This window comes from Haliotis rufescens, unplaced genomic scaffold, assembly GCF_023055435.1.
Source record: "Haliotis rufescens isolate VD_foot unplaced genomic scaffold, xgHalRufe1.0.p SCAF_7, whole genome shotgun sequence".
Lineage (NCBI taxonomy): Eukaryota > Metazoa > Mollusca > Gastropoda > Lepetellida > Haliotidae > Haliotis > Haliotis rufescens.
The window spans coordinates 24,717,896-24,789,984 of NW_025964361.1; the positions used below are offsets into that span (position 1 = coordinate 24,717,896).

At 40.5% G+C, this 72,089-nt stretch overlaps 1 protein-coding gene across 4 annotated transcripts; it reads right to left on the bottom strand.

The window, feature by feature from the left end:
- Nucleotides 1–11,594: 11,594 nt before the first annotated feature.
- On the bottom strand, nt 11,595–59,739 carry LOC124137476 (protocadherin beta-3-like). Of its 4 annotated transcripts, none has more exons than XM_046503790.2 (4): nt 59,292–59,739; nt 25,603–28,434; nt 15,622–15,745; nt 11,595–12,814 (listed from the first exon to the last, which is right to left on the bottom strand). In XM_046503790.2, exons 2-4 carry the CDS (start codon nt 28,387–28,389, stop codon nt 12,321–12,323), a joined length of 3,405 nt encoding a protein of 1,134 aa, XP_046359746.1. In that variant the 5' UTR covers nt 28,390–28,434; nt 59,292–59,739; the 3' UTR covers nt 11,595–12,320. The 4 variants fall into 4 exon arrangements, with proteins under 4 accessions (XP_046359746.1, XP_046359745.1, XP_046359743.1 ...); XM_046503789.2 differs by having other exon boundaries at nt 59,287–59,739; XM_046503787.2 differs by lacking the exon at nt 59,292–59,739 and adding an exon at nt 49,246–49,371.
- Nucleotides 59,740–72,089: the final 12,350 nt, after the last annotated feature.

Here is a 72,089-nt window from a genome sequence, read left to right on the forward strand (position 1 = left end):
AATAGCCTGAAACATCACACGTATCTATAGTGACAGGCATTCTTGACAAAACAGTGGGTGTAGTTCTACAGTTAGTTGAGGTTAGAATTACCTAAATGATATCCATACCGTTTGATGAGGGACTTCTGAAACATGAAAGGTTAATTTATTTAAGGTTTTGTAGTATTTGTTTTCTTAAACAAGAAAAGTTAACCAGACATTTTGGTTGATCAAAGTCATGAAATATTTTTTTAAGGTGAAGGAATTCTTTTAGTAAGTTTGAAAGTTTCAAAACTGTGCAGCTGCATTTAACTGCTGTTGTTGTTTTTTTATTGATCAAAGCCGCACATATTCTAGCTGTATGAAGGTGGCCTGTAAACAATCAAATCTCAACCAGATAATCCAGTGATTGAAATATCGTCCCACCTCGTCGTGGGGTGATGACACGTAATCAGTGAATTCTTTCTTTGTCTTTGTCTTTGTTTGTTGTTTAAGGCCGCACTCAGCAACATTCCAGCTATATGACCGTAATCTGTAAATAATCGAGTCTGAACCAGACAATCCAGATATTGACCTCATGAGCATCGATCCATGCACGACATGCATCAACGATGACATGCATCAACCAGGTCACCGAGACTGACCACCCGATCCCGTTGGTTGCCTCTTACGACAAGCATAGTCGCCTTTTGTGGCAAGCATTGGTTGCTGAAGACCTATTCTACCCGGGATCTTCATGGGTCTAATCAATGAAGTAACCCAGCCTGACCGCTCGATTCAAAATGCTGCTTCTTCCATACCCACGGAACCTGGGCTGGTGTCCCTGCGGCTTTGGTAGCGCCGAAAATACCGCCTCCGTAATGGCCGTGTCATACCAAAAGACGTTCAAAGATGGAACTTGTTGTTAACCTGTCTGGCGCTCGATATTAAAGGGCAAGTTCACACGGAAATGAACCAATTTTTCTTGTACTTTTTCCACATTAAAAGTGTTAACATAGAAGTGTCATAGACAAAAATATAAAAACATCATATTTAATTAACATATTTTTTGCATTAAAACGATTTATTTTTTTCACATTTACCAAGTGTTCTATTTCCATAACAAAAACACCATGGCTTATGCCCCTTGCAATATGACGTCATTGGTGCCAATTGATAAACATTATGACGTCATCATGCTTTGTTAGAGCCGCTTCACGTGGTGTAGGTACAGTTTTGTGATTCTAGCATCTCAGATGCCAGCCAGAATTGTGTTATGCTGAGTCACTACTGCGCCGGAGTGTGTCGTAGACCATGTTGTTTTGCCGCAAACTGGTCCTTGATATCTTTTGCGTTGAGAATAGACAGGGACCCAGTTGAATTGGCACCAATTACGTCATAATCTAAGGGGGATAACTCAGGCCTATTTCGCTCGTAAAACGAAGGCCTCATAACGGCATATCATTTTAACACTATTGTGAGCTTCCTACTTTCACTGTGAAAAAAAATTAGTGTATATTTTCAAACACAGATACTAATTCATTCTAAAATTGCGTTTTGTTTAGAAAAAGAAAGAAAGTGATTTTTGCGTGTACACTTCCCCTTTAAGGGGACGTGGGGAAATCCGATGTTTGTGCATTATGTTTCAAGATGGTTTTCATCACAATACGAAGTGTTGGAGGTTTCCGTGCGATTTGCCTGCATCGTGTTAACTGATCTGAGATCTCCTTAAGTCAGCATTTTCTAAAAAAAAATATGAGGGAAATTCAATATCATGACATTTTCTTTCTGTCTGTTGAACAGACAAAGTCGTTTTTGCTATAAGTATTAATAAAATGATTCTCATGATGAATTTTTTACGGATACAGATTTTGTGTGAACCGAAGGGGTGCCATTTCAGTTTAGTGGGACCTGGTTTCAGAAACATCTCTGATAAAACAATGAAATGTTGAGGTGTATAAATATTTACTCTGTTGCAAATAAAAGCGACAAAACCCTTTCTATAAACATATGAAACGCAGAGTCCATTGTTCGATTCCGACTATATCACAAGCATATGATATTGAATCACTATCAAATAGCGATGACACAAGGTGTTCGTGAAAAGCTGAGCGTATCCTGCCCCACCGGTGCAAAGGAACCCGATTGCCCACCTGATAAAACACGGGATCCTGTGGTACAATTGAAAATAGGGAATTGCACATAATGCATTGGACAACATTTTTGTCACTGATGCTGGCAAATGTGGAAATTCCCTTTACATGTCTATCGTAAAACAGTTTAAAAGCGTCAATAAGGCGTTGGATGCTGTAACCTTGATCCAACAAGTGATATGGATCATATGACGCTCTTTGAAATCTTCGTAGACGTATGCTAGATTGTACCCTAAAAGTTGTGAAATGTGGACACCAAAGGTACTATGACGCTCTTTGAAATCTTCGTAGAAGTATGCTAAATTGTACCCTAAAAGTTTTGAAATGTGGACACCAAAGGTACTATGACGCTCTTTGAAATCTTCGTAGAAGTATGCTAGATTGTACCCTAAAAGTGGTGAAATGTGGACACCAAAGGTACTATGACGCTCTTTGAAATCTTCGTAGAAGTATGCTAGATTGTACCCTAAAAGTGGTGAAATGTGGACACCAAAGGGGCGGATGGCATCACATAACCCCCTCAGTTCGAGCATGATGGACTGTCAGTAATATCAGAACAATTATTAGTATAAATGTATATAGATCTGTACATATCACGTGTCATTTAAAACGCTTGATTTTCAGGTTGTTGTGATGGTTGACGAATGTAAGGTTGTAACCCTGTACACAACAATGAAGGACATCTAACGGTTCATATCCTAAAATACCCGCTTTTCTTATAATTGTTTATTTGCAAACGACGCACTCGGCAATATTCCAGCAACATGGGCGGAAGTTCCGAGATTCGATCCGGGGCCGCGTCATACCAAAAGATACAAAAATATGATACTTGTACTTACCCTGCCTGGGACTCGGCACCAAGGACTGGTCGACTCGGAGTCAGAATACTACGTCTGAGTGGGGTTTTCATGTTAAACTGCGACATCTATTTCAGTGGGATAGCCCTATAAAAATCGGCATTAGTTCGGACTAGTCAAACAAAAACACGCACACGTGCATGCCCATCGCTAGAAAGTGCAGTAATCTTGGACGCGAGGTTAAACCCAAGCTGCATGGACCAGACAAACCATTATATTACTTCATTGTATCATCAAAATGTATGAGGAAAGCCCAAAATGAGGTATTGCATAGACACGTCCCTCTCTGATGCTGGAAGACGGAGGTCATACTCAAAATCATAATAATAATCCTGGCCCACCTTAGGGATTTCAGACCACTGAGCCACATGTGCTGCTAAAGTGCTACTTAAGTCATTCCGAGTCATGTCTCAAAAGTTAAATTGACAGGGTACATTCAAATTTTATTCCTAAAGATATATAACATTATGTCATACAACGGCGACATCACTGTTGATGGTCGACGCATGCAAATCGCTCGCAGTATAATATGCACGTTGGACAAATACCAGTGCTCATTAAAGGAAGGATGCCTGTTTTGTTTTGTGAAATTGTAATAGAATCGATTTCCTGTCTTAACTAGGAAATATACCGGTACATCTGAAAACCTAGAAATACCAGTGACACACTGCATGGAAGCCTTGAGTAAAACTTTACAGATCAATACTCATTAGGCGGAGAATGTGTTACTGGTTTTATAGCTCTGTAGGAAGCCAAAGTTATCAGGAGGTGTTCCATTATTAAGCAATTTGAAACCCCCGGTGGATGTAAACATCAAACACTTAATCCACTTTAGCAAATGTAACACCAAAACATAATATGACCCATCAAACTGCATTTAGCTCACCTGAAAACAATACCATGCTGCAACCCCGTACACAGCTATCTGTTTAATCAAACAAAAAATAATTAATTCAAAATTGAATAATGGTAATCTTAAACGTATTTGGTTGATACTATTCACCTCTGAAGTAAGGAGTTTTGTGACAAATCAACTAAAATACAATCAAGTTCAATATTATCAATTTAACATGTATTAATGTAAGTTGAATTTATATATAATCCATTTTATTGACACTATAAAAAATTCCAAGATTAAACTGAAATCTGTTAATCCTGAAATCATGACCCCGCTGCCCCGAAAACCCCGATTACCTTATGATTCTGTTCAGAACGATTATTTAAATAAAACAATAACCTTCTTTGTTTGAATTATTTAAATTATTTGATATTTTCGCATTACAGCTAGACTTACCTATTTTACCATCTAGGGTTTGATTAAATCAACCATGATGCAGGACTAACTACAAATATGCAAGGCATACTAAGCTATATTTCTTTGATCAAGAAAAGTATTAATCCGAGCGTGTGCAGGTGAGCTTCAGTTTGAGGACAGATGTCCTTTGTTTTATATAATAACTTCGTTGTTCGGGGATATACAGACACCGGATCGATGCGATGAAGCTAATATGTAACCACCCCTCGGTAGAATGAGGGTCCGCCCCCTCGTCTCCGTCATGTGGTCCCTCCAAGCTCCGTCTTGAGTCATCATCATCTGGTTACTCATTAAGAAACTGATCAAAGAAATAATGAGACCCGGAAACTGAGTAATCGTTTCTAAATTTATTTATTAACATGTTGTGAAAAAAAATATTTCTTTGTTTGATAATCAGTCAATGAATTTAATGCCATGTAAAAGTATGACATTATATTAATCTCTAATATTTGCTGAAATCCTAAATATCTCTCACCATCTTTACTCAATGTATTATTAGCGGGAGGGCGGGCGCGTCATTTAGGCATGACAGAAACCTATGCTCGTGGGTTCGAATCCCTGATTCGTTCAGATTATGATTCCCGGTTTGTCAGCACCAGACCCGTGGTCCCTAGTGTAAACAATATACTGCTGTGGACTCTTTGTGGAGATTGTAATTATCCATTTTCGCATATGGATGAGTGACTATTGTTTTAACGCCTTTAACTCAACATATGGTAAAACAATATGACATGACTAATGACCTACATCCTCTGTCTCCAACTGTGGATAACTCGAAGGTTCAGGGACTTCGAGTTAACAAGAGTTAACCTTCGTCGTTCCCTGATCAGACAATCATTGTTACGGATAAGAAAAAGAACATGGCGTTATGGGAGCATGAATTACCTGCTGTTTGAAATCATATATCTTAAGGAATAAGGATCAGAAACAACACTGAACGACTGTCAACCTAACAATGCCACCAGTGGCAAATTTGACATCTTTGTAATTGTGTTTGATGCATGTTCACGCATGCCTTTCACAGAACTCGACGTCCTGGCATGCACGGCATGTTGTTTCAAAGTGCCAAGGTTTTGCTTGAAGAAGAAACCCCTCATTACGCATTCAACTCTCGTACCTTTATAACCTCCAAACCAGTCAATATGTTTTTATTATGGACTGCAAAATATGCTGTTTCGCCGAACCTTTTAGTGTTCCGTTACGATATATCTGGAAGCATATCATGATCTTGATAAAACCCAGAAAACAACATAAATAATCAAAAGGTTTGTTCTGGTGTCTCGGACGACGATCGAAGTTGGTTTGTAATCGTGTTCTAGCAGTCTCTGGAATAGAGATTGCATGGTCAGTGTATTTAGTGAGTGAGTGAGTTTAATGATTACGTCGCAACAGAAACGTTGAAGGTGCTAATGAGTGCGTGAGTGAGTACCTGCTTATAAAATTCAATAAAAATATTTTTATTCTGAAATTAAATAATGCATCTGCAATACCTATTCATAAAACATCTCCTTTTCTTTAAGGTCGTGATTCACAATTTGCACTTGCGTGGTAATGAATGGTGCACGGTTTGGATGTTTGCGTGTTTGTTGGTAGCATGATACTCACACATTTGTGTTTTTAATGTGAAAAGCACACAATGATTACTAAGCTATCAAGTGCTCATAAAAAACACATTTACTCAGCCATAAATAAAGCTTACGCAATTCCCCGGCCTGCTGAAAATCAACGTCAGGAATGGCGCAAAACGTAGTTGTCAGACATTTTAACGTTTCCCGAAACACAATATCATCTCTTCGGAGATAATTACAGCAGGGCAACACTCAACCTGTGACGTCACGTCAACTAGACAACCACATTCAGTTGGTGCATCTACGGAATCAATACCAAATTGTCATATTAACATCTCGGACAATCCTGGGTTGAGGCTAGTGAGTGGAAGCGTACGCGACCTGTTAAAGCAGCACATCCGACTACAATATTGCACTGTCTAGTCGAAGTTTGTGCTAATTTCTGAACTCTTCCATGCTGTTATTACATGTAATTCACATACCACAGCATTCGTTTGGCTTCACCAAGAATTTCGAATAGTATCGGATGTGTCGAACATCGAATAACTCGAAGGTTTTTTTATGACAGATCACATTCAACACACTTGAACGTGCCCCCGATAGTGTATTAAACGTTAGGAATGATATAATTGATGTTTTCAATATCTGTATATCGACACAAGAACAACAGCTCACACAAGTGTACTGTTTATCGTTTAATCGAACCCCAATAACTAAATATAACACTAACGGAAGTGGTTCATTGTGGATCCGGTAGAAAAACTATTCATTCAAACTCCGGATTACTCGGATTTCGAGTTAAACAAGGTGTCACTGGTATTGGTAATACATACAATTCATTCCTGCTTAAATACATATTTTACCAACTTTTTTTCGATTGAAACAAATCAACAGTTATTCGTACACATGCGGAACTTCACTGTATATAGGTGGTATCTGAGTAAAAGAGCATCCTAACCAGCAGGCCCTAACGGTTAATGCAGCAGACGTACAAGATACCCCGAAGATAGGTTGCAACAATTCTTAAAATGGTAATAAATTGGCTAAGATCGTGTACACCACAGAGTGTTGGCAAGACCTGAATGAGCTCTTGGTTCCAACACACTCCAGGCCGCGACATATCTGGTTAAGGAATCTGTAAGGAAACAGTCTGTAAGGTCCATGTCAGGAATATAAACCACTCCGTACACACTAAGCCTGGGGTACCCGACTCCCGATACATTAGAACGATATGTTGCCTGGTAATCTAATGACGCTAAAGAATGATGGAGACCATCGTTTTTCGTAAAGTGCTGTAACCGTCTGAAGTACAACTCAGACACCACGAACTGTCGTGGGTTCGTGGGGAGAGATTTACAAATCAAATATAACCAATTGCCAGACCTTCGTAACAAAATCACGAACCAAGAAAGTTCCTTTATTTTTTTCCAGTGGGGCTTCAGGAAAGATATCTGGTTGAAGAGAGTTATTGAATAAAATAGTGATGACTAGGACTACACACAGATAAATGGTTGCAATAGTGAGTTAGTGAGTTGGCTTGGTTTAACCCCCACCCCCACACACGCACGCACCAATACCCCCAACGTTATAAAGCACTTTGTTCCATTTGCTCTCTGGGAAATTGTCCGGATTAACAGATGTCCGTATAGACGAATATGGACATAATGTTACATTGTAGACATACTTTTCTAACAGTATTCTTCCTAGTAAAACAGCATTTGCGGACTATGGGTCCGGATTAAAAAGGTATTACTGTATAAAGTGTTGTATCTATCCGGATTCTGCAATCACCTATAGACATAAACGCTTGGAAGACGTGGTTTCCGTATTAACGGGGGTCACTGTACACACCGTATTGCCGATAGAAACTACAGAACCTTTTAAGGTAGGGCCCATTCCTCAACAGTAACTGACCTACGGCTCTTGAAAAACGGGTCTCAACATCTTAATGCATAATAAAGGGAGTGCATTCCGTGTATCTATATGGTCTTAAGTCTCCATCGATACCTATCATACGGCGCCTAGACATTCCATTATTTTACATGCACAGTTCCATCAAAAGGGTTCCGTCTTTATAGGATGTAACAATAGAGAACAGCAAGTCACCGAACGCAGTTCATTTCCACAGTGGATTCTGTCGTAACCGGACACTGACTATTCCGAATTTCTGTTAATACATGGCTACATTTCCTATCGCGAAATTACGACGTTAAGGTCAAATCAGAAATTAGAATAAGACTCATATGGAACCAAGTTGCAATCTTGTTTCAAAGCGATACAGCTGAATTACTACAAAGTGTTTTAAATCCAACACACTCACTCGTTGTTTTATTGGACATAAGGTGAGGTGGCCTGGTGGGGTAGCCTGGTGTTTGAAACGTTTGCTCATCATGCCTAAGGCTCGGGTTTGATTCCATGCATGCGAACAATATGTGATACGTTCTGGCGTTCACCGGGATGACATTCTGGAATATTACTAAACGCGGAGTATTAAACCAGTCAAACATTTTTTTGCTTTCCTGCGAGCAATTCTAAAGGTCAAAAGATTGCAATACCGACAGATGGATTGGCAAGCTGGCTATGTTACACTATAAGCAGAATCGGTATGTCAATTGGTTCCAAAAGGATCATTCCTCATGATGATTTCATAAGAAGATGTTCACATATTCAGCGCGCATCAGTGAACTCACCATTGCGCATTAAAAAAGTATCACTGAAAATAGACCACCGAAGTACAAAATTTGCTTTTTTCTTGTGTTTGAAGGAATTATGGTATGTTGTTGTAAATCATTTGAGATCCTCAGGTACTCATATCCTGACACCTGAAGGAAGCAGCCTTAGTCTAGTTATGACAAACGCCCACCAGGTGTTGAGGATGATGCAATGGTGTCCTTTCCACTGGACACATCCCTCATGTAGAAATGTGTAGCTGGATGCTCGTAGTGATACCAGGGTGTCCCTCTACTATTTTTATCCTTTCTGTCATAAGTATCTACCCGGATGCTTAACGCAATGATGTAATGTAACGTAATAATGTACCACTGTAATAATTACAACCGGTGTTCATTAAAAGGCACGGGCGGTCTACCAAAATGGAGACATCCTTTATGCAGCCAGTGTCTATTTTGACGTCAAATATGATTATTAAGTATTATGACACTAGGTGGTCAGAAGGAGTAAACCTCGTTGAAGGCATTTCTCATGAATATCTACCTCAACACTTATTACAATTAAGTATTACAATGACACAGGTGGCCAGTGAGAATGGCACAGCACAATGACGGCATTCCTTAAAAAGTATTTTGAAAGGTATATTTATGTAACTAATTCCTACCTCGATGCTTCATAGGAATAATTATTCTGACACTGGGTGTTTAGAAAGTACCAAGGGTGTTATCGCACAATGCAGACATCCATTATTTCACATATATCTGGATGCATAACATTCAGCCTTTAGAACAGAGCCTGAAGCGACATACCATATTGGACGTATTATCTGCCTCGGTTTACAGGAACCATGATGCTCACCTGGATGCATAACATTCAGCCTTTAGAACAGAGCCTGAAGCGACATACCATATTGGACGTATTATCTGCCTCAGTTTACAGGAACCCTGATGCTCACCTTGTGGTCACACCGTGTGACGGTCCCTAGCTAGCTCTTCTATGAGGGTATGTCTTGAGACATTTTGCAATGTTCATTACATGAGTACAGGCAGAACTATATTGACGAGAATGACCAGAAACAACAAACCGTCTTGTATTGAGATGAATTTTTTATTAAGGCAAGAATACTGTCGGGGCTGGTCAGCAATAGAGTCACATCGAGAGTCACACAGAGTCACATCAAGAGTCACACAGAGTGGTCGCGGTGTTGTAACAGGGGAGACGGGTTTAGTGCATCTTCCACCTCATCCTCATCCTACAGGGGCCTAATGGTTAAAGTGCTAGCCCGCTGCCCTCGGGAAACGGGTTCGATTCCAGCACGAGATTAGCTTAGTCATTCGCATCACTTCGAGCTTTCCTTCGACACTAAGCTGAGATACCGTGATACAACTAGAATACTGTTCACAGCGGCGTTAAACCCAACTCACTCGCAACAGGACCTTATAATTCGTTACGTTACGTTACATGTATTCAATAATAGATACATGATATGAGATAATAGCTAGAATAAGCCAATATATGAATTAATGTCAAAGATTATTACATGTATATTTGCATTTTCAACATGGCGACTATTGACGCCATCTTTGACATATTATCAGAATTGTGGTAATAAGTTGTTATATGACCACCCTGGGGTGGATTCAGTTCCGTCATTCTGTAATTACCAAGAATATGATTCAATGCCTGTTGGCGGCGGTCCACGGACAAAATTCTGTATAAGAAATATACACGTTTCGGCACTACACTTCACCAGTCGCCCGTTTCCGTAACAATAAGACCGTACCCTATCGATCGATGACATGCACCAAAACACGACAAACCAATCAGAATGCATGTTTGACTATAAATGCTTAAGTAACAGTATCCATACATGGTTATGTTTTGTAATTAAAAACAAACCCAAGTGGCAGTTACAAGGATTGTGACACAAAACAGTTAGAATTTGTTGTTTAAAAAAGAAAAGTGTGCCTTTAATAAAATATTCTTGACGAACATGTTCGTCTAATTTGGGCGACGACGGATCTCAGCACAATGATCTTAAGAAGGGCCCGAGTCGATATTCGGATTGTCCCGGAATGAAACGAGTTGTCACGAATAAACCCACCGGGTGATGTGAAAACTAGGACTTCGTTCAATAGGAAACGAAAGAAGTGGAAGTTGCACTGAACATTTCCTAACCCTAGCTACTACAACCCAGCGGGTGTGAGGACGGAGAGAGAAACATGGATGCGTCGAGAAATGTACATCACCGAAATACGATAACACAATTCCTCATTAAAAGAAGCCTTAAAATCGATACATTGATTATACAAACCATTAAAGAATATCGTGTTCTTTAAGGTAAGAATGGCTCTCCACTCTCTATTAAGTGGTTTGGGAATGTGTCGTGGTGGTATAGGGAGAGAAATCAATGTTCGTATAACGAGGTATGTATTGCGGTTCAAAGATACGACATATTATAACGACGATGTATTGCAATGAAAGATATATATTTATATATATAGATATATCAGTCAGAAACAGAGGGTTGAAACTTTCTGCCGACAATTCAGGACAATATTATAATAACAATAACAATAGTATTTTTACCAAGCATGCCGGCTGGCAAACAATTGTTCTAACAATGAAATTAATTATATATTACATTGATCACAAATCATAAACAATTTTTTTGATAACGTCTAATTAATGATGCAGTATTTTCATTTTGATATATATGTCACACTTCGCTGATCAGACAGGTCGATAGCAAGCGCGTGACGTGTTATATACAACACAACGAGGATTCCAATTTAGCAACACATTCATTTCCGAGATTGTCGTTGAACGGGGGTTACTAAGCTGAGCGTAGTCCACATAGAAAAAGCACGGTGAAAAACAGTAGAAAAATATATTGTAGACTCAAGGAGCAAAGATCTGTTCGTGTACTGGCACTTTGAGCGTTTGTTGTCGACGTACATGACACATGATGTATGAAATATACAACAGTAGATGTAACATTTGTCTTGTCAGTTTTAAAATGCACATCGCATGTGAAATTATCCTTTTCACTGCATGTTCCTTGTTATTGTGACGAAGAATACCAATCTACTGTGTTGTTTAATTAACAATTTGAACACAACTAAACTGTATAATATCTATTTAAATCCTTAAAATTTCGAAATATGAGATGTGAAGCTGAGACTACTATTTCAATAATTTAATTTAAACATGCAATGTCATGCATATATTTACTATTATGAATGTTATTGAATATAACTTAATGAAAAAAGATATGTTTATAGTAAATTTAAATTTTGAAATAAATGATTCAACCTATGCTTTCCAACCACATTGAATGAGTTTTTATTTACACTATTGTCTCGAAAGTCATCTTATTTAGCGAGACAATTATCCTCAAAACACTTACAGTGAACAAAACGATAATCTGAGCAAATATTTGGCAAACATAGTGATTCATGAACCCTATAGTTAATCACAAGGTCGATCGCATGGTCACCAAAAGTAATATGACATATTTATCACGCACCGTATTTTTTTCACATTAACGAAAGAAACAAAAACGTAATAAATAATGCATAAAATACATTTGTACAACCTCTTGCAAAATACGAACATTTACATGTACGTGTACCAACAGGAATGAATATTAGTCTATGCTGAATAAGCATATATTGTCCACCACAGTATTGAAACTGTCTTTATTAACAGTTAAGCCCTCATGACTTGTATATTGTCTTCACTTCGTACAGGCACTGTCACTTATATTTGAAACTCAAGTCTATTAACAGTGATACTGTCATCTTTCACAGAACACCTCTTCAAAGTCATCTGGGTTTAAGGTGTAACTACCTGATGTTGTCGTGTTATCGTCATCATCAACACTACGAGGGAGGCTATGGTAAGAGCCAAGATGCGAAAATGCACTTTGGTCGTGTTTCACATAGTATTCCCCGTTACTAATGATGGGGACATGTGTTCTTCCGTTAAACTCCTTCGTAAGTTTCGTTTGTTTTCCGTTTCCTTGAAATCTCGAACCGGGAGCCATACTGTCTGCACTGAATCTCACTTTTTGTTGATTTCTTTGGTTATTACGGAATGTGGGATCTTGAATGGTATGGATGTCTCGAAATGATGTCGTCGGAGGTAAGGCTATTTTGTTGGCCATATTTGGGTTGGAGAAGGTGGACAGTGTGCGAGACCTCTCCTGTATGTCCTGCGGGGAAGACTGGGGAGAAAATTCCTCATTTTCGTCGATAGCAACCGAAAATATCTGATGGCTGCCACTGAATCCTGAAATAAAGTAGAAATATTTAGTTTGAATATTATGTCCCAGTATCGACAAAAACGAAAGGAAAAATAACAAATCTCAAACACTTATATTTAAAAGAATGCATGAAGGCACTAAACAGACAAAATGACACCAATCTGACATCAAATGTCCGGACTACAGGATCAGTGTTACAGAGTAAGGTCGTTGGTATAAGACGAAGATCTTGTTACCAACAACCGTCATGGATGCGAGGTTTCCATTTTAACGGGGTCCACAGTGTACGGTATCACGATAAGCCAATAATTTACATCTCATTCATACGTACACCTGAATATCTCACGCTTGCGTATAACTCATTATCTCATTTACGATGGCATCTCACTCGCATCTTTCTCATACGTACATGTAAATATCTCACTCATAGATGCACTTCACTCGCATGTACATCTCACCAGGATATACATGTATTCCATGTACATAATGCGAACTCGTTTATCTCACTCACGTGAACATACTAACATCTCATTTACGTGCACATCTCACTAAAATTCACATCTCGTTCACCTGCACATCTCCCTAAACTTCAGATCTCGTTCACGTGCACATCTCATTAAAATACACATCTCATTTACGCGTACATCTCACTAAAATACACATGTCATTCACCTGCACATCTCACAAAAATTAACATGTCATTCACTTACACATCTCACTAAAATTAACATGTCATTCACTTACACATCTCACTAAAATTCACATGTCATTCACTTACACATCTCACTAAAATTCACATGTCATTCATTTACACATCTCACTAAAATGCACATGTCATTCACCTGCACATCTCACAAAAATACACATGTCATTCACTTACACATCTCGCTAAAATTCACATGTCATTCACCTGCGCATCTCACTAAAATTCACATGTCATTCACCTGCGCATCTCACTAAAATTCACATCTCATTCACGTGTACATCTCACTAAAATTCACATCTCATTCACGTGTACATCTCACTAAAATACACATCTCATTCACGTGTACATCTCACTAAAATACACATCACATTCACGCGTACACCTCACTAAAATACACATCTCATTCACGCGTACATCTCACTAAAATACACATCTCATTCACGCGTATATCTCACTAAAATACACATCTCATTCACGCGTACACCTCACTAAAATACACATCTCATTCACGCGTACATCTCACTAAAATACACATCTCATTCACGCGTATATCTCACTAAAATACACATCTCATTCACGCGTACATCTCACTAAAATACACATCTCATTCACGCGTATATCTCACTAAAATACACATCTCATTCACGCGTATATCTCACTAAAATACACATCACATTCACGCGTATATCTCACTAAAATACACATCTCATTCACGCGTATATCTCACTAAAATACACATCTCATTCACGCGTATATCTCACTAAAATACACATCTCATTCACGCGTATATCTCACTAAAATACACATCTCATTCACGCGTATATCTCACTAAAATACACATCTCATTCACGCGTATATCTCACTAAAATACACATCTCATTCACGCGTATATCTCATCTCACTCACAAGGATACAAACAATACACCTGACATCTCAAAAGCAATATTCATTTTATCGCGAGTTGGTTATAGATAAGTAACGTGGAAGGGTCCAGTCTTGCAGATAATGTCATCTTTAATGTCCAATTGCTCTTAGAGTATACGTTCTAATGGCTCCTTTGATGGACGACTGAATGGGAGATACAGCAAGTATCCGGGCAACAACCGATCAGCAGCAACGATCGATCAACCAAGCCATCAGCCGAATTTCACATATGTTCTTTCTTTTGATATTGACACTACGTACACACTAATCTAAACATTTACTTTGATAATACGATTTGCTTACTTCCTGTTCTATGTATACATACACATAACCCTGACAGTAGGCCATTGTTGCTGGGTTTATAACCAGGGGAAGAAAAGACTAATTGGACCATAGCCTGACCTTTCGATTTTTAACAAAATATTATTTTCTTCTAATCGTTTTCCTAGTCTTTGAAATGGGCTGCGGAAACAGCATTGATTTCCATTACTAGAAAAAACAAACGAGTTTTCTGTAGGAACATGGCTTAAGGCTATTTATAATTCTTAAATAGCATTCCTTTATACCCTGTTACGGTGCGAGCCACAATGTTTCTGGAGGAAATACTCAATGCAGATGTGTCATTTTTGTAAAATACAACTCTTCTAATTGCTGTTGGTGGTCGCAATTTGTTTCCCTCTTTTTAATGAATATGTGATCGCCGCACTGGTAATGACAAATTCTTTTAAACATGTTTGTACAAATGTTATTATGTTGTATTTAATTGCACTTGTACTTCTACTTAAATGACGATTCGGCACCGATCCAGGATCTGTGCAACTCAAACCTGGCTTTAACCCTTAAAGGCTGAGAAATGGGAATACGTTTATACTAAGTACAGAATGGAATGAGGTTGGGGAGAGAGAGAGAGAGAGAGAGAGAGAGAGGGGGGGGGGGGGGGGAGAGAGAGAGAGCGAATGGGGAGAGAGGCAGAGACAGCGAGATAGGCAGAGGGAGACAGGCGAGAGACAGGGAATGAGAGATACACAGGTGAGAAAAACCAGTGAGAGAGAGAGGAGAGAGACACAGAGAGAGGGAGAGAGACGGCGGCGCACAATCACACAGAGGAGGTGACTACAGATACAGAGAGAGTTGTGTAGGTTTCGATTAGGAAAATGAGAGCCATTGATAACTGCAGCTATAACCGAAAGTCAGAGTCATTACCTTTCAGATCCGGAAGAGGCGGTAGTTGAATATCCTCCTCACTTCCGCCTCGGCCACTATCGCTTGTAGTTGTCTCCCCTGATGCGTCACTGCGCACGTCTTCGCTGAATGGCGGTCCGTGACCCTAGAGTAGAACGGCAGATATTAGTTTCGTAAACACATCTGTCTGATTTACGTTTCGTTTCGAAACTGTTGACATATGACCATGTTATCTATGTGGTATTACAAGTTTAAGCATAAAATTCCTTCTTTCGTTTCTGCATAACCTTGTTTTATAATCTAATTTCGTCTGGTAAATTGCAAATGTACTTCAATACAGCTGTCTAATGTCCCACTCAGCACCAATTAGACAGTCTCGACAAAGATGTGATTGGTCTAGACTAGATATACGTACGGGCGGCAGTAGACTGTGGCAACATTAAATTGCAAGCGTGATGCGTCTAAATATCAGAATTCGATCTTTACGTGTACTTATAGAATTAAAGGCTGGACGGTAATCTTTGCGCGAGGTGGTTGAACTGACTCGGTAAATGTCCATCCACCACACTGGACGAACCAACAAGACAACATAATTGGATGATTAAATCTTCGACTAAAGCCCGACATATGTTCAAGCAGCACTAGTTACCGGGATTAAAACGAATTAAAGACGAACACTCTCATTCAAGGAATCGTTAAAAACAACCAATTTACCACTAATAATTACAAAAATAGTATGTGCATCGATTGACATATACGAATTGCTATCCAAGCATCTCTTATACCCCATAGTCTACGTTAATAAGACAATGATCAAGTAGGGGTGTGGTGTGGGGCTGGGGGGAGAGGGGGAGGGGTTCTCACTCGTTAGATACGTGAGAGCTAAAACATTAAATTCATCAAAATGTCGACCGATCGAGCGATTTGAATGACTTCCCAAAGTGGGCCTTAAGTTTATGCAAGCCATTAACACTGAGACTCTAGTAACACAACAGCTGTCAAACACGCCAATGTCAACTGCTGGAATGATCGCATAGGGTTTGTCAGGGTTACAAATATGCTTCGGATTCCCTAAAGAGGATTAAGCATATTTCATATTAAATCAGACAAATACGCTCCCCAAAGTCTTATCAATAAAACTAAAACGCTACCACTATACTAATACAATTCGGATAAACGCGGGTATTAAAGTTTTTAGATAGCTGCCTCTTACACTAACGACGAAGGGTTGCATTTAGATATTAAATCTGTCTAGCTATTGTATTGCACACGACCTATCGCTTAGCTACCATATAAAGATAGGACTGGGATCCGTCTATTGACACAATCCCGCTTAGAACGTTCAGGCGGATAATTCAGCCTTTTGAACAAGCGTTTAGGGATCCCATTGAAGCCAAGTACAACCGATGACGTTAGATAGAGCCGCATAACGTCATGGCGGGGAATTAAACGTGACAGCTCGGATTGTATTGGCTTCACAGTTATGTGATCTTCAGGGATATAACCATTGAGGGTCAGCTAACAGATAGAGGTTAGGATTCGAATCGTTTAGAAAAAAAACGTTTTTAATTTCTTTTTGCAGGTTTGTACTTTTAGATCGATGGTTTTGTTTGTCGTGAAAGAAATTCAGAGGGGAATAAAGTTTGGCACATAACATCAATTCAGAACAAATTTGATTTGCTTGGTTGTTCTTAGATTCAATATACGCCTTAAGGGAGAGATTGTGCTAAGTCCTTAAGACCGTGTACTACGCTTCAAACACAAATCTGTTACCAAGTACATAATAACTTGGGAATATTGCTTAAGATTGATAATTCGATCCGGGCCGGTTTATGAAGGTAAACCTTATTGCATGTGCCAGACTGAGTGTACACTGACAGATAGAAATAAACCATCTTCAGGGTCCACCAGAAGTGGCATAGCACTGATGACTACGTATTATATCACAGGGCCCGGGGAAGCTTGACATAATGATAAATTGTGAAGAATAGTTCTGATATGTATTACCACAAATCAAATTATTGCTACTTCTATAGTGCGTGGCAACGGAGCCCCGTCTGTGTATTGGCGATCGTTTGCATTATTCACGCCATTGACTGTCCATCGACCTGATGATGTCCAGTTTGGACAAACAATTGACATGGCTCATTCGTGACCATTGATCGTAGTCGATAGATTTTTGTGAATGTGACAAAATAGGTTTTAAGCCTGAATCTTTATAACGATGATAACTCCCTTTGTAGCTATAATTGCATGGTGTATGAAGTTTCGCTTTGCTGGAAGCCCCAAGCCCATGGGGTTCCTCCAGACAGGGTATTCACGTCAGGCGGGTTTGATGCTCCATGCTGCTCAGTCCCGTAGTCAGAGTCGACAATGAAATATTATTTTTCGATGAAAATCATCAAATTGAATGTTCCAAAGATGAAAGATAATGACAATGGCTAGATCCCTAAAAACATTTCTTTTTGGTTGGAATTTCCTCAGGGAAATATTAATTCCACTATCTTCAAACCGCTTGACACAACAGCGTAATAGTCATAGCAGAGGTATGTTCCATCACAACATAGTGCTAGGGCACAAACCGAGCATGCTTCTTGAAAACAAAGACGGCATCGCTGCGACATCTAATTATTTCAGTTCGTGAGTCAACGTGGTGAAATTACATTTGAACCACTAGTGCATTCGCCTGGCCTTCTCTGCGAAGTCTCCACAGGAGACATGTATTTTGATTGACAGCAAGAAACATGATTCTAAAACTAGTGCAACGATAGTTGTCGCCGGGTTTAGGTTTTGCAGGACTAATATAGTTAACCGAAGAGCTGCTATGAGTCAACGTTTTTGTGAACCATAGAACATCCATTACTGAAATGGGCATTTTATTCACAGGCATGAGAACTCAAGCCTTGCACGTGCATTATGTAAACATTCTTATGATCAACCATTGTCTTTTGAGAGCTCTTAAGGTTCTAATTCCGTTAAAGGTGGCATGACAATATCCATGGTTTCTATTATTCAGGAATTATTCGCAAATTGAGTTCGGGAAAAGTTCACAGAGGAATCCTCCGATGCCAAACTCGTCGCGAGCCGCAGGGTGGCGCTCTGTATAATCAAGCTGCAATCTAATAATCGGCCTTCGCGCAACAGATCTTAAAAACAATAAAACTGATCCGCGCATTTCTGCTCGATTTCCCCCATCAATGAAATCCTTTTAAGTAGAGAAAGACGGCTTGATAGGTTTGAGAGAAACTTTGACAAAATAATAATGGTAAAGCAAGGAAGCATGATGAATATTGAATCAATTTCAAATTCAATTTTGTTTTTAACTCAACCAGATATAAAATATGCTCGGAATTCAACTGACCGTCTTGTAATTTTTTTTGTCAAAAATTCTAAACAGAAAATCTGTCATGAAAGCTTTTTTAATGACAATTATTCCAACGCCGTGAAATTGACAATCGCATGCTGTAGCGTCAGTACTTTACCTCATGTACAGTGCCAAATTGGAGTAACAGGAAGCTACAAAACAAGCCATTTTCCTACTTAATCGGGCATGGAATAGCGAATCATAGAAAAACAGCCATGGGGGACCTATCAGAATCCCGTCAATTTCGCCCTTTTAGTTGCTCCTCCGATTCGTTTGCTCATCGCCCTAAAGAATCGATAGCCACACGGAGTTCAATGCAATAGCCTCCAAGGGATCCGAGTCGTGATCTTTCACACGTAACTTTAGGGCGAAAGTACCCCTGTGGCCCTGTCTCCGTATGCCCGAGTATCAAAGTGCACCCATAGGACTGCCCTGTCGTATAATGACATGAGGACTAATACAATTCCTCCTCAGGATTCAAAGAGAACGTTATAACGAATAGAGAAGGGACTTCAAAGAGACGGGGTCGCATTTCGGATTAGGCCCATGGATATAACAGACTTATCTTTTAGCCAAACACTTTAATTGGGTGCCCGAAAAGAGATGAACTCCATGGGAAGTGTTAATCACATTGATTCATATGTGCGCACGTTTCAGATAGACGCCTGATGTCCCGTGGCACTCAAGTGTTTGTGGGATATCACTGGGAGGACAATTTGAAATAAACTGAAGTAAAACGCGACTCTTGTGGGAAGGTTAATCTACGAACAAAGATAATTTATCAAACAAAACGTGAAATACACTTCGACCAGATGAATCAGTTTGTGCACATGTGCAGATCCTACTGTAAACGTCTCAAATGGTCATTAACAAACAAAATACATGCATGTAAATTTGATTTAAGTTTAAGGATAACTTTGTGCGGGGTTCACTTCAATAACTTACGACATGAATTATATCAAACGGAGTACAGACCGATCGTTGTAGATACGCCAATACAATGGGAATGCGCATTTGATGGAGTTTCAAATTCAGAAATAAAGCTTATATGCAGTTATAATTGTTTAGGTAAGATAAACGATTTCAGTGCTGGTAAACAGTGAATCCCCTCACCCCGGAGAGCCCGCATTCCATGATATTACTGTTAGCTTGTACAGATATATATTGACACTCCGTAACAGTGAATAGCTAACCGGAAATCTATTAATCCTAACGATTTCAATGGGAATGTCCCCGCCTGTATTCACAGCTTTGCACTATATTTGTGCCGCACGCCTACAAGTGTAGTCGTTCGTAAGACGCCGAACAAGAAATCAATTTGGAAAGCACCGTCACATTATCACAAATCACACGAATAACCTCCAGAGAATACCTTGTCCGAGAACAAGATATGAGGAGAGTCCGATTGGAATATTTGTTATCGAAGAACAAAGGCAATCATTTTCCAGTCAATCCTTCATCACAACACTGCCTTGTGTATCGAATATTTCTTGTATTTGACAAAAGTAGTTAATACCCTGTTATTGATGTAAGTCAGCAAGAAACTGATAACTGTATATTCGGGAAAGGGGTTAGGAATCTTGCTGGATAGATTTTTTGGTTTGGCCATTGCTCCAAAGCATATACCTTTTTTTCTCTTAAACGAAGAACCGAACGTTTCTTTTAACGAGGGATTTTTTTCAGGGTCCCCATCATGTGAAACGTTTTTGTTTTTTTCAGAATATCAAACTCTCGGTCGCTTATATCATGAGATGTCAGCTTAATGTGGACGGAAAGCCCTAAATCACAGATCCTAGAGCTTTAGCACTACTGTTAGCAAGACAAATTGATGTCTCCAAGTCAAGCGTGCAGTGTCAGCCAACGCTAAAGAACATACATCAAAGCACAGCCAATCTTAAAGAAAACCGGATATGATGCATCAAGTTAGCTTTTCCTGAAGGCCTTGACGTACAACTTAGTCAAATCAAATTCATTAACTGTACTAACCACTAATACAGTTAACCCTACTGTTGCTATGGTTTCCATGTCATTGTTACTTTGAAGGGTCCTTGCTTCTCCTTTAGATTGGAGGTAGTGTTTACAAGGTATTAAGCAGAACTAAAGGCCCGGGATGTGGATGAGGCGAACAATAAAGCGCGTCCACGTGGATGTATAGCATTATGTGAGCTGCCATTTTCTATATGTATGAAGCACGCAATGCCATTACTGCCTGATCCACTTCTGTGTGTGTTGAATACATACTTCCGTGTGTGCACATGTGTAAATCATACTTTAGTCTATGAAATGAACACGATATCAACACTACAAGAGGGCGCAGTGTCCAGGCATCTTAGTTAATTAGTTAGCTAGTTAGCCATGGCTTCAGTTCGAATATCACTTCCAAGTACTTATGCATGTCGGGTCAACGCATTGAGGGGTGGAAGTGTTTGAATTTCTTCTTGACATTCAGCCGACCTCGTTGAAGAGGAAATCATGAATGGAACGTCAGCCACTTCACACAGGTCACTGATTCCGGAACACAGTGGTTGCTGATTTTAGGAAAAAAATACAACAGTCTGGTTTGAAGATTCAAAGTTTACCTTTTGAAGCCGAGTGCAATTCAGACGCGCTTGAAGGATAATTGGAATAACTTGACACTGTTGCGTTGACGGAGAGGTCATTTTGCAACACTTGTTTGGAAAACGATTGGAAACGGTGTTGAATTTGATGCGTAAAAGCCACCTCTAATACACTTCTTTTCCACGACCTGAGATTTGTAAATTCTGTAGTTTGAACAACATGGAAAAGGCGTTGATAACACACCACTGTTGGGCAGGACCGTCTCGGAAGCTAATTATCTCACGTGTTAGGACAGCAGCCTTAATGTAACTTGGAAGCCGGGGCTGTGCCATGGAGGGGTGTGAGCTCTCCTTAAGCAAACACTTCAAACAGAAGAGGGGTGAGATGTACACGCGAAAGACACACACAGATTAAGGGCTCAGACCGGTTATTAACTTTCTTCTGATGGACTCCGTCAATGGGTTTTGGAGGCCAGGGACACTGGACAGCGGTCAAGAGGGTGGATGGGGGGAGAATTGGAGAGGGTGGTGGAGGAGGAGGGAGGGGGTGATTTGAGAGGATGGTGTGGACGGATTTGTAGGAAATTACACCTTGAAAAATGTGAAATGAAAGCTGGAGTTTTCCATACGATGTACGACATGTTTACAAAGTATGAAGCCCATTTCTGGTGTCATCCGTCGATATCTTGCTGGAATATTGCTGAAAACAGCGTAAACCCAACTCACTCACCCACCTTGTTCCCTATGAAAGTATCTCTTCATAATTGCCAGAGAGTATTAAACTATCAGTGATTCGCAGTGATTAATGCCTCAACACCTAAAACACATGGTGGTGGGGAGTGGACTAAGAACACATTAAAACCAGGCTGTTAAAGAACGCTGGGTCGTCGACGAAACGAGCGAACGCTTTAACCACGAGACATTTTCTTCAAAACACCATCTAACCCACAGGTCATACATCACTATCACATCTTTGTGCGTAATACGCATCGTACATATTTACAGCCGATGCAATAAATAGTCTTATCAAGGGTCAAATCATGAATGATTTATTAACCAACGTCAAGCTCACCCATGAGCAGGACGGTGATCAGCGATAAACGGTAGGGGCCCTGTAACGTTTCCAACGACGCAGAGGAACCGGGGTAATAACCCCCTGTCCACTGTGGGCGACGACTGTGACTACACCAACTCGGTTATGTTACTGTCCCGCCAGGAACGATAATGTAATAATCCTCATCGAAACAGCCACCACAATTCAATTATTTATATATTCTGGAGTTTGCTGAAGTAGCAAATAAGCTATTTTCCCATCATTGTGCGTTTAACAATACGGTTTGTGCACGGGGCAGACTTACGATCATCATGCTTTATTACATATTTATTTCGAAAATAGTTTCTTCACCGTGTAAGGGAATTAAGTATGATTACTACAATAATGCTACTTCACACTACGCGGTTCATATATATATATATATACAGTGGAATCTGTCAAAAACGGACACTGTCTATTCCGGAGCCGTGTTAATACCGGACAACAATTACTATCCTGGATGTACAACATAAAACCCTGTCTAATTATGACTAATTAGGTAAATTACTGTTCAAAGTGGCCTTGAATCCAACTCACAAACTCATTGTTTAAAAGACAATAGGATGGACACATGGTTGTTTCCACACAGAGGAGGGAAGTAGACGGGTGGTTAAATAATGTGCTCATTACGCGGATTCACTACATGGGTACAATGTGTGAAGCCCTTTAATGCTGTGTCCTGCCATGATATTGCTGGAATGTCGCACAGGGCGGCGTAAAACCATACTCACTCGAGTATGTGTATTATGAGATACTGTGAGCGAGTGAAACAGGTAATCTCTTTGCTGTATAGTACAGAATAATAATCACTGTGAATATATTCAAAACGAGATGGGAAATTACAGTAGAAATATTATTTCATGAAAATGGCCAAATATATCAAAACCAATTATAATACAAGACCGGCTGTAACAAACACAAACTGTTTATCTTCTTACGACTGTGGGTAGTTTTTTCAGTAGATTATTTTGCGATGGGCTGTAAACATACGATGCGAAAAAGATGTTTGCGTTATCCTAACTCACTGCCGGGTAAATCCATGTTTGTTGGTGGCTAGAAATGAGACAAACAAGAAATGTTTTTTCGATGGTGGCGCATTTGGTACGGTTATCATATTGTGTTTTGAACCTTAAGTTTGCAGTGTATTGGCGGTTGTTTTCAGCCTAGTAACGTTTTGATTGTTCGTAATTGTTTTGTCAAATCCAAATTTCAAGCGAATACTTTCTTTGCCCGTTAGTTTAGTACAGGAAGCGATTTTACTCTTCTACACTACTGATCATATATACTCACCACTTTACAATTGCATTGTCGCCAAAACATGACCGCGAATCCAATGCGGTACTGCTGCACTAATATTGTATGCTTTTCGCATTACTAGCGCGTTAGTGCCGCGAAAGAAAGAGAGGATACGTTTACAGCTGTACTGTATGATTGTAATTTGTGGGCCATTACGCATACCCTGCAGGTCCTATATACTTTGAATTTATTACATTGCTGTGTCTATTGTACTGCCTTCTCTATAGTGCAATGACCACTTACTGTAAGTTCCCATTAGTGTTTGCACCTATCAGGGCCTTATGTCCCTAGAGACGTCTTTAAGTAATGCCGCTAATGTATGCTTTCTTCAGGGACCTAGTTTTATGACTTGGTGATTTCAAATAAATCAGAGAATAATAATTTGCAGTTCGGACAGGTAATGGATTGGACATTTTAACACCTCCCTGGTGATATAGGACATTGTCCTTAACCAACCATAGTGAATCTTAATACGTGGCTAGTCAATAATGTATTATCTGCTCACACCTAGTTTAATACCTCATCCCTCTAAATCCTGCATCACATTGCTAATAACGCTATTCCATAAACTCTCTTAAATTAAGATCATCTTACGCTTATACACATGTAAATGAGAAAAGCTGAATTAAATATAGGCCACCAAAGACCCGTGTAGCCACAGAATAACTCGGTGCCACAATGGAATTATGAAACCACAGAGCCCTGCTGAGTTAAGCGTCGGGTCTTTCCTATTTGCTCTATTTTATTTGTGTATATTTTTTAATTATTTTTCATTCTTGTTATATTTCAATTTGGAATAACACTTATGACGGAATTCAGATTTCGGATTTAATATCTTTCGTGAAATGCAATTCTATTTTCTGTCCTGGACATTTTAGTTGTATGAATATTTAATGTAGGGACCTTGGGTGGTACTATTTCTATTATTACCCTGCCCAAGGCAGTTCAACAGTGTTTACGCCTTGGCTAACAATGAACCAGTAATGGCTAATTCAAACTTTTTATGTAGTTTATCGATTTTTGAAAAGCAATAACAAGATCTTTACGAGCTGCCAAAAGGTCAGTCACGCTAAAGGAAGAAATTGATATATAAGACAACCCAAAGAGAATAATTTAAATCTCAAGTTATTTTCAAATTTTTGGCTTTGCGTTGTGTTTTTGTTAATTTTTAAATTTGCAAAAGTGAGCGCCATTCTTGAGTACATAATGCAAAACTCAGTCTGCCAGCATGCAATCGCAAGTTAAACAAAGAATGAATAACGAAATAGTATAAAAAGACAATGAAATTAAATATTGAACCATACATCTTAAAACGTTAATGACAATGTGTCTCATGAGTCGGTTGCATGTTATTGTTAATATTTGTCTCAAAACAAATTCAAATGAATAGGTTCATTTCCAAAACTAAAATGGGTGTAGTCTGTCTCACAGTCCCTGAACCATATTTTTTCAAGCTCGACCAACCGGACTGTAATGTTATAGCCTTAAATAAAGAAGTCAGGATTTCCCAAAGGCTCCTCAGAGCGCATCTCATTTTCAATTCAAATATGGTTCCTTGTTTCTATCAAAATTGTATGTTTACATAACGTTGGTGTATGGAATATGGTGCATACACTATTATTCAGTTCTTCGAGCCCCAGAAGTAAATATAAGTACCATTAGTATCATTAAGATACAAAATCGCATCTTACCTTCCTAAAAGTAAAGAATTCTGGTTTGCCGTACTGGTCCAAGGCGGCATGACTTAGGAAGGAATCAGAAGTGTTGCGGTCAGGGTCAATCGTGAAACTGCGATCTTTGTCCAATTTAGGTTTGTAACACTTATCCCCTTTCTTTTCTCCCTCAAAGCCAGCCTTTATGTCCTCTGTGTTGACCTCTTGCCAGATCCTTCTTTCCATCTCTCTCTTGCCACATTCCTCTTGAACACCCATCTTTTCCTCTGTGTCTCTCCTTGCGTTGTCATTCCGTCGTATCAGCAGTATGATTGACACAATCAAGATCGACAGGATGAAAGTCACTCCACCAACAATACCAGCGATGATCCTGTACGTATGTGCATTTTTTTCAGCAGTCCAAGCAGCCGCTATTGTATTGTTCGTATAGTTGATGTTTATGATTAACAACGTCTGCGATTCTTGAGGCGGAGAACCACTATCCTGGGCTGAAATGGTCAGCTTATAATCTTTTTCGTCGTTCGTGGTCAAAGTTCGCGTCAACTGAATTTCACCCGTGCTTCTTCCTATGGTGAAGACATTGTCGCGGTTACCCCCAGTTATGAAGAACATTATTTCCGCATTTATTCCGATATCGTCATCTGTGGCCTCAATTGTGGCAAACGTGGTGGCCGGGTCGGTGTCTGAGTACAAGATGACACTGTTGTTGTCATCATTGGGGAATAATATCGTAGGGCTATGGTCGTTTACGTCCAGTACCTCTATAAAAACAGTACCGTTTGAATACAGTGGTGGTTGACCATTGTCCGTGACGAACACGTCTAGGGTATACATGTCTTGGATCTCTCGGTCAAGCTGACGTTCAGTACGGATCGTGCCGTCCGAAAACACTATAAATGGAATGGATGGATCATTGCTCAAGGTGTTATATCGAAGGGCAGAGTTATTTCCTATATCTTTATCTATAGCAGTCAGCTGTCCAACCCTCTTGGCGGTTTTTAGGTCTTCTGGGACACGGAATTTGAAGGGTGTTGGGGGAAAGAAGGGCTTGTTGTCATTGACATCCAAAATGTTTACGGTCACTGTAGCGGTTCCAGTTCGTGGGTCGGAACTATGGTCCACAGCTTTAACAATAAAAGTCATTTTGTTCAATGTTTCCCTATCAAAGGCGCCATTAGCTTTGATGACACCCCGCTGAGAGTCAATTGAGAACATTGATCCAGCGTCCATGCTTAGAGTATAGGACACTTCGCCATTAACACCCATATCAGCGTCAGTTGCTTTCACAGTGATCAGGTTGACAGATCTGTTTATGTTCTCAGTCACGTTGGCAATATAAGTCCTAGACGTGAAAACAGGGGCGTTATCATTTATGTCTGTAACCTGGACAATGAAACTCAAAGAAGCTGACAGACTGGGAGTTCCAGAATCTTTACATATGACTGTCACATTATGCTTATCCTTCTTTTCCCTGTCCATGGACTTAAAGATGAGGATGGCAAAACTATGAGCGTCCAGTTTGTTCAAACTGAAGTGGTCATCAAGGGATGTACAGTGGACATCGCCGTTTTCACCCGAGTCAGTATCCTCTACTTTCACCCTGCCAACAAATGTACCAATACTGGACCCCTCCGACAAAAGTATAGTATCACTGTACACAACCGAAGAAGCCAGATTAAGAGTCACACGGGGAGGGGTGTTTCCATCGTCAATTATATTGACAACCAGGATGGCCTGAGATGCTTGAGGTGTTTCACCCTTGTCCACGGCCTCTATGACAGCTTCAAACGAACTCCCTGATTCGTACTGCAGAGGTTTCTTTACAATCAGTTGCCCACTAGTCTCATCCAAGGTGAAGAGTTCCTCGATCTTGGACGTTCTGAGAGTGCTGAAGCGATACAACACCCGGGCATTCTTGCCAGCATCATTATCACGCGCTGACACTCTTCCAACAACCGAATTCGGGGCAGTGGTTTCTTTGACGTTAATGTTGTAACGTTTCAAAGAAAACTCGGGAGCGTTGTCGTTGACGTCAATGACGTGCATGTTGACGGTCAGTGTTCCGGTAAGGGCAGGAGTGCCTCCATCCTTGGCCAGAATCGTGAACTGGTATCTGTCCCTCAACTCTCGGTCAAGACCTCTCAGAACGACTAGCTTAAGACTGGAGCTCCCGTCAAGCTTATGAACAAAGTTGACATCAAACACGTCTTTATAAGACGTTATCTCGTACGACTGAACCGAATTTCGTCCAGCTGTATCCCTATCCGTTGCGCCGTCTATAGGAATCTTCGATCCCGCGTTCGTAGATTCCGAGACATATATTTGTATTTCGTTAGGTTCAAACGTCGGCGGGGAATCGTTGATGTCATCTATGATCATTTTCACCGTGATGATTTTCAGAAACGAAGTGTTCTGGCTCTGTACCGTCACGTCAAATTCGATTTCACACACTGTTACGAATGCACACACTTCTTTGTCATTTCTTTTCACAGTCTCCCTGTCAATCATTGCGGCTGTGTGAATAGCACCTGTCCGCCGGTTGATGCTAAACAGAGAAGCTGTTTGCAGACTGTTTGGATTTAGAAAGTTATACGTCAACGTTTGAAACACAGCATTGGATAAATTTCTTGCAATGTCACTTTTAACAGCTACGTTTCCAATATACGTTCCATAAGGTCTCTGCTCTTGTAGCCTAAACGTTATCTCATTCAGCTGCCCAGAACCGAACTGAAGTCCCACAATATTAAACACGAGGGTAATGTAAATGTTCCAGAAGTGTATATTCCGCCTGAACACTGCCATCATGCCAGACCTGCCCGTGTGTCTTCAGTTCACCATTACTGTCACCTCCTGAAAACAAAGAAGCAAAAAATTAGATGAAACCACGTGAGCCTTCACAGAACCTCATTAAAAACACACGGGATCGGGACTCCTGCCCTGTCATTACCAATTAGGCCAACAAATATGACTAATTTAGCCTCCAAATGGATTTAAATAGGATGGGGATTAGTGAGAAGTGACTGGCATGTGCCTTAAATGAATTGGCGACGTTTGAACCCCATATTCTAAATCTTCCACAAGGGTTAGGCCAACGGCTGAAGTATCATATCGTTACGGCGGTATCCTAGCATTTTAATTACGTTCCCAGGAACAGTTTCCTTCTTTTCGGTTGGAGGTACTTTTTTCGACGGAGGTGAAATAATAGCCATTGGAGACCTCGAGCAAAAGTTAGGTGAGGCAAGGCAAGCAATTAGCATTTTAGCCCGCGGATAGGTAGAGTATAATATATCTGTCGGTCGGAATCTCTGTATATTTAACTAGCGTTGTCATTGTGGGTAAAGATTCCAATCGCTGAACCCAAGAATTTATAATCACATTATTGCGTACCGATGTTGAAATATATGCAGACATATTCCCCGCGGAGCTGTTGAAAAACAGCATCGTTCTCATTTATGGCTTCGCTGTCGCCTCGAGAAATCGGTAACACGCGCGATACATGTCTGATAAGAGCTGTTAGTATGCAATACATGTTCTCTCTTGGAACAAAACCTGTGATCTTTCCACCCAACTAAGAAAAATATCTCTTATCAATTTGTTTACCGGCAATAAAGATCCGGTCTATGTTATCTCTCTATATCCCTGAATTCCTGAAAAGCCTTTGTTGGCTTAATCTGATTAAATTGTTTCTTGTTAAGTCAAGACGCCTTCACGCAGTAGCGCTTCTCGTGGCGATCATAGGCTCTATAAAGACTAATGTTTGCATAAGGATGAAGGCGGTCTTTCACATAAGGCCCGCGTTAAAGACCTTAACCCCTCCATATTTGACCACTGAGCAAGTGGCGATATTGACGGAGATTTATCAAAAGAATATCTAAATAGTTCAAACAATACCCGGCATACCCAAGGTGATAAAATTAAAACGGCCATAATGGCTTTATCTTGAAATAACTCCGGGAATGTTTTGACTTCGTCAAATAGCAAGGTTGATGAGGTAGCTTGAACATTTGGCCGCCCTCGGGCACAGATTCCCACGTGGTTTTCCAAGCATTTCAAACAAGTTGTATTTGAACAACAGCTAGCTTCGCAAACTGTAAATTTGTAAACGGCCGTATTTTTACACAAATCATGTGACCTGGCCTGTCCTGACGCTGCGTTATTGTCCCACGATAATTGCATTTACCTGGCAAATATAACACCTGTGAATTTGCCATCAGTCGCACAGTCGCAGGGCTTCGTTGGAATTCTCCATGTAGTTGCCTTGATCAGGCGGAATATATATTAATTGAAACGGTTAAGTAAATGTGTTAATAAGGACGCAAAAAACCATATTCTTAGACTTCTTCTTCGTTTGTTTTTTGGTTTCGTTTGTTTTGTTGTTTTGTTGTTTGGTTTTTTTTGGGGGGAGGGGTTGGGGGTGGTGGCTTTTTGTTGTTTTTGTTTGTTTGGGGGGTGGAAGGGGGGTAGTGAAACATAGTCTTTAAGGTCGCTTTTGAAACTCTAAGTCCAAAATTGATTAACACTGCACAATATTATCAATGGATAGGAATACCAAAGTCGATGAGGGTTTCTGAGCCTCGATAAAACGGCTTCCTTATCTGGACTAGATGTGTGAAATTCTCAAAACAAAAACACTTTCAAGATATGAAAAATATCACTTACAGCACACAATACAAACAACCTGCATAAACAACCTCCATGTTGCCAGATCTCTGGGCCCCTGCTTTCCTACTTAACAGAAATATGCAAAAACTAATAAAGCTAAAAGCTGTCAGGTGAAGAGTCAAACGTCAACGTCGGAGTCGAAGATACGAGCGTTGTAGATAGCATGTTTCTATCAGCGTTTCTTGCCGCTCAGCCACCGAACAACTGATATACAAGCACTTAAAGTTTCATGACAATTCCAGGCAGTTTTTCTTTGACTTATCAAGACATGTATACATTATTGAAGTGTAGCTTTAAAGTAGTTTCAAGTTTTAACTTTAGTTTCAGATGCAACATTATCAAGAAGCATAGACATTCGGTTTACGAGCGAAGGCATTTTCATTTAGCGCATGATATTTGCAATATTGAGTACAGTGTTCACGGACATGTGCAAGGTGTCAAGCTGTTACAAGTGAAATAAATTATTTATGTCTATCTAATTGTCATTTTTCACACACTCTAGCGCCAGCTTGTCAATGGCAGCATTAGTTGGAGTGTGTGAGCAAGTGAGCAAACCCCGAGTGAAGCAGAACAAAACATGGTTTAATGGAGTCACGAAATGGCTAAAGAAGCGCAGTGATATTTTAAAAAAGATGATCTGTAAATTATAAATACAACTTAAAATTCATTCGGTAAATCATTATCATGGGGGCAACTTATATATTTCAAAGTGGCATGGTTGTTGAATTGAGCAAACCCTCCCCCACCCCCTCCCCAACCTGAACATCATGGCGTATTGTCCAGAAACGGGATCTGTGTGTTTAATCTAGAATCCAACATTGACTTTTTTATTGGTGATACAATTATAACTGTATTAACAGAACGTTATACAACAGAACGATTGGAACACAAGTATAACACAAGTCTTGCATTTAAAAAACCGTTAAAGGACATTGTGTTTGTTCAGTTTGGCCGCATCTCAATCGTTAAACATCGAAAGTTGAAGTCAGAAAAAAACACTAAAGATACAGAAACACAAACACAAACGTAATAAAGTTGGCAAAAAACATCGTGGACCGAGACTAATAATGTAACGATAACGCAAAAAGACGAAAACAATTTCGGTGTTCAGGAACTATAGAAAAACTAAAAGTATAGTTAAAACTACATACCAGTCGAGTCTGATATGACCAATACCGTGGACACAGCTGCCCCAAGTGAGGACAGATCTTGTCACTTGCCTTGCAATGAACGAAAGAACATCAACACCAACCATCGGTCTCTAAGTGTGCGTGTTTCGGGTGCGTATAACTATATCAGCTCATCGACAACTGAACATATCATCCCCGAAAGCTATGTACCTCCCCGAATATGTAAACTGATACGAGGAAATTAAAATGTTCATTCCATCCTGATAGCTAAGTGTACACGTTATCGCTCAGTCCTATCCAAATGTCAAAGATTGAAACGTTGAAATGAACAAGACTGGCCGTATACATTGATCCGACAGATACGACTTGGAAGGAAGATGTTGAAATGGAAACAAATGTTTCTCGAAGCAATTGACGTAAATTTGATATTGACAAATTAGGCTGATTCCGGGTAAACTGCAAGCTGCAGGTGATTTATTCATGGCAGAGTCTCAAGGCTCACATTTTGCATCTAAGGTTTTAGGGGCGAGGTGAAATATAAGATCGCTAATGTTGCGATAACCGGCACAGCTGATCAGGTTATGGGTTTGATGGCTGATTGTGATGACATCTTGATGGAAATTGACACGTTTAAGTGAGCTCGTCTATTTCATCTACTCTTTGTCCCATGGTAAAACTGACAGCATCTGATGTGTCATTTTATAAAATTTCGTAAAGTATTTTCGATTTTCTTTAAATTTTAACTTGTATCTTTATTTATATCCACACAAGGCTTTGGCAAGTTTTCAAAGAATATAATATATTAGTATGTCTGTATTTATATCATTCTTAGAAAATATTCATGAAATTATATATTTTGTTCTGTAATACGTGTTCCGTGTGTCAAAAACTGAAAATATGTACTGATAGTTATTAACAACCGCATATATATTATACCGGTTTATGATCATTGTGGTTTCAAAGAAATTGTATATTCACACTCTCATGAACACTCTCATATCATCCGTTGATCAAAAACTATTTTAATGTTTAAGCTTGTATAACTGCACATACTTAATACATGTGAGAGAGTGAGTATGATTTCACGCCGCTTTAGCAATATTCCAGCAATATCACGTCGGGGGACACCAGAAATGGACTTCAGACATTGTATCCTGTGGGGAAGCGAACCCAGAACTTCGACGTGACGAGTGAACGCTTTAACCACTAGGCTACGCCACAGGCGGTATCGCTATCTAATAAAAACGAAATATGAATCTTGATATGAGTTGAATTAAGTTGACCCAAAAAAGCTAATCCGGGACAAGGACATTGAACGACATCCAATAATTTTAAGTAGTCCCACATATTGCATCCGATACGATTTCGTTGAAGGTTAAACACCCAAAAACGTAGACTGGTCTTTTAGCCGTTTTTTTTCTGAAAACAAGAAATGTTTTTTGAGTATTTTATTGGAAAATGTCTTCTATTTATCACATAAGCTGATCATGATCGATGAGCGATAGCGTTAAAGCGATTTCGTTTAGAGAGCACGGCCGGCCAGGGAATGCTTAGGAGCTTCGTTCTCCAATCTCCATTGATTTACAACTTAAACGAACAGATCAAAAAAATCAAAGACGTACTTTAAAGTATTTTTCCATCAAGGAAAATGCATTGTATACCTTTTAACATATTTCACTAAAACAACTGACAGGTGTGGTTTCTAAATTGAGAATTTGCATATATTGTCCTATTAAGGAATAAACAATCGTCATTTAACACTGAGTGATTTCTTCTGGATACTGTTAAATGGCCTTTCAGCAGGTATTAAATATTTAAGCTAATGTTTTGTGTCTGCTCTTGTGAATTATAAAATATCCAAATGTAGAGAGATCATATATATTCAAGTTATCATTCGACAGATCGCCAATAGAATCGTTTTACCGTGAGTTGAAATCCGATAACGATCAGCATGGCATATACATAGGGGCTTTTAACTTATGGCGTCCTATATATTTTATTTTGAGCTGATCTCTTAATAGGCTTTTTAATTATTAAGGGACATAATTATATATATAACATAAGTGATCTTGTCACTCAGGGATGTCTAAGTGTCCCCAAAGACAGAGATGGTGGATACACATATATCCATATATTAAGTTCCATTAATGCATACATTATCAATACTACAAATGATTCACAAAGGTCGAGGGGGAGGGGTGTGTGTGTGTGTGTGGGGGGGGGGGGGGGGGGGGGGGGATGTGTTAAGAGTGGGTTATCATGTCTGTAGGTGAGTGTGTGACTGTGTGTGGGGTTTTTTTTGAGTGTGTTTGCGTGCGTGCATGTGTGCGTGTGTGACTGACTTAAGGGTTACTAGGGGCGTTCATTTGCAAGTGCGTGAGTTCGTGTGTGTATGGTAGGGGTAGAAACCACATCTCTCACAAAATACAAACGGTTCTCAAATACATCAAATATACTATGTCTTTCCCTCTATTGCTGAAGGAGGGCTTGGGGTGGGGCGTCTTAGACGCTGCAATTCGCTGTGCAGAGTTCCGTATCTTGGGCACACCAGAAACCTATGCTTTTGTGGGTTCGATTCCCGTTCGTCCCAATTATGTTTCAAGGTGTGTCAGCACCATATCCGCGTTCAAGGATTCATCAAAGTGGTAAACGACTGAGACCTGCATCACTTCGGGCTGTCCTGCCATGTTAAGCTGACACGCCATGATATAACTGGAATACGGTTGAGAACGGAGTTAAACCCAACTCACTCACTCACAATTGCCGAAACGCGTTGCAAAAGCAGAACGAGACCCTCTCAGGCAAAATGTCACCTAAAGACACCCTAGCTACCATACCTGCTGTTCAAGATAGGAGAATTGATGTGAAAACCTATAGAAATGATACGTATTGAAATATGTGATAAATACCGTGATAGCGATAACGCTGTGAGTATCAGCCAGATTGATATGTACAACAATATAAATGACATGTACATCACTGCTATCACGACGGTCACACCTGGAGACTTAATATTAACGCCAATGGCTTCAGTATACCCCGTGGTTACCAAGTTTCGCCGATTACAATTACATAAGCTTCGACATTTATCTCAATTGCTGAAGATACCATTGTGATTGCCTACACAGGTGGGTCTGACCATTGGTCAGTGAGCAGTTATATTCGCAATGTTTAGGTCGTGAAGTTCACAGCATGACAACCGCTCTTGCCACTTCACCCCATTTCGGTGCTAACAATGCGTCCACAACGCCGAAATTGCACACCTGTGATAATTACTTGGGTGGCGACTCGTGAATAATTTACTATAACGGACAGGAGGGGCTGTGTCGGATATATTGTTATAATTCACTCTCGCCAACCATCTGCTTGCAAGTGACACGTTGTATCATTTATCGAATGCATATAACCGCTCGTAGACAATTATGACATAATTTATTCACCATCTATACATTCGACATCACATTCATATCTCAAATACTGTTCATAATATTGATCGCAAGATGTTGATCATTCTGGAGGGCTCGATGTGAAACGAGTCCAGTGCCCGTCGTGACCTGGTTGATTAATTTCCAAACAACATATTTGAAATTACAAAATACTTGCGAAGATGCAACACTGAAACCTTGTGGACCATAAGAGTGAGTGAGTGAGTGAGTGAGTGAGTGAGTGAGTGAGTGAGTGAGTGAGTGAGTGAGTGAGTGAGTGAGTGAGTGAGTGAGTGAGTGAGTGAGTGAGTGAGTGAGTGAGTGAGTGAGTGAGTGAGTGAGTGAGTGAGTGAGTGAGTGAGTGAGTGAGTGAGTGAGTGAGTGAGTGAGTGAGTGAGTGAGTGAGTGAGTGAGTGAGTGAGTGAGTGAGTGAGTGAGTGAGTGAGTGAGTGAGTGAGTGAGTGAGTGAGTGAGTGAGTGAGTGAGTGAGTGAGTGAGTGAGTGAGTGAGTGAGTGAGTGAGTGAGTGAGTGAGTGAGTGAGTGAGTGAGTGAGTGAGTGAGTGAGTGAGTGAGTGAGTGAGTGAGTGAGTGAGTGAGTGAGTGAGTGAGTGAGGCTTTACGCCGCTTTTAGCAATACCCATGTCGGGAATCGAACACGGGTCTTCGGCGTGACGAGCGAACGCTCTAACCACTTGGCTACCCGACCGCCTGGACCATAAGAAACAGACTTACATCATATGTTACGACATACGCCGTAAAAATCACTTGTTTGTTGTTTATTGTTTATTGTTTAACGCCGCACTCGGCACTATTCCAGCTATATGACGGCGGTCTGTAAAAAATCGAGTTTGGACCAGACAAAACAGTGATTGCCATCTTGAGCATCGATCAACGCATTTGGGATACGATGACATGCATCAACCAAGTCAGCGGGCCTGTCCGTCCGATCCCGTTACTCGCCTCTCACGACAAGCACGGTCGCCTCTTACGGCAAGCATAGGTTGCTGAAGACCTATTCTACCCGGATCTTCACGGGTTCACTTATATGTTTATGACATCTATTCATACAACATTCTCCGGCATCATGGTCTGCCTAAAACTTTAAGACGCCCCGTCAGAATACATCATCAACAGTCCCAACTAGTCCATCGCCTGGTATCTCACTCTCCTCTGGTCATACTCTCAGAACTGGAAGAAACGCAAGCTCCAAGAAGCAATCCACATCAGACGAGCCAAGCCATCCATTAATTGTGATCAGGGAGTGTCCCTTCCCAGTGCATGGAACATTTAATTTTAATTCTCTGCACCATTAACGTACACATTCCCGTATATTAACACAGTTTTGATCCCTTGTATATGCCTTGACCTTGCACCGACTCTTTACCGTCACCTTCTATAGCAACCGTATGTCCATTACTCCCTCATAATTGCCTGACAATATTCAACACCTGGCTTCACGTATATGTATCTAATTATAACTATATATATGCACACAAATACATATATATAATAAAGAGGTTATATACCCATAATGTTCGCTGTCATATTGAAAACATCAGTATATAAGAAGTATGCTAGTTGACGAACGACATACACATACACATACATCTCGTCATAAAATCCTTACTAACGAGTTCGTGTTTACGAGAATAGTCATAAGTATTGTTTGACATATTAAACGCGATCTGTTTACGTATATATCGCGTTTAATGAGATAACAATGAGAATTCAACAATTATTAGATTTACCAAACCGTCATGATAAAGTGTTAGTGCAAGAGACAGGCGATCCCCGAATACTATGGAACAATCTCATCGTATCTGTTACAAAAGGAGACTCAATAAAAGCGTCAGCGTTAAAAAACTCCCGGACTCATTACTTTGTCAGTGATGTATCAAAGTCACCGTCCTTTGCGAGTCGACTTTCAAAACTTCCTGTAACATATCATTAAGGTTTAAGGCAACATCAGCGAGACATATGGTCAGTTAAAAATAACCACATATTCGTCATATCCAAAGGCAAAGACTGCGAATTACGTGTAATTGAATCTTTTAGGCGCTTCGGGATAAGGTATTTTAACCATCTGGGTGGATCATTGACAGACTTTGGAGCTTCAAATGTCCACAAACCACAACGGCTATGGCAGCTATACGTGTCGATTGCATTGTCAGTTTCAAAGATGGAATCCTCCTTTATCAACAGGGCGGTGATTTAGTGTGCTAAAGACAAGTAAAATGTGTATCAAAATCCCAAACCGGTCATCTGACCAAGCCACAGATGATGGGATGGACAATGGGGATTTTCAAAGGTGGTCGTAACCTTCGCGATGCCTGAAATGTCCACGCTATTTACAAGCATCAATTTCACCGGAGGATCTTTAGCTTGGTAGCTCATTGTCCATGCATTACTGACGCGGAGGGGATGTAATTACGCATCATAAATCTCATGTCTAATTTTACAGATAAAAAGGAGGGCCAATTAGTCGGGCTGATATAAATGTAGGAATAATTATGCATCGAACAGACATGCACAAGAAACGGAAACAGGGAATGGTTTATGAGAGAGCTGTCACCAAATACATTAACCAGTAGCAAACATTTACGAAAAACGTTCTGGAACGGCTTGAACATAAATAACAGTGTCTATACCATATACTATGTAGGTTTATACTTAGGATTGTCAATTTCAACCATCGCTATGACAGCTGGCTAAGTGACGTTTTCCGGGGTCACAGACTCAATAGAATAAACGTTCCATTACATTTACATAGTCGACATAATCACGGTGGTCAACAGTTAACACCTTTCGAAAACTGCGGTCTGGCACGCAACGGTTTGTCTCAAATATATACCCTTGGGTCCCTCTGGGATATAAGGGGATAATCTAAACTTTGACACATGAGTTGGCATTAGCAATTAAAACCGATCTGCATAATTTATGACCCATATAATTGACAGCCTTTGTGGAGGAATTATAGGGACGTTGACTAAGAACAAAACGCTCTTGACGGTTGGTTGAAAGTCAAGGTTGTGAAATATGGCCGTCGTTCCATTAGGCCTTTATTCCATTCTTGATAATCATGCTATTTATATCATGGGAATTTCGTCACAAGGGGTTCTCATAATGGCGACCTCGTGCCACATGGTATAAATAATCTCGATCCCGCACACATTGTAGCCTGATTGACAGCTAAAGGTGGCATAACTACAGTTACATCGAAAATGTGAAATGTACATCATGTTAATTACATGTGCATTTCACTGCAAGGACTTCTATCAGCTAGAGCGCGTTGAGCCATACCGAGATCATGATTAGTGAAACAGCCACCCAGGAATATGAAATTGACATCGTGTGTATGAACATGACATAACAGCTATATACCACTGGGACATATAAAACTGACATTATTTCCCTGGATGTGTAATAAGTGCAATCTACAACTGGCACATGTGCAATTGACAGCATGTGAGGTGATGTATTACTGGAGCGTATGGAATTAACATTCATCCCGGAAAGTGTCTGTTAAAAACCTCAGGGACATATGAAATTTACATCGTGTAGAGGAAATTTCCATTGTGTGAATAGAAATGCGCATCGTGGTCATGGGGCTACCGCTGAGGAATATTATATTAGATTCTGCTAGGATTAATATTCACCATTGTTGTTGTTGCGGTTACTATTGACATATACTGATCATACCGGATGAGCTAACCTGCAAAATATGCATCGCTGTGATCAGTATGCATTGAATTTCGTATCGAATTCGTATTAACTTCAACCTGTAACCCATCACTGAAACACTACATAGAACAGACTGTATGTGTGACATAACACCGACATCTCTAATGCAAATCGTGAGATAGAATAGATAAAAGGCGCAAGGGAAGTGGTACTGCGTGCGTAATTGTAATAATCATTTGAACAACAAACTATTTCATAATTGAATTATTATTCATTTTGAACGAAATGTGTATTGTTTATAAACACATTGGAAGCGTAAACAGAGCTGCGATATCGACTAGTTCAACAGTAACATTTGACAAACGCGCAACCTTTCTTTGTAAGGCTTCAAAACAAACAATATGAAATTTTGGCTTGCGGACAACTTACCTCAGGCATTAATTACATCACAATGCAGCCACGTTCAAAGCGCTCGCCAAGTTTCCGGAGTGACTTGGTGTTTAGTTTTCGAGACCCGCTCCAAACAGAGTCTGTTTTAATTAAACAGACACCCAGTAAAACAAACACCTCTACCTTTGATGGACGGGCATTACCGTTCGCGAGCGAGGGAAATAACACTACTGAGACGGAGGCAAAACGACCCTGCAATAAAACGCGCTACAACCCTCGGGGTATTTTCATCCTCAAAAATTACGATGGACAGATTAGTGGGGAGATGGTATTGTTTTCCTGTTGGCTCAGAGGGTCTTTGTCTTTCAGTATGTTTATGGCTATCCGGTGTGACCGCGGTCTGCATACGCTCTTGACAGGCAGGGAGTCTTTCTTTAAAAGTCACATCACAAATGAATAGTTTGGCGAGATTCTATAGTTGCAACGAGACAGAAAATTATTGCTCGTATTCTGTTAGCGGCAGCTAATGGCGTCGTAAAACACAGCATTAAAGCCATCATTCTGCAATCTGTCAGAAGGACTTCTTTGAGCAAACAGAGGAGGCTTGGCATTCCGTGCATCAATAAATACAGAATACTTCCTTAATTTGGTCTTTGATACAAGAATAATGAAAAGGGATATTTACGATGACAGTGTGTGAAAAAACTGGAAAGAAATCACTACAGCGTAGCCACCTGTTTCACTGACTTGGTCGTATAAGACCGATCAAAGATTGACCAACTTGGCCACGTATAAAACAGTTCTTCTGAAATAAGTGACCCATTGTTAATAAAAAAAATAATCCGTGACGCATAACATAAATCATAGAAATAACCGATTTGAAATGGACATGAGTGAAGAGATCAAAGGGTTTTATTCCCTGTATATTGACCTGCGTACAAGTGGATGTGTTTTGCACGCGTTTTAATCCAAAGGGATATGTGTTATGACAAAGAAATGTCTCCTTTATGAAGATAATATGAAGATAATATGAAGATGCTTTTGATCAAATAAGGATTAACCGAGATGAAAGCGCCGACGCATCATCCATTGTTCTCAAAAACAGGTGGGTAAATATGCAGTATTGATCTCAATCAAAACATTGGCGTTGTGTGGGGAGCTACACACCGAATATCTATAAGCCTTTTGTGGAACAAATGATAACCATACAAGTTTAAAGGGGATTATTCCTTCTGATTGTGAAAAATATCCCCAGAGTAGACAGCAAGAGTTCATATTATCCAGGTTATTGATTTGGCGAGTAGTGGTTGTATATTTCAATCGATCTACACAACAGGATGTCGATATATGTCAATCAATAACCACACACCATGTGTTAAAACACAACCTCTTCTCCGCTTTGTAAATATAAGGATATAAGATATGCTTTATCATGAACGTAATTCCAAATATTAACACAAACAAATCTAATAAATGCAGAGAATCTTTCCTATGCTGTCGTGCTCCTCAGTTCGTGCAAACATAAAAAACTAGTAGGCTTAAAATTACAAAAAAAAGTTCATTCAAATTCAGGTTATGACATTGCTCTTAGATTGAACTGATAACACACACATATTAAATAATATATCATATTAATCGTTATGTAGTAGGTACTTATGATATGAGTAAAACGGATCAAGAAGTAAAAAAAAATATGTACAGTAAAATACGTTTATAACGAACACGCTTATAACGAATTGACGAATAAAACGAATTTAATTTTTGGTCCCGGCCATTTGCTGTATAGATGGTGTATGTATGCATACAACGAACTACGGTTATAACGAACTCAAATTAGTGGTCCATTTGAGTTCGTTATAACCGTAGTTTACTGTATGACGTGTGAGGCATCAAACACATACGTTTTATGTAAATTGTGTGAGTGGTAGATTCTACCAGTAGGGCAGAACTTCCCTTTTCGCGAACACCTGGTGCCATTCCTGATTTTCGGCGAACCATTCATATAAGTTTCACCGCCATTTTGCCTTTTAAGCTCAATGGAATCTGTTTCGTCAGATAATCGAGACTCGTTAGTTTCTGATGACGTTTTGTATCAAAAACATCTACAATTCATACCTACATCTTACACCTAAATCGTTTTTTATACTCACAAACACGACTACAGACTCTGATAGCTGATGGCCATGGCAGCAATACTCATACTAGTATACATCACACACAATATACGACAGTGTTGAGATGTATTAATATTGCAATGTTATTGAACACACACAGAACAGCAATGATAAATCAACCGAGAGCGTATTATGTCGGTTTTGCCATACTAATATCTTTACAAATTGTCATCCCTAAGGCATATTTCTCCGCAAAGCATTATCTCCAAGCGTTTCTTTGCCCGCTCCATTGCATCGATTAAAATATTCATGCAAATGACTGCAGTAATGGCTATAAATAATCAGCGGATGTTCATTTCAGCAATGCCATGATCAATTTCAACTCTATTTTTAACAAATGCCAGGCCACTGAACATAAGGAAAAGTGTCTTAATAAAGTGCAACTGTTTGCCCCTGATTACCCGTGTAACGATCTATTCTCAAGTAACTAAAACAAAAATATTGTATGGCTCTACAGCAAGTGTAATTCCATTTCTGTGGGGTTTAAAGTGATCTTGTATCGTAATTTCCTTTCCTTGTCTTTTGATCCATTTGACTTTAACACAATGATATTTACTATGAATTTCAACTTCTTCAGCTCAAGAAACTTGATATCTTACATTGGTTATTGCAGCGCGTCCGGAATCGGAACCGCGTAACCAGTTCGGTTTATTACAAAACTTGAATCTTACAAGGAATGGGTTTAATTAGGCGAAAAAAGATTAAAGAATATCTCGAAGAACGAAAGTTAACATTAAGACATAAAACCTCACATGATTGGAATAAAATCGAAAGAGATCACCAAAATCCAAGTTTTCTGTAACACCAGCAAACAAACGATTAGTGCGAATGTAAAGATTTGGCAAGAATGTAAATAGCATGTAAATATCAATCTACGATGCACAAGGCGATGTTCAATATCACTCCAGTCAGTAATCACATTCTCCAAGTTCTGAGTCGCAGTTAATTCACAATTATTTCGAAAAAAACGCACCAGGATCTGATCGCAATTGCAGAGTTCAGTCAAAGGCTGAAAGGAGTCGGAATCAGTCGAGAAGACAGCGCCAATCATAGCTACAAAACCTTCAGTGTAATCTATTTACACATGTGAATTTCATTAACATGTCAACAAATGCTTAAATTTTCTTCATTAATCTCTTTCCCAACTTTGCCAAGATGTTTCATGTTTAAAATAAATCGAATCTTGGTATGCGTCACGTGATTTGAAATGAATCGCATCATTTGATTTCTTATGCCACTCGAGAAATATCCCGTCGGCTAACATCACACGTAAACAACAGGTAGCGCTCATTGTCATAGACTACAAAACAAATTCTCCCACCTGTGGTGTTATTTATGATGATTGGAACTAATTTATGACCTAAGCTTGAGAAAAATGTTTAAAAGTGAGATGAGTACACTCAACTCCGTGATTAAAGGGCAATTAAATACCATTAAGCGTCCCTCACAGTTGAAAGACAGGTGAACAGGGAAACATACATGCAGCGACCGGCAATGCCACTCATAAATTTAACTGTACATCGCGCCGTGGTAAATTGATTCTCTGTTACGTAATCTAACATCAAAGGCCGTGATTGCAATACACGTGGTCAGGTGCAAATGCTACACGCATGGCAATAGCCACACTACCTGGACACACAAGGCTATACACATCAACTGATCGCAGGTATAATCACACGAGCGCTTCGGATTAATTCAGTCGGTGTTTTAAAGAGACATTTATTGCACCTTGTAATCGCGTCGCGAGCGAATCGGTTATGTAAACTTTTGCTCATTTCAGCTGCTCCTGTTGAGTTTTTTTTGTGGCATTTATAAGTTGGACATGAAAAGATCGTAAGCATGATCGACTTCTTTGTTAAAATTCTTGCGACATTTCGTGTAATTCTGACATGCTTGATAACAGTGTCCGAATCAACCTCGAAACTACCTGTATACAGTAAGCTACGGTTATAACGAACTTAAAGGGACTTCTAATTTTAGTTCGTTATAACCGTAGTTCGTTATAAGCATATATACAGCATAACTACAGCAAATATTCGGGACCAAAAAAGTAAGTTCGTTACATCGTCAGTTCGTTATAAGGGTGTTCGTTATAACCGTAGTTTACTGTGTGTACTTGTCGACCACACTCTGTATATCACTTGCTTGATAACGGTGTTAGAACCTACACCGAAACGTCGCTCTTAATTGTAATAAAGAAGTTGTTCATACATAAATTCTTATCCTTACTTAGTACTCCAACTTCTAAATGCCTATCAAAGACGTTGTAATAAAGGCTATGAAGATCCTTGTTCGAGTTGATATTTAGCAACCCATGCTTATTGTGAGAAGCGACCAACAGGATCGGTTGTCAGGCTCGCTGACGTGGTTGATGCATGCCATTGTATCTTAAATGCGTATAAGCTCATGATACCGCCACTCGTATATTTACAGACTACTGTGTCATAGCTGGAATTGAGTGCGGCGTTAAACAACAAACCAAATATAGAAATTTATCATCCATGATTTCTTGTCATCCGTTAATTTCTGTTCACATGGAAACATGAGACTATGCACCTGGAATCTTTTCACGAAAAGTTCATGAATTTCTATAGTTTTGTATTGATGAAACTCAAGATGTAATTTAAATAAACCTCAACATTTGTACATTACGGCACAAGTTCCGTTCATGTTGCAGCGAGGCTCGCTATTGCGTTTGTTCATCTTTGTAGACATATGCGTCATTAACTATATCCTAGCCAGCTGTTGAGTGAGTGAGTGAGTGAGTGAGTTGGGTTTTACGCCGCTTTTAACAGTATTCCAGTTATATCATGGCGTGTCAGCTTATTGTGGGAGGAAAGCCCGAAGTGATGCAGGTCTCAGACGTTTACCTCTTCGGTGAAACCCACGAGCACGGGTATAGTGCTGACAAACGGAGAAACATAATCGGGGCGAACCGGGATTCGAACCCACAATCATAGGTTTCTGGCGTGCCCAAGGGACGCACAGCGAATCGCGGCGCCTTAGACGACTGGGCCACCCGTGCCCCCGCCAGCTGTTGACCACATGCTTAATAAATGTACTTGTACCGACACGAAGCATTGCCAGAATGAAGACGTTGCAGTCCATCCGTCCACCCTGTCAGATGGTCCTACGTGCACAATTGTTCTTGAAATGTTCGTGAGTTTCCATGGACAGGAAGCCAGATGTATACTACATCAAAGTGATAGAGTAAACATGGTTGTAAGAACACTCATTTAATTAATCAACCTCGGTTGATATACAAGATCGCACAACGATATTAACATATTCGAAATGTGTAACATATAAAACTGAAGATGGTCAAAATTTAGAACAATGTTATTAAAGCCAATCGTATATATGGTTTAGTGTTTTGTGTATAGATGTTACGTCAGAACAAACTATTCCTCTTGAAATACCTACCTATAGTATGTCTGGTTGGTGAGTTGTTCAGGGCATTCCCTCTACCTTCAACACGTGTCACTCAGACACCCAGCGTTACCCCAGCCATCATTAAGGGCAACGATGAAGAGCTATAGCAGCGCCATAATGGCACCAGCCTCAGCACCTGAGCAATAACATTACTCTACCATCTGACTTGATGTCTATTTCATACAGCGTTATTTCTATTTCAGTACCCGGTGTTACTGCAATCAATTTCATGTAAATTTCGATCAATTTTCTGTAATTGGAATAACGCGTGTGTAACACGAATGTCCTTGCAACATGAGTAACCCTTCCTGTGTGACTAAATGATCATTGTATATCACCAGAAGTAAGGACACGAGTTCCGGGTTCGCCATTTTTTATCGCATTCGCTTTATCGTCTTTTCGAAACGGTTAAAATGTATACAAAGAGCGCTTGAAATATGATATAGCTGGTATGAACGATCAAAACACGTCATACAAAGAACAATTGAAAAACATATTCGATATTGCTTCTAAAAAAAGCACACAAAGATAATTTAAATTCGATACTTCCATGCACGACACGTACTGAGGTATATTATTTCATTTTTAATTTGAGGGTTTTTGACTAACGTAATGGTTTGTTGGTTTGTTGTTTCACGCCGCACTCAGCAATATTCCAGCTATATGACGGCGGTCTGTAAATAATCGAGTCTGGACCAGATGATCCAGTGATTGATATCATAAGCATCGATCACGCAATTGAGATCGATGACATGCATCAACCAAGTCAGCGAGCCTGACCACCCGATCCCGTTAGTCGCCTTTTACGACAAGCATAGTCACCTTTTACGGCAAGCCTGGGTTGCTGAAGACCTATTCTACCCCGGAATCTTCACGGATCCACTGATATATTCATGACATCTATTCATACAACCTTCTCGGGCATCATGGTCTGCCTAAAACTTTAAGACGCCCCATCAGAACATCATCAACAACCTATCCTACCCCGGATCTTCACGGGTCGACTTACGTAATGAGGTCTTAACTACGCACATCGCCACATATTACATGTTAATGTCTGTTAATCTGATACAGAGGCTGTATGAATGGCCACGAGGTACAACCCAGTCATAACATTCCCCTACCATGTGCCAGTTAATATCTGACGAGGAAGTGCTAATTGTCTTATGTGTTATAGATAGTTAGCACTGGTTACGTAGGGACTTAGCATGTGATAAAACCCTTAGCAGACGTTTGTCTGTATCAAGCTTTACTGGTTAGACTCAACATGGGAAATTTGCATCCGTGTGGGATAAACAGTCGATGTCCTGAAAGGACGCAGTCCAATTTTAAGGCAGCCATGGAGCAGCGTTGATACGCTTCCAGATCTAGAGTATCACATGACATAACGCGTCTGATGATACAGCGAGGCCAGACATCCCCGTCTGTGTTATATGCATCATTAGCTTGACGTGTATGAGGGACAGAAGGAAGGGAGGGGGCTGCGCGGGTGGGGTGGGTTGTGGCGTTAGTTGGGATGGGGGTTGACAGGAGATCAGGAGATGGTTTTGAGTGAGATTGGAGATTTATAGCATGGGGGTGTTCTATACATATATATATATATATATCATTTTGTACTCTTGTTCCACCGTGGGTTGTCTTAAGAGAATACAAAGCTAGTTAGTTTGGTTAGGATTTGAGGTTGGAGTTGGGATAAGATGGTGGCTTAGGTAGAAGCGAGTTGAGCTGGGTTCGAGTGCTGTCAGTCAACAGGGATCTTATATGTCCCAGCGCTTGTACATCGCGGTGAGTTAATATACATATCTAAGCTATGAAACCTTTTGACAGACATGCACGGACCTGCTTTAACCCCATGATGGACACACAAAGGCACTCTCGAAGAAAAACCGTTATGTCAAGGAATGATTACGACCTAAATGGAGAGATGGCTTGATGGATAAATGGATCTCGTGTTTTGATGTACGAGTCTGATTCCACATTCACATCACAAGGTTTTGGCTAACCCTACCTTAATCACTTTCAGATATGAAACGTACACCTGTCGATATTGACAACTTCAGTCAATGACACACCTAAACAGCACGTGTCTACAACCACCGGATAGTAATGACATGAGTCAATTTGCTTCAGGATCATCAGTTGAGACAGACCTGCTTAATAGTCACACTAAGAAGAAACTCAAAAATCGATCGGTGATTGATTGAAATCCGCACGTACGAGAAAGCAATGTACATGCTTGCTCTTGCCGGCTCCTCCAACAAAGCTCAGCCATAATCAAACTTGAAAACAGATTATCGATCAGGAAGTATTTCCGTGAGATGCATTGGCTAACTATGATTATAAGTTGCTAAAACATAGCTATCCAGTTACTCACGTGGGGCATTAAAGCAGTAACTGATTAGCACAGCTCAACCAATTCATCAATCCCCGATTTATATTTTACACTATAAACACCGGGTCAGCTGATCAGCGGTGCTCATTTCACAACATATGCGTCGGGTGTACAAACATCTTACCTACATATAGATTTTTAGATTTAGAAGAGGCGTTGTCTGCACGATGTATCGTCTCGTTTGCGGTACACGAGACATATCGATTTATAGTTGTACCATTGCCAACACAATCTAGTAGATCGTAATGTACATCGCATGTATATTTCAGCATATATATGTTGTATACGTTTAGTCAAGCAATAGTCCTGAAACGACATTTTTATATATAGGAAAAGATCAGTGAATTGTGACATCAGTGTAGTGCTATAAAACTGCATGGAGAGCACGCAGCGATTCACTCCAATCGCTTCGGTGTAACTCAATATGGAAATGAAATACAGCAGACCATCTATTAACATGACACATCGGATATTGAAATGGTTGGTCCGCTGGAGTTAGTGGTTTGGACTAAATTACGAGTTTGGGAGGCAGGATACATATTCATAATTTATATTTATCATTTACTTATATCAACACGTGTACAGCGAACCTGAATATAACACATACCTTTGTATAACGTTGATTGGAGAATCAACCATAAATTTATACATGTTAGTTTGTTCCATGTGCTACGAGCTGGTACACTGGTTTGGCAAAATCTAAATTATCGTAAGTACTTTAGCTATGTCTAATCTGCTATTGATGTAATTAAGATTTGGTCCATTTGGCGGGGCGGGTCATGCTTGCTCACTTCGCGGCGTCATCGTTGCTTTTTGGTCGTCAATTCCTATGGTTTTCACCGCTGTCCTGCCCTTTACGCTCAATGGAAACTGTTTCGTAGGATAATTTTTTTCTATCACGTCATATTTATTTCACAAAGATTTAGTTCCGCTGAGGACGTTAGTTGTATTGTTTGGAACACAAATTGTATTATTCCTTGGTACGAACCAAGAACTAGTGGTCAGCACCAACTTTGTTATGGCTTTAGACGTTTTGGAGTCTTGATAGTATCAGGTGGTATACGTCTGATATGTATTTACTTATTACCTTCTAACGACTGGAATTTAAATGTCAAATTTAATGATATACCGTTCAGTTCTGACCCGCAACAAGGAACGTCCAGCATAGTAGTGTGTACGAACATTGCTGACATTTTGTTTGAAACATAATCCTCTTAACTGCTTGTTTTTTCAGAATGTATGCGTCATGTCTTGAGCAGTTGCGACTTAATTGCTCAGTGAAAAGTTGTTAATATCTAATTTTCCGAAAACGATCTACCATTTGGAACTTGCATTCGTGTTAACTTGAGCTAATTAGTTAATTACAGACAGTGACATTTACGGTACAGCTGTTCTAAAGACTGGTCAAGTACAGGACACACGGGGCCCTTAATACGGTATTCATGATGATGTCACTTTTTTTAAACTCAGAAATGTTTTTGAAAAAACATTTTCTCAGACTCCAAATTAACATTTCCTCAGAGGGAACTGCCCTAATGAGTTATCTGTTTCCTAAAGGGTTTACGCACCATTAAGTAGACATTCAATCAATTACATGGTTTTAGTCAAAGACATTAAATCCGAATTTAGTTTAACCATTAGTCATTCTGTGACATGTCATTCGTCATGTATATCAGTAAAGAGGACAATGTAGTTAGCAAGGCAGTGTCCAAGCAGAAATGAACACATGTGCATGAGCTGTCAATCATCCCTTGTCGGCATTGTGCATTTCACTGGCGACATACTAGCGACAAAATACAACAGATGTTGCTGCTGCCGTTTAATGAGTATATATAATCTATAAATAATTACAAATCTCCTACATAACAATTACGAAGCACGGCGACGCCCGTGCTGTAAAAGAAGAACGTGTATTGGTGAAATATAGATTTGGGTAATTTACGACGCTTCGATCAATATACGTTACAATTTGACAATCCGGTGCCGCTGTGACGACTAGTGAAATAGGCGATCTGTTTGGTGCACGAAATCAACACATGTCGATTCCATTTTATGGTTGTCAATATCATCTAGCGCATATTTGATACAATCACACACAAAAACTGACTATATTACTGATATTTTAGTATCAGCGAGTCGATCATAGTGTTAGAGCGTAATTTCCTTCAATAAAGCTTTAAAATAAATTGCCTGAATAGCAGGGAAATAAATGATTCCAAAGACAACACTCGCCAACTGTCGTGAAAACACTCGTAAAAACATCAGACATTAAAGTATTGATTTCTGAAGAACATGCGAAACTTCATACTAATATGGAGTGAGTTAGAGCGAGACGAAAACCTCACCTCGCGTGCTAAAATATTAATCCACTCACCGACACACTGTCAAACTGTTCCCGGCAAGAGTACCTCTCGTAAAATATTTAAGTCCAAAACGCGAAGCTATCCTCTCTGGCAACTAGACGCTCGTTCTACGCTTCGCTATACTCTACTAAAGTGAACCATCGCTAGCCAAACATACACACGGAGAGCCCCCGCGCTCAGCCAATCAGACGGCGCTTAACACTGACAGCGTGGCCTATGAATGGAATGGGGTAGCCGCGGGGGGACTGACGTTATTCAATCGCGGGGGACTATTAGCCAGTCTCCCTATGCATGGCTCATCCTAACTGAGGATTAGGGAAGGATGTACCTGCTCTCGTCAAATCGTACCTGTTGTCGATAACGTGTAATATTCTCGCTCGGGTAAACCAAAGGCAGGTGCGCAGCGGGACGGTTGCAAAGCGCGTTGATAAACTGGACCTGTCTCTCAACTGGGGTCGCGACGTGGTGGGTTTGATCCCTGACATCAACTCTACTAGGTCCCTCGGGAGTTAGTATGCCCCCAGGCTTGCTCGAAATCGGCAGCATCTTTCCTAAGAGGATTTGATGACACACTTTCAACAATAGAAGTTGGGGGACAGTTTGAGCGACATATGTCTACGAGATCTCTAAAGAGTGTTGGGTGGGATTACACTCGTGTCATTTTAACAAAGCTAATAGCCCTGCACGCCAATATAATTGTTTTATTTCCTGCAATATAAACTCGAATTGCAAACATTGCTGCATGTTTTGATGCAATCACGACCGAATTCAACAATAAATTGAATACAAGCAAGAATGCACCAGCCGTTTTTGATTGCTGCGATTACATCGAGCAATGAGACGTATGCGTGTGAAATAAAATACATTTGTAGAGCCTTAAACACTAACGATGGGAATTTTAACGCCTTGTGCTGAGCTATGCTTAGATTTTATACCACTTAACAAAGGAAAGTTTCTTGTATAAGATGCATCAGCAAGATAAACCGAGATTTGCATATAGAGTTTCTGGAACAAGATTTAATAAATCGATTAAGTAATGTTCTCAACGGAAACGGAACGAACCTATACCCTTAATGTTATGTACAAGCAGGGTTTATTTACATATTTTTATTAGTATATCAAAACTACAAATTAATGTAATGTAACCAACACTTACCCGGGACAGAAACTTGCCTAATTGGAAGTATTGCATGCATAAATGAACTACCTGTTAATACATGGCCTATTTATTTTTGAAATGTTGACGGGAATGGCTAGTTATATTTATTCATTATAATGCATGGAGGAAAGAGCACAGTTTAATGGCCTGATTATTGGTTTAAATTAATGATCTCTAAAAGCTTGGCAAACTGGCCTTTAGTTTATTGTGGACATACGCGATAACGGCGTCGCTTTGTAAAGCAAGCTTTGAACGCATCTATATTCAAATGTATGCCCGGAACGTGGTGTGCAAATCCGTACTTATGACATGGGGGAATACAAACTGGCGATTGAGTTGACGAATGTTGTTAAAAGGTTAGTTGGCTGCTTAGTGTGGATATAAAAGTCTCCAAGTCCAATAAATGTGGGTATAGGAAAGCACTAAATGTCACATTTCAATATTGAGACGTCAGAAGGGGACAGTACTCTGTCACAGTCATCGGCGGTAATGAGCTTCGAAAGAGACGACCCAGGGAATAGAGTGGAAACAGGCGAGTGTCACTTGTCAGTGATGGGGATGGTGGTTCTGGTGGGATATCTCACATATGTAACGAATGGGGGCATGGCTGTGCAGGGTGGTGTTTGGATGGTTGTTGGGGTGGAGGTCGGTGCTAGGCTTTATCACTATATACATTGCGTATGGGGGGCATTCGGGATGGGGTTTGGTATAGAGGGCCGCGAGAGGGTGATGAACTGTTTTTAAGGTAACTCCTAGAAATAACAGGACTTATTTTCACTCAGTATTAAAAAAACATCAAGTCGATGATTACATTGTCTGATAAACATGTGCAAGGGTGTTGATCAAAGTTTAACAGCACAATTTAGCCTCAGACCGCAACCCAGTGTCCCTTACGAAATAATAACCCAAGTCTTTTATCGGTTTTAACAAGTTCCCCAAAAGACAATCTCCCACTGTGATGGTGATTGAGATATGGATTAAGAATAATCTACAGCATCCGGTTTGGGAGACAAATGCAAAACCAACACATCTACATAAAAAAACATCATCTGTGCAGAAACTTTTTAGAAGCATCAATACCTCCATACACAATATAGGCGATTCAGCTTCACAGTGTGTTTGATGGTCTCAATGGCGTGCTGAGGGAAGGCTTCGTTCGTACTTTATTGATGCTGATCAAACTATTTCATTATATCAACCCGTTTTAAACTTTTATACAAATGACGCTACTGATTACATTGATTTCGCTACCATTATGAGAGTCGACGTGATGAGGACTTGCTTCTATAGTATTATACCCATTGTAATGCATTCCGTTGCGTAAATAATACAGTCCGTTCGCACAGTTAACCGATCCCCCGTACAAAGTTGCACGACCAACCACCCCAGAGGGGCATGCTTCAAACCTATTCCCAGTTCTGTTGAAATATACGCCATTGAATACACGTCGCGGCATATATACACAGCTGATGGGCTTAAAGCCGTAAATGTACAACCTTTTATATCAATCGCTCCTGACAAATTTATTTCACTTCTCCCTTACCCTGAGTCCATTAAATTCGTATCGATTTCTCTCTGACTATTCGCATACTGTCGAGGGAGCAATGATAGAACAGGGTCTCATTTTCACCCTACTAAAGACCCAACGTTATATTTACAGCATTATACTTACCACCACATACGGAAATGAACGACCTAAGGTCTTGCATAACTCATACAAACATGACGTCTATTGCAAGACGAAAAGAATCTATTTCGTGTTGCATTGCATCAATTTCAGTCGTAATTGGCACGTGTCATCGCCGTAGGTCAATGTTAATAGTAATTGGCATGATGGTCGTGAAATCCACATGCAATAGCTATAGGGGATGGGTGGTCACACGCCGTTTATTTCTGTAATGTATGCTCGACAGATCAGTAGACAATAAGCATCTATGTACAGCCGGTGCCAGTAATGACTAATGTAGGCTGCCGAAGCGCTTCATGTGCCAGACACAATACTCGACTCACAACACTGTTGTCTTTTTCAAGCAAGACATTGTCTATGACAGAAAATAGTCATGTTTGCCTTGTTCATGCTATAGACAAACGTCATGAGGAGACACAGGTGACTGAGTGATGTATTCTTTACAGTAAGGAAAGATCATTCTTTTAATGTTGATGTATATTTCTTGTTGACAATTTTCTCATTTAAAACTACCAGAGGACAAAAGGACACGAATATTGTTTTTAGTCGTGTTTTGTATTGAGCGTTACGCCCCATTTAGGTATATTCCCGCAATATTATGACAATATCTAGTTTTGTATTCCGCTCTTTCGTAATTAATAACTTTTCTTTATGTTCCAAACCCTTTATACACTCACGTAACATTGCTTCTGTTAATAATTACAATATATCAGTGTAAGTGTAACAGATAAACAATGTATCAGTGTAAGTGTATCAGATAAACAATGTATCAGTGTAAGTGTAACAGATAAACAATGTATCATTGTAAGTGTAACAGATAAACAATGTATCATTGTAAGTGTAACAGATAAACAATGTATCAGTGTAAGTGTAACAGATAAACAATGTATCAGTGTAAGTGTAACAGATAAACAATGTATCATTGTAAGTGTAACAGTTAAACAATGTATCAGTGTAAGTGTATCAGATAAACAATGTATCAGTGTAAGTGTATCAGGCAAATAATGTATCAGTGTTAGTGCAACAGATAAACAATGTATTAGAGTAAGTGTAACAGATAAACAATGCATCAGTGTAAGCACAACAGATAAACAATGTATTAGTGCAAGTGTAACAGATAAACAATGTATCAGTGTAAGTGTAACAGATAAACAATGTATCAGTGTAAGTGTATCAGGCAAATAATGTATCAGTGTAAGTGTAACAGATAAGCAATGTATCAGTGCAAGTGCATCAGGCAAATAATGTATCAGTGTAAGTGTAACAGATAAACAATGTATCAGTGGACGTGTATCAAATAAACAATGTATCAGTGTAAGTGTATCAGGCAAATAATGTATCAGTGTTAGTGTATCAGATAAACAATGTATCAGTGTAAGTGTAACAGATAAGCAATGTATCAGTGCAAGTGCATCAGGCAAATAATGTATCAGTGTAAGTGTAACAGATAAACAATGTATCAGTGGACGTGTATCAAATAAACAATGTATCAGTGTAAGCGTAACAGATGGACAATGTAACAGTCTAAGTGTAACAGATACACAATGTAACATGGTTAGTGTAAGAGAACAACAATGTATCAGTGTAAGTGTAACAGATAAATAATGTATCAGATAAACAATGTGACAGCGTAAGTGTATCAAATGAGTAAACGACTGAGTGAGTAAATGTTTTAGGTCACAGTTCTACAACAATGTAACTGCGGTCTCTTTATAATCGCGAACGGACCAAACCAGAGATTGATAGCGTGAACAGCAACGCACTTAATGATGCACGATGACCTACAATAACACACATTTCTGACAAATGATCCCAAATGTATTCAGCTTGCAGGACATGCTCACATATGACTGATATTTCTGAGCAAGGCTGAGAGCTAAATGAGCCCAAGGCCTTTGCTCATAAAGTTATGTTTGCTCTGCGAGTAACTTACCACAAGCAGCAGCCATTCGTAGAACTAAAACCACTGTTGTAAGAAGGGCATTTAGAACAAAACATATCGTTCAAACCCCGATCTGAAACCATACACCAGTGTATCATAAAATAATTTCTTTCCACATACTAACAGCAAACCTTTAAAAATGACGCGAAATAATCTAATATGTTAATAAAGAGATATAATAACACACTTCGCCGGCCCCAGTATAAACAGGCTGGTGTTGTGATGCATACCAGCACACTGTGCGGCTCGAATATCGACTGGACAATGCATTGCCATGGCCCCCAGCAGAAAATATACATGATAGATGTTTTTGACCTTTCAAGCTTCCATACAAGTTGGTGTTTATAATTACTTCTTTTATACTAAGGTGCTGAGATACGAGGTGACGTTATCGTGTTCGAGTAGTAACTCGTGCAGTTTTAGGTTCTGAAATGACGAAAATCCCCTTTCGCTGGATCGTCTGTGTCAATATGTTGTTCCTGTAGGATCTCCTATCTGTGTCACTATGTGTTGTTCCTGTAGGATCTCCTATATGTGTCACAATGTGCTGTTCATATAGGATCTCCTATATGTATGACAATGTGTTGGTTCCGTAGGATCTCCTATCTGTGTCAGAATGTGCTGTTCGTATAGGATCTCATATATGTATGACAATGTGTTGTTTCTGTAGGGTCTCCTTTATGTGTCACAATGTGCTGTTTCTAAAGTATATCCTATGTGTGTCACTATGTGCTTTTCGTATAGGATCTCCTATATGTGTCACTAAATGCTCTTCGTACAGGATCTCCTATATGTGCCACTAAATGCTGTTCGTATAGGATCTCCTATATGTGCCACTAAATGCTCTCCGTACAGGATCTCCTATATGTGCCACTAAATGCTGTTCGTACAGGATCTCCTATGTGTGCCACTATGTGCTGTTCGTATAGGATCTCCTATATGTGTCACTAAATGCTGTTCGTACAGGATCTCCTATATGTGCCACTATGTGCTGTTCGTATATGATCTCCTATATGTGTCACTATGTGTTGTTCGGATAGGATCTCCTATATGTGTCACTAAATGTTGTTCGTATAGGATCTCCAATATGTGTCACTATGTGCTGTTCCTATATGATCTCTTGTATGTCACTAAGTGCTGTCCGTATGGGCGCGTCTATATGTGTCAGTATGTGCTGTTCGTACATGATCTCCAACAATGTGCTGTTCGTATAGGATCTCCTATATGTGTCAGTATGTGTTGTTTGTATAGGATCTCCTATATGTGTCACTATGCGCTGTTCCTGTAGGATCTCCTATATGTGTCACTATGTGCTGATCCTATAGGATCTCCTATATGTGTCACTATGTGTTGTTCCTATAGGATCTCCTATTTGTGTCACTATGTGTTGTTCCTATAGGATCTCGTATATGTGTCACTATGTGCTGTTCCTGTAGGATCTCCGATATGTGTCACAATGCGCTCCTCCTATAGTATGCCTTATGCGTGTCACTGTAAACTCTCCGTATTGGAGCTGATATTTGTGACACAATGTACTGTTCTTAAACGAGACACAAGTGAATGTGACACATCAGGGTTTTTTCTCAGGCCTTGAACTGTTTTCATTTTTACATACCTAACTAAACAGTATATATATATAGAGTGAGTGAGTTGGATATAACGCCGCTTTTAACAGTATTCCAGTTATATCTCGGCGTGTATATATATATATATATATATATATATATATATATATATATAAAGAGAGAGAGAGAGAGAGAGAGACACACACACACACACACACTCACAAACACATAGATTGATAGATATCCATATATATATATATATATATATATATAGAGAGAGAGAGAGAGAGAGAGAGAGAGAGAGAGAGAGAGAGAGAGAGATAAATACCAATGGAGAAGTTAATTCACAATATGTCACAAACTCACAAACGCACATACGCACGCTCGCACACACACACGCACGTTTCAAAGCGGCGTTAAACCAGTCACACTCTCTCTATCCCTATGTCAAATGCATTTTATGAGAGCCTGGTTTGCGATGTCAGTAAGACTTATATGGACTTCCCCATCAACGTATTATATAAAATAATGTGCGACACAGAAGTGTGACAAACGTTATGCACAAACATTCCTCAGCTGCAATATTACGCGGGAGTTATGGTTCTATTATGTATTCAATTGAAAGAATAATATATGCAGAGACAATATTCAAACGTTATTCTGGACGCATGCACAGTTTCGTTATTAAAATCCAATAACTCGAGTTGTCAAGCGTTCATTCTGAAACATCCACACACAAACATCCACACATGCACGCACGCACGCACACGCACACACACACACACACACGCACGCACGCACACACACACACACGCACGCACACGCACGCACACACACACACACACACACACACACTCACAAACACATAGATAGATATTCATATATTAATAGCAGTTTAACATGGTGAGCTTTTTACTTTCAAAAATTCAAATCAAATGCTTCACCCAGTACGTCAATAACAATCCAAATAAAACAATATGCGCGTGAATGTAAAAATAATTATCTACCGTCACAGCTGTCTTTGATGGGCTTGTTTAGAGAGCGCGAATGAATAGATAGCTCATATCGAACATGCTATTCAGCTTCAGAATCTAGCAAGTTTAATGCGCGTTGACCCAGTTCAGCGAAATGTCCATAGCATGTTTGATACCACGACAGCGGTGCGCTTATCAAAAATGCAAATATCTGTTCCTCGGTCAACTTGGAGCCGGCAAGTGTAGTTATCAAGTCGGTGATCACTACCGAAGCTGAAACAGCTGCATTGCCCCTGCCGATACATCACAAATGACACCCTGAATTAAGGTCGTGTTGATTATGTTCCTGTCATTTTATTTCAATACATTGTGACATATCTTTTCGTAAATGTATCGCTGTTTCACGTACATGTACAAACGAAATGTCAAACGGGATCGGGTGGTCATATCGGCATGTCATCGTATCCCATTTGCGTGGATCGATGCTCATAATGTCAATCACTGGAGACCCGTGAAGATTCCGGGGTAGAATAGGCCTTCAGCAACCCATGCTTGCCGTAAAAGGTGGCTATGCTTGTCGTAAAAGGCGACTAACGGGATCGGGTGGTCAGGCTCGCTGACTTTGTTGATGCATGTCATCGATCCCAATTGCGTGGATCGATGCTCATGGTAATTAATCACTGGATTGTCTTGTCCAGACTCGATTATTTTACAGACCGCTGTCATATAGCTGGAAAATGCCGAGTGCGGCGTGGGTCGGGGTGGTTGTCTACAGTCAGGTAGGCGTTTGACACACCAGTATGTGTGTGAATCATATTTTATGCCGTCTACAGCAAAAGTCAGGACAGGTTGCTCCGCGAGAGCGGTCATTTAATTTTCCAAAGCCGGGCCATGGACTTTTTCTTAAATGTCAGATCTACTATGTTTCACTCTGAAACGAAGAAGTGGACGCTAAGTTCATTTCGTTACAGGCAATTATGTTTTGTTTTTTGTACAACCCAATGCAAGCGTATTCGTCCAGTGACATCAGTGACAAATTGTGCCTAAAGCATTCTTATTTAGCACAACTGGCCTTCACATTCATGATGAGAATCGGACCCGTTCTTCGGTGTGTCGAACGAACGAACGCTTTGATCAACCAGGTACTAGCATCAGTGCACAGGTATGATATACATAGGTAACGAAAGTGTGTCACTAAACCCATTGGTGTGGTGTGGTGTTTGTAAACCAACATTATCAGGTCGAACTAGAATTCGAACTACGCTGATCTTACAAGCTCCACCCCAGTGCGTGACACCTTCGTTACTCTCCCGGAATCATCGGGGTAGTGTTGACGAGTCAAAGAATGGGCTATTGCTGTGGGGAGCTTACAACACAGTAAGGGAAGACAACTCTGCGCAACAAATTACGACGTCAAAGACTGCATGACTACCGTTTCAGGCAGGCTATTACGACAACTGTTGCAAACGCCAAAAACGTTTCTACGTCTACTTTTTTGCTACTGTGACATCGTAAGAACTACGTAGGCGGTCGTTCCCGTCATCGGTGATTACACACTGACACTATGCTCTGTCAGTACCCATTGTAGTCAAAACTACTTTTTTAGCTGAACACTGTTGCAAAAAGATAATTACCTAAAAATAAACATGTATACCCAATGAACGGTGCGACTGTAACGCTCGAGGGAAGAGGTATCACAGCACACGTATAATGTGTCATTCAAATGTTTAACAATTCATGAGACTACCCTAAATGAGACCAGGGCACCCTTGGTACTTGCTTTTGATATATCATATTTCTAAGGCTGTTTCATTTCTGAAAACAACTAAAGACCACAACTGCAAAGTTCTGCCGCCGCTCAATCAAGATAGACGTATTGCAACGGTGTTATCACACAACTATCCCTCGCGTCGCCATGCACCATAAGCGATCTTCCCACTGCCTCGGAGCATTGGAATTTCATTGAATGCACCAGCACACATCAATATATCAACCCCACATTTCACCTGGGGATATATTCCTGCTCTTTTGTTAATGAAATCAACACACTATATTATCTCAAACCATAACGATGTACAAGAAATAAATACACTTGTTGAGGAATAGAAACAACTGTTTGACTGTTTAGCAAGTAACGATCTAAACTCATTCAAACAGTGTCTAGATTTGGAACGAAATCTCCGACAAAAGGCCCCAATGTGTCGGACAGATTTATTGGATTCCATAGTTGCACTCATGAAATCTTCGCAAACGAATTTCAATCCCCTATGACTGGTGTATAATGTGCCATCGATGCCAGACCTGCCTGCATAAACACCGACCCTCATATACTTAGAGTAAGACATAACATTCTGGAACAGAAGTTCAATCTAGTTGCAATGTAATCTAGTTGCAATGTGCATTGCTTTTAAGAACACACATAAACATGTGATGATAAGAGTAGAGCCTATTGATAGATTGCCCATTGTAGAGCGTCATGGTTGCCCGGGCCCATCGTGTGCTAATAAATAACTAAAAATATACCAAAAGCTCATTGCTGTCAGTTATTATTGGTAATCAAGTTTCGGACATAAAATATTGTCAGTGACTGTTGTTTCTGAAACTGCCAATCTGAAACACTATTGTTCTGCGTCGACATCATAATTCACGTTGGGTGATAAATCAAAATCAGACACTCGTATGTTATTCTATTATAGAAAGCATGAAGGAATATTGAAGACTTTACCTTACACAGAGGGGATGGATCCGACGGCCCGTCCATATCCCAGCACCGTGCGAAGTGAAATGAACTGTCAAACATATATTATCACGTTGACGACAGGACATCGTTCACAGAGCCTGCTTATCGATCGGAATAAAACAAAAACTCGCTCTTGAGACTTGCTATTGTGTACAGGCTATAGCTTGAACCCACTGCGTATTTTGTATACAAAACAGCTGTCCGCGCACTGTCCATAGCGTCATTGTATGAAATCAACAACTGATGTCGATTTCACCAGCTTGTAGAGTATCTCGTTAGTGTCATCTGGCATCTACCCCTCTATCAGAAGTGTAAGTTACTGTCGCTTCCTCAATCACGAACTAGTTTCCTTCCAAATACGGTCTCCAAACTGGTTCTCTCATCAGCACACTAGGTGTGTACATACGTCCAAAACGTTATGATATCCGTCATTGAACACATCCCTTTCGTTGCGACTTCAAGGTGTTGAGCTACATGTCAACTGAGCTATCAGTCTTCATCCGTCTTGAAATATTTATTGGATTCTGAATCTAATGAAATTTTAATTGATATTGTTTCTGTTATCGTTTTTATGACAGGACTTTTATACAGCGTTCCTCTCTCCATGCACTCAGCGTCAAAGCTACGGTAAAAATCGATAGGTAATTAGACAACTGTAAGTGATACGGTAGAGATGGACCTATTAAAGTTAGACTTCGAGACTGCCCTTTTTCAATGATGATTAGTTTGTTTGAGAGATGGGAGCCCAGTGCTATTTGAAAACCCTTAATCGAATTCCCCGGTGTCTGTTTGGTTAATAATGTCTCTTATAATATATGACCCAGGTAACAGACGCCGCATCTATGATATTATTCATAATAGAATTTCGTGAACATTTATGTCTACAGAATAAATGGTTTATACGATTCTGCAAGAAGCAAGTATACTAAGGTAATATTATTGTAATCAAATATAATGGTGGCTGTTGAGGAACGGACCATTTTCTATTGTAGGGGCCATAACTTTCAGTGAAAGATTGAATATATTTTCGGTCAATGCTACAAAACGAACAATGTTTTTATCAAACCCAATGATCGGGCGAAAAACATTCAGTTGGTTGTGGGTTCGTAATTATATTTTGTCCGTTGGCATCAAACCAGTGGTTCTGTCAAAGACGCCTGCACAGTGATGATCGCAGACTCGCGTCTGATCTGTCAAAGACGCATATCCAGTGATGACTGCAGACCCAAGGGTGGTCTGTCAAAGACGCCTGCACAGTGATGACAGCAGACCCGGGGTCGGTCTGTCACAAACGCCTGTACAGTGATGATCGCAGACTCACGTGTGATCTGTCAAAGACGCATATCCAGTGATGACTGCAGACCCAAGGGTGCTCTGTCAAAGACGCTTCTACAGTGATGATCGCAGACCCAGGAGTGATCTGCCAAAGACGCATGTACAGTGATGATCGCAGACTCGCGTGTGGTCCGTCAAAAATGCGTGTACAGTGACGACCGCAGACCCGGGGTCGGTCTGTCAAAGACGCATGTACAGTAATGATCGCAGACCCGAGGGTGGGCTGTCAAAGACGCCTGTACAGTGATGATCGCAGACCCGCGTGTGATCTGTCAAAGACGCATATTCAGTGATGACTGCAGACCCAGGAGTGGTCTGTCAAAGACGCCTCTACAGTGATGATCGCAGACACGCGTGTGGTCCGTCAAAAACGCATATACAGTGATGATTGCAGACCCGGGGGTGGGCTATCAAAGGCCCATATACAGTGATGATCGCTGACCCAAGGCTGGTTTGTTAAAGACGCATGTATAGTGATAATCGCAGACACGGGGTCGGTCTGTCACAAACGCCTGTACAGTGATGATAGCAGACCCAGGAGTGGTCTGTCACAAACGCCTGTACAGTGATGATAGCAGACCCAGGAGTGGTCTGTCAAAGGTGCATGTACAATGATGATCGCAGACACAGGGCTGGTCTGTCAAAGACGCATGTACAGTGATGACAGGAGACCCGGGGTGGTCTGTCAAAGGCCCATGCACAGTGATGATCGCAGACCCAAGGGTGGTCTGTCAAAGACGCCTCTACAGTGATGATCGCAGACCCAGGAGTGGTCTGTCAAAGACGCATGAACAGTGATGATCGCAAACCCGGGGTCGGACTGTCAAAGGCCCATATACAGTGATGATCGCTGACTCAAGGCTGGTTTGTTAAAGACGCATGTATAGTGATTATCGCAGACCCGCGTGTGATCTGTCAAAGACGCATATTCAGTGATGACTGCAGACCCAGGAGTGGTCTGTCAAAGACGCCTCTACAGTGATGATCGCAGACCCGCGTGTGGTCCGTCAAAAACGAATATACAGTGATGATCGCAGACCCGGGGTCGGTCTGTCAAAGGCCCATGTACAGTGATGATCGCAGACCCGGGGGTGGGCTATCAAAGGCCCATATACAGTGATGATCGCTGACCCAAGGCTGGTTTGTTAAAGACGCATGTATAGTGATGATAGCAGACACGGGGTCGGTCTGTCACAAACGCCTGTACAGTGATGATAGCAGACCCAGGAGTGGTCTGTCAAAGGTGCATGTACAATGATGATCGCAGACACAGGGCTGGTCTGTCAAAGACGCATGTACAGTGATGACAGCAGACCCGGGGTGGACTGTCAAAGGCCCATGCACAGTGATGATCGCAGACCCAAGGGTGGTCTGTTAAAGACGCCTCTACAGTGATGATAGCAGACCCAGGAGTGGTCTGTCAAAGGTGCATGTACAATGATGATCGCAGACCCAGGGCTGGTCTGTCAAAGACGCATGTACAGTGATGACAGCAGACCCGGGGTGGACTGTCAAAGGCCCATGCACAGTGATGATCGCAGACCCGGGGGTGGGCTGTCAAAGACTCATGTGCACTGATGATCGCAGACCCGGGGCTGGTCTGTCAAAGACGCCTGTACAGTGATGACAGCAGACCCGGGGTGGTCTGTCAAAGGCCCATGTACACTGATGATAGCAGACCCGGGATCGGTCAAAGACGCCCTTGACAGTGATGATCGCAGACCCAGGGCTGGTCTGTCAAAGACGCATGTACAGTGATGACAGCAGACCCAGGGGTGGTCTGTCAAAGACATCTGTGCAGTGATGATCGCACAACCCCGGGAGGGGGTCGGGTTGGGGAGGGGGGGGGGGGGGGTTCTGTCAAAGACGCATGTACAGTGATGATCGCAGATCAGGGGGCGGTCCACGAAGGACGCCCCTACAGTGATGACAGCAGACCTGGTCTTTCAAATGTAAAAACATCTGTTTACCGTTTTGTAAATTCAAACCTGTACAGGTACAGCCAGCCCAACTTTGCGAAGGGTGCTATGCAAACGCACCACCACATACTCGTGTATAACTTTGTATCAGAAAAACTCGTTGAAACAGTTCTTAGTCATGGATTTCGTGTCTCGTTATTTTTTTTAATAGAATTACTTACAAATATAAATAATACCCCTGTCAATGAATTCTTGGAGATACAGACACATATTTCTCTTGAATTCCATTTGGGAGCATTATTTGGCTAATCTAGATAACGGCCTCCACAATGATCAAACAATGTCACTGATCAAGAAATCCAGACGCAGACCCATTTCACGATGTTCAGTTAATAACTCATTTTCACCATTGCTTGAAAGCCATCGTACCTGGTTCCTTCAGGGAATTGTATGCATAATACGAATACAACACACTCTTTAATAGCGACGTCTGCTTTGACCGTCTTTGAAATTACTGGCTCTAAATTTAGAGGTAGCAGATATGAGTACATGTTTTTTTACGCCGCATGATGTTTACCTGCACAATCTACGTCCTACAGTTACTATGATACACAGTACATACCTACCAAATAAATAAGAACCACTACCTATATATGTCATTATAAACTAGCCTTTTTCAAATCGTATCCTGTATTTACATTTGTTATGTGTCCACAGTACCGTACGCACACTGAAACAGATAATCAGAAATCGTTTATGTAATGATTCATACTGTAACAAGTTCATGCCAATAGTTATTTGACTACATTTTCAATTTAACCCTCTGCTTCATCGCTTCATATATAGCCACGTCCTTGCGACCATCTGGAGAAGCATACAGTGTTCTTGTACCAAGCTTCTAACAGATACCGTTGTATTTGGGCATTCGTCAACACTGTCAACGTCATATGTAGATATTTCTATAAAATACATGGGAGTAAAGAAGAAAAGAAGGAATATGTTTAACTTCTTCCAGGAGAAAATATTCATCCTGTCCCAATACGGATATGGGAACTGGAAGTGTGTCCCGTTTGGTGGAACTTCAAAATAACATGTACAAATACAGGAGTTAGTTTCCTCGTAGTATTTGTATATCTCACTGTGAAAGTAACTACCAAACAGTAGAGACGACATGGCCTAACGTTTGAACATCATTAAAAGGCATCATATTATCAATTTCTTCATATCAATTCCTCTTTGAGTTTATATACATCATCAAAATTGTACAACTCCCGCCAGAGCCATGAACGCAGGGACTCCGTCATGGCGTGCACGTTGTCCAGAAAACGAGGCACCTCAATTAAATGTAAATTTATCAGCTCAAAACTTCCTGCTTGGTGCATCGTATATAGCCTCATCTACGAATGGCGCTTTATTGTGGACTCGCTGCTGTATTGTGGAATGATGCAGTTGTAATATTGACTAACTGTAAATGATTAAGGTCTTCCCAAAGGATTAATGTGTTTGCCTTTGACTATAGGTTTTTATGGAGTCGACCAAATGGAAAACTCTCTTTGGTTGTTCATTACAGCGGGAATGTAGCAGGAATATCGATTACATTGGAAGTGTGGACATGATGAAAAAGTAAACAAACTCCTTCATGTTTTACTGATCTGCAAGGTGCACAACTTGATCATCGAGACGCATGACCTTGATATCTAAGGTGAACGACTTGCGCTTCTCGATGCATAACCTTGATCTTCATGATGCGTGACCTGGAAACTCAAGATCATGACCTTGATCGGCAAGATGATTGACCTATATCTTCAAAGTTCACGACCTTGATTTTTATCTTCAAGATGCATGACATTGATCTTCAAATGCACGATCTTCATCTTGGTCTCTAAGATGAAGGCGTCATGATTAACACGACATTCACTACATGACAACCAGCAACAGACTGTAATACAGTCGACTCTCGAGTCAGTGGCGGCCCTGGAATCAGTCAAATACGAATTGAGCAGTGGACGATATAGTCACAAGGCAAACAAACAGTGAACTTCGGTATTGGCAATTGTTAAGCAAACGTCGAACTTCGTAGTTGTTTAATTGTAAACCAATGCTGAACTTCAGTATTGTCAAAGGAAACTAAAACTAGGCTTAAAGACCCATTTGGAAAATAATAAACCAGCAACAGATGTGGACGCAGTCCAATTATGCACATGCACATATAATCATGCACCTGCACATAATATATTTATACACCTGCACATATATTAACCAGGTCATGGTGTGATCCATTCATATACTTTCACATCAATATTTTGCCGTTTACGTCCATTGTAGTCTGCGTCGGCAAATATTCGAGACTGAGTATTGACGTATTAATTTCCAACATATACGGTTACTATTAATGTCTTTGTACAGTAAACTACGGTTATAAAGAACTCGAAGGGACCACTAATTTTAGTTCGTTATAACCGTAGTTCGTTATAGGCATATATACAGCATTTACACAACAAATGGTCGGGACTAAAAAATAAGTTCGTTATATCGGTCAGTTCGTTATAAGCGTGTTCGTTATAAACAGCCTCACTTGTTTCACAGCAATAACCTCAATACGCCAATGGACACGATGAAACCCTTATCCAATTATGGAATATTGAAGACAAATATAGGACTTACTCTTCACGTTCCAACAGTAAACCAACATTTTTCAATGCGCAATAGAGTGAGTGAGTTAGAAAATTGAGACTGGTTATTCTCTGTCATTGACTTTATATATTTATCATTAAGTGATATGCAGCTATGCCAACCCTCCCCCCACCCTAATGCATACACCAACACCCCAAAACCCGTCCATATCTAAGACTTGTAGGTGCTCTGAACATAATTTGATATCACAGTCACTTTATCTAAACACATTTAAGTGGTTTTCTAAGGAGAAGACGTTTATTGTATTTTAGGCCTCCGGCCCACAAAAATAAACAGCAACTTACAAGAATAAACGTTACATGCAGTATTATATCAGTTTGACATACAATATTTTTACAGATGGATATCGTTATCATTGTCTAGAGGTCGTTAAAGAAGGGAACGCAATTACTGGCGGTTTTCGTCAGTACCTTTTGGGCATATATAGAAGTCTCAAATCATTAAAAGTTGGACATAAATTGAATTTTATTTTCTGTACCTTTTTGTACATAACATACATGTTCTCTCATTTTTATTGGTGTCTATTTTTCTACCTTCATTGATCAATAATTCTGACAAACCCAATCAAAATCTGACAACCAAACCGCGTTATTTTCGAGACGTCAGTACAAGGTATTTTCCAGGTTCAAGAAGACTTTCAATTGATCTGTATGATTTATATCGTGTACTTTCGTTTAAATTTGAATGCCAATTTAAAAACAATATATTTATGGAGCGTTAACGGAATTTAAAAAAACATACTGACATTATTAACTGTCAGCGACAACCAGACAAAGCTATAAACGTATGAAAAAAAATAACAGGTTTCTAATGTGTAAAGCCCATGTAGTTTTACCTATAATATCTAAATGTAAAAGCATATTGTAGACTTTTTCTGTAGACGTCGTTCGTGCATGTCTAAAATATTGATCCAGAATTTAAGGCATATAATTTGTGAAACTATGTGCAATGCTACACGGTACCGCGCTGTCCAGTCGTAATCATGGTTCGTCAAACCGGACATATCACAACAGCCACCAAAGGTCAAGGGTGATTAGGATTTCAAGGCGCGTTCATTCATTCGTCACCACTCGCCCCTTTTCGTAACCTGTCCCGGAATAACACGAGTTGGTCACGAATGACGTGCATTATCACACGGTCACATGACAGGGGTTCTTTAACAACACATGAAGCGTGAAGCACAAGAACAGTAAAATGACAAATATTTTTGGCCATGACCCTCCATTTCGCCAAATTGAAAAACATATCTAACCGCAAAAATGCAACAGAGCTCATATTTTTCCGCCAAACATTTTGTATGCAGATTAACCCTCCATCCAAGTTTCAATCAGTTAGAGCAGCCACGTGCATTTTACTCGTAAGTATAAAATCTTCTCCCAATAAGTTGAATTGCCAGAAACGTATTCGTGTTTGTAAGCATAACGATTATTCAATCCTTTCACTGACTAATGAAGTGAAGAGACACTTTGCGCCAGGGAGACGTGGGATGGAAAGCGAAATAGGGTCTTAGTGTCAGTGCAGCTATCGTACCTCATTACGTGGTGAGACACTGTTGTAGCCTGTGCCCAAGATTCCATTCGAACATCCCTCGATCCGGTCTGGGGACTCGCGTTACAAAATACCTAATCGATAATTCTCCCATCTCAGATCGATAAATTGGGAGGACTTGATTGAAAATAAGCGAGGTCTTGCAAAATTTGAAATAAAGATTATTGGATTCCTGTTGTAAATTGTCTTTATTTGATGACAATTGTCGGTTGGAGGAAATATCACCAATCATAAATTGCATCTAATCTGATGTCAAACAGACTCTAACGAATGAAGACGTTCCTAAAGCTGTTTCCGTGTGTTGTCAATTATATCAAATTTAAAAAGAAACTTTAAGGACTCGAATCTATATTTCATGACCCAGCGTTCGATGAGGTCAATGACTCTATTATGACAAACCATTTCATCTACGGAGCTTTAGTACATGGCTCTAACAAGCTGAGGCCCGCATTGTCACACATTTCAAAAAGTTTTATTGATTGTGTCGAGAAAACATATTATATACTTGATGTATTCGTCCCATGCTTGAAGCACGATGTGAATAATTTAGTCGCCTTTGACAATTACGTTGATATCATTCATACACTGCGTATTGCGTCGATCAAGGCAACCAAAACAAAGCCATCAGCTACGAAGCGCGTGTCGCGGCTTCAGAATAATTCATAGTCTTCATAGAAATTCTTCAGCTTCTGGAAAACTCGTGGGAATCGGAGGGAAGGAGGTTTTGTACGCCTAATCTGCGGAGAATTAAGGACAACCTGCGCCAATAGGAGGAGTCTGGTCCTCCGACGTGTAAAGAGACATTGATTGTACGGGTATTTTTCACCTGTTATGACTTAAGAGTAAATCAATTATCCTTCAAAATTCACTTGTAAGTTCGCATCATATTAACATTAAAGTTTAAGCCCTATTATGACAGCTTCGCTGCAATGTCATACGGCGTGACCGGTATGCACCATTTGGATCTGAAGGTGTGAAAGTTTGGCCCTAATCGAGGCTGGGTAAGCAGCTTGTTTTTACACACCCCGGAGGAGCTTACTCAGGCGGTACATTCCTCTTGTCTACAGGTTCTGTGATGGATCGTTGTATGGAACGTAAATATCAACGTGTCGTACACGGCCATGTTATCTTTATAATCCGGCTGATTCGAGAATGCGTTATAATTATTATGTACAGATTAAAATAAAGGCTGGTTAGGCTCATCATCAGCTCAGGGCCCCTGTCCTCGCTACACACAGCCGAGACAGCGAATGGGACTTCTTAAAGGAAGCGCTGCCTTGTCGAACCTTCACAGAACTTTTCGGGGAATGCGAAGACTCAACACTGCAGCCTTCTGCCTCACCCAGATTGTCAAAAGGGCTGTATTATTCGCAGCAAATCGTCATCATCATCATCATCATCATCATCATCATCATCATCACCATCATCATCATTTTTTTCATTTTTTTTTAATTAGTTTTTTTTATTACAAAGATTGAAACAAATAAATGCAATAAAGGAGGTTTTGGTGATCCTGGAAAAGTCAGGCTGTATTAGTATTATTCGCGAGTAAAGAAAACGGTATACATAACATTCATAACGCTATACAGCGTCAGAGTGCATAATTGACTACATCATGGGTAGATACTGTCAGTTCAACATCATATATCACAGCGGACTCCAGCATCATCAACCAGGACCGCCGCCACATGGAGATATCCGTCGGAACATGATTTACCGCTGATTTTGGAAAGCATTTTTTTTAAAGACAACTGCTATGATCTGCAGTTATTAATATTGCGTCCCTTTGAAAAAAACATTCATTCTAGACAAAGCAACAAGAATATATTTTATGTATCCATATAAAGTCACGTTATGATATACTTTATATCCACGTTAAGACATATGGGAGTCGTCATTGTTTGAACACAGGGTATAAAACTGTCATCGACGATGACGTTCACGAGGAAATGGCAAACTTTGTGATCTGGACACATTAGACTCCTAAATATAGTCTGTTGGTTCCCTTAAAGCTGCACGTGTTGTGTGTCCATGTTGTGAGTCCCTGTTGTGTTTATGTTGTGTGTCCATGATGTGTGTCCCTGTTGTGTCCATGTTGTGTCCATATTGTGTATACATGTTGTGTGTCCATATTGTGTGTCCCTGTTGTGTGTCCCTGTTGTGTCCATGTTGTGTGTCCCTGTTGTGTCCATGTTGTGTCCCTGTTAGGTTGCCCTGTTGTGTCCATGTTGTGTATACATGTTGTGTGTCTATATTGTGTGTCCCTGTTGTGTGTCCATGTTGTGTCCATGTTGTGTGTCCCTGTTGTGTCCATGTTGTGTGTCCATGATGTGTGTCCCTGTTGTGTCCATGTTGTGTGTCCCTGTTGTGTCCATGTTGTGTCCCTGTTAGGTTGCCCTGTTGTGTCCATGTTGTGTATACATGTTGTGTGTCTATATTGTGTGTCCCTGTTGTGTGTCCATGATGTGTGTCCATGATGTGTGTCCCTGTTGTGTCCATGTTGTGTGTCCCTGTTGTGTCCATGTTGTGTGTCCATGATGTGTGTCCCTGTTGTGTCCATGTTGTGTGTCCCTGTTGTGTCCATGTTGTGTCCCTGTTAGGTTGCCCTGTTGTGTCCATGTTGTGTATACATGTTGTGTGTCTATATTGTGTGTCCCTGTTGTGTGTCCATGTTGTGTGTCCCTGTTGTGTGTCCATGATGTGTGTCCCTGTTGTGTCTATATTGTGTGTCCCTGTTGTGTGTCCATGTTGTGTGTCCCTGTTGTGTCCCTGTTGTGTGTCCATGATGTGTGTCCCTGTTGTGTGTCCATGATGTGTGTCCCTGTTGTGTGTCCATGTTGTGTTTATGTTGTGTGTCCATGATGTGTGTCCATGATGTGTGTCCCTGTTGTGTCTATATTGTGTGTCCCTGTTGTGTGTCCATGTTGTGTGTCCCTGTTGTGTTTATGTTGTGTGTCCATGATGTGTGTCCATGATGTGTGTCCATGATGTGTCCCTGTTAGGTTGCCCTGTTGTGTCCATGTTGTGTATACATGATGTGTGTCCATGTTGTGTGTCCATGTTGTGTCCATGTTGTGTGTCCCTGTTGTGTCCCTGTTGTGTGTCCCTGTTGTGTCCATGTTGTGTCCCTGTTAGGTTGCCCTGTTGTGTCCATGTTGTGTATACATGATGTGTGTCCTTGATGTGTGTCCATGTTGTGTGTCCATGTTGTGTCCATGTTGTGTGTCCCTGTTGTGTCCCTGTTAGGTTGCCCTGTTGTGTCCATGTTGTGTATACATGTTGTGTGTCCATATTGTGTGTCCCTGTTGTGTGTCCATGTTGTGCCCATGTTGTGTCCATATTGTGTTACCCTGTTGTGTGTCCATGTTGTGTCCCTGTTGTATAACCATGTTGTGTGTCTATGTTGTTTGTCCCTGTTGTATAACCCTGTTGTGTGTCCATGTTGTGTGTCCCTGTTGTGTGTCCATGTTGTGTGTCCATGTTGTGTGTCCATATTGTGTCCCTGTTGTGTGTCCCTGTTGTGTCCATGTTGTGTCCCTGTTAGGTTGCCCTGTTGTGTCCATGTTGTGTATACATGTTGTGTGTCCCTGTTGTGTGTCCATGTTGTGTGTCCATGTTGTGTGTCCATCTTGTGTTCATGTTGTGTCCTTGTTGTGTCACTGTTGTGTGTTACTGTTTTGTCCCTGTTGTGTGTCCGTCTTGTGTTCATGTTGTGTCCTTGTTGTGTCACTGTTGTGTCTCCATGTTGTGTGTCCGTCTTGTGTTCATGTTGTGTCTCTGTTGCGTGACTGCTGTGTGTCCCTGTTGTGTCAATGTTGTGTCACTGTTGTTAGTCCCTGTTGTGTGTCCATCTTGTGTTCATGTTGTGTCCTTGTTGTGTCACTGTTGTGTTTCCCTGTTGTGTGTCCCTGCTGTGTGTCCCTGTTGTGTGTCCCTGTTGTGTCCCTGTTGTTTGTCCCTGTTGTGTGCCCATGTTGTGTGCCCATGTCGTGTGTCCCGGTTATGTCCCTGTTGTGTCCCTGCTGTGTGTCCATGTTGTGTGTCCATCTTGTGTTCATGTTGTGTCCCGGTTGTGTCCCTGTTGTGTCCCTGTTGTGTGTCCATCTTGTGTTCATGTTGTGTCCTTGTTGTGTCCCTGTTGTGTCCCTGTTGTGTCCCTGCTGTGTGTGCCCATGTTGTGTGCCCATGTTGTGTGTGCCCATGTTGTGTGTCCCGGTTGTGTCCCTGTTGTGTCACAGTTGTGTGTCCCTGTTGTGTGTCTATCTTGTGTTCATGTTGTGTCCTTGTTGTGTCCCTGTTGTGTCACTGTTGTGTGTCCATGTTGTGTGTCCCTGTTTTGTGTCCCTGTTGTGTCCCTGTTGTGTGTCCCTGTTGTGTCCCTGTTGTGTGCCCATGTTGTGTCCCTGTTGTGTGCATGTTGTGTCACTGTTGTGTGTCCCTGTTTTGTGTCCATGTTGTGTGCCCATGTTGTGAGTCCCTGCTGTGTCCCTGTTGTGTGTCCATGTTGTGTGCCCATGTTGTGTCCCTGTTGTGTCACTGTTGTGTGTCCCTGTTTTGTGTCCATGTTGTGTGTCCATGTTGTGAGTCCCTGTTGTGTCACTGTTGTGTGTCTCTGATGTGTGTCCATGTTGTGTGCCCATGTTGTGTGTCCCTGTTGATTTTCCTTGTCGTGTGACCGTGTTGAATGTCCTTGTTGTATGTCCTTGTCGAGTGTCCCTATTGTGTGTCTGTGTGGTGTTAGTCACCAGTAGCTGCGCCCGAATACCATGACAGCATGTAATCTGCTCCGCTGTTGGCCAGGTCTGTTGTGACATTAACGATTTGCCTTCCACATTGTAATCATATAGTTTATGAGTGCTGTAGCTATGGACTTTCAGCTGCAGGCAGTCTGATGTACAGTAACGGGGGTTTTGTATTCTGTTCGTACTTTGTTGATATTTCGAAGGTAGTGTCGGATTTATTTCTTGTAGGCATATTTAAGTGGGCGTTCGTTGTGTGGTGTGGCGGTTGTACGTGGCTTAACCATCCTAACACTCCATTAGGAACGGCCACATCATGACTTCGTATACAGATCGAATGCATGACCCCAGCACATCCAAATTACATGACTCACAATACACATCTACTTCACGACTCACATAACACACATCCACTTCACGACCCGCATAACACACATCCACTTCATGACTCACAAAACTCACATCCACTTCATGACTCAAATTACACACATCCACTTCATGACTCACATTACACAAATTCACTTCATGACTCAGATTACATACATTCACTTCA

Coding starts and splice junctions, on each gene's coding strand:
- LOC124137476 (XM_046503790.2), bottom strand. CDS start 28,389: ATGATGGCAGTGTTCAGGCGGAATATACACTTCTGGAACATTTACATT. Junction 15,746..25,602: donor AATTCTTTACTTTTAGGAAG/GTAAGATGCGAT, acceptor GTTCTACTCTAG/GGTCACGGACCGCCATTCAG. Junction 12,815..15,621: donor GCCTCTTCCGGATCTGAAAG/GTAATGACTCTG, acceptor ACTTTATTTCAG/GATTCAGTGGCAGCCATCAG.